General features: G+C 42.0%; 6 protein-coding genes across 7 annotated transcripts in view; 2 read left to right on the forward strand and 4 right to left on the reverse strand.

Annotated features, from left to right (window-relative positions):
* Positions 1-479: 479 nt before the first annotated feature.
* On the reverse strand, positions 480-19,562 carry disp3 (dispatched RND transporter family member 3). The gene is made up of 22 exons (XM_049579323.1): positions 17,351-19,562; positions 16,996-17,097; positions 11,975-12,976; positions 11,650-11,869; positions 11,360-11,496; positions 11,111-11,245; positions 7,707-7,867; positions 7,392-7,531; positions 7,180-7,271; positions 6,890-7,054; positions 6,373-6,534; positions 6,145-6,291; positions 5,918-6,054; positions 5,637-5,806; positions 5,404-5,534; positions 4,551-4,735; positions 4,327-4,453; positions 2,959-3,104; positions 2,689-2,848; positions 2,440-2,553; positions 2,151-2,323; positions 480-1,975 (listed from the first exon to the last, which is right to left on the reverse strand). The coding sequence occupies exons 3-22, from the start codon at positions 12,966-12,968 to the stop codon at positions 1,592-1,594; spliced, it is 4,080 nt and encodes a 1,359-aa protein (XP_049435280.1). The 5' UTR covers positions 12,969-12,976; positions 16,996-17,097; positions 17,351-19,562; the 3' UTR covers positions 480-1,591.
* A 130-nt stretch (positions 19,563-19,692) lies between these two features.
* Positions 19,693-28,097, reverse strand: si:dkey-32e23.4 (dynamin-1-like protein). Of its 2 annotated transcripts, XM_049579333.1 has the most exons (18): positions 27,919-28,097; positions 27,178-27,304; positions 26,860-27,001; positions 26,519-26,557; positions 26,256-26,302; positions 26,085-26,156; positions 25,904-25,990; positions 25,585-25,747; positions 24,905-25,025; positions 22,352-22,690; positions 21,808-21,928; positions 21,524-21,679; positions 21,334-21,423; positions 21,133-21,231; positions 20,824-20,940; positions 20,607-20,716; positions 20,323-20,482; positions 19,693-20,186 (listed from the first exon to the last, which is right to left on the reverse strand). In XM_049579333.1, the coding sequence occupies exons 2-18, from the start codon at positions 27,277-27,279 to the stop codon at positions 20,130-20,132; spliced, it is 2,022 nt and encodes a 673-aa protein (XP_049435290.1). In that variant the 5' UTR covers positions 27,280-27,304; positions 27,919-28,097; the 3' UTR covers positions 19,693-20,129. The 2 variants fall into 2 exon arrangements, with proteins under 2 accessions (XP_049435290.1, XP_049435291.1); XM_049579334.1 differs by lacking the exon at positions 26,519-26,557 and having other exon boundaries at positions 27,919-28,096.
* A 220-nt stretch (positions 28,098-28,317) lies between these two features.
* On the reverse strand, positions 28,318-32,537 carry ubl4a (ubiquitin like 4A). Its single transcript, XM_049579336.1, has 4 exons — positions 32,355-32,537; positions 30,542-30,647; positions 30,222-30,433; positions 28,318-28,983 (listed from the first exon to the last, which is right to left on the reverse strand). The coding sequence occupies exons 1-4, from the start codon at positions 32,400-32,402 to the stop codon at positions 28,876-28,878; spliced, it is 474 nt and encodes a 157-aa protein (XP_049435293.1). The 5' UTR covers positions 32,403-32,537; the 3' UTR covers positions 28,318-28,875.
* Positions 32,538-33,555: 1,018 nt separating this feature from the next.
* On the forward strand, positions 33,556-42,032 carry prkg1l (protein kinase cGMP-dependent 1, like). The gene is made up of 20 exons (XM_049578713.1): positions 33,556-33,701; positions 34,547-34,778; positions 34,892-35,015; positions 35,194-35,360; positions 35,985-36,098; positions 37,631-37,736; positions 37,973-38,036; positions 38,379-38,456; positions 38,651-38,745; positions 38,901-38,966; positions 39,550-39,627; positions 39,717-39,813; positions 39,930-40,069; positions 40,161-40,250; positions 40,460-40,601; positions 40,695-40,858; positions 40,954-41,076; positions 41,368-41,430; positions 41,523-41,589; positions 41,683-42,032. The coding sequence occupies exons 2-20, from the start codon at positions 34,589-34,591 to the stop codon at positions 41,764-41,766; spliced, it is 2,052 nt and encodes a 683-aa protein (XP_049434670.1). The 5' UTR covers positions 33,556-33,701; positions 34,547-34,588; the 3' UTR covers positions 41,767-42,032.
* A 1,950-nt stretch (positions 42,033-43,982) lies between these two features.
* On the forward strand, positions 43,983-65,338 carry acsl2 (acyl-CoA synthetase long chain family member 2). Its single transcript, XM_049577958.1, has 20 exons — positions 43,983-44,062; positions 51,962-52,212; positions 52,292-52,406; positions 55,096-55,160; positions 55,240-55,341; positions 56,040-56,139; positions 59,071-59,249; positions 59,379-59,411; positions 59,618-59,669; positions 59,827-59,900; positions 60,223-60,300; positions 60,390-60,524; positions 62,114-62,248; positions 62,678-62,846; positions 62,938-63,026; positions 63,686-63,802; positions 63,889-64,032; positions 64,126-64,227; positions 64,306-64,377; positions 64,471-65,338. Exons 2-20 carry the CDS (start codon positions 51,964-51,966, stop codon positions 64,609-64,611), a joined length of 2,151 nt encoding a protein of 716 aa, XP_049433915.1. The 5' UTR covers positions 43,983-44,062; positions 51,962-51,963; the 3' UTR covers positions 64,612-65,338.
* A 120-nt stretch (positions 65,339-65,458) lies between these two features.
* Positions 65,459-69,080, reverse strand: part of bin3 (bridging integrator 3) — a 31,061-nt gene continuing 27,439 nt past the window's right edge. The window contains exon 9 of the mRNA XM_049577959.1: positions 65,459-67,002. Coding sequence (XP_049433916.1) covers positions 66,856-67,002 — 147 coding nt within the window. The 3' untranslated portion in view covers positions 65,459-66,855. The remainder of the gene's footprint in view (positions 67,003-69,080) is intronic.

A 69,080-nucleotide genomic window follows, 5' to 3' on the forward strand; every position in this document is an offset into this window, starting at 1 on the left:
CCCTCACATTTAGACAAAAGTAAATGGGCCACCTACATTACAACTCTATAGAAGTTCCTCCACTGGCAGCAGAAATGTACTTTTCCACAGGATCATAATAAATGCGATGCTGCTGCTACAGTAAAATAACACAAAGACTCTCTGGAACAAAAGTCCGCCAGTGTTTCTCTGCTTTTACTCAAAATATTTGTTCTGTTCTGTTTCCATCACGATGAGCAGGAACGCCACCGTAGCGACTTCCTCTCATTTAATGACCGACATGAAACATTGATGCGCTGCAATTCAATGTAAAATCTGAGCCGTTTCCCATGAATTATTAATGACAGCCAACTGGAGATGTGAGGCTGCCTACTGTAGCTCTCCCAGTGACGATGTGACTGAAGGCAAACAGTGACAGGTCTTCATTCTGCTCCGCTGCTCCGTTACATAACAATGCAGAAGAAAACCACGCTGAGCTTTCACAAAAGAAAAGACCCGAGGCTTTCTGCACCTGTTTTATTTGACATTCACAAGTAACACGCACACACACACACGCACACACACAAAAAAGAAATTTACTGCTCTTGCTGCAATTGAGTGAGTCCCTCTCCCTAACCATTATTGTGTTATGTGGTCTGACAAATGGCCCTCACCTTCACTGTGGGGCAGACCAGAGCTGGCGTCGATGGGTGTTTGAGTGGTGCTCTAAATTGTGTGAGAGCAGAGGAGGGAGCAGAGTTGGTTACAGTGAATGCCTACAAGTGCGGTGGAGGACATGTAGAGGGTACACCTGAGGAGCTGACAAGAGGTCTCTTTCAGTTGGCGCTGATGACAAAAATAGAGACACTGAAACAGTTTGAGTTCCAAGATATAAACATGTGAAAGTGGTCAGAAAAGAGGATTTCCTGTGGTAAGTCCTTGCACACACAACTCTTCAGAACAAGTGTGTACTGGCAGCATCAGAAGTTCAGAATGTGTGAGAGCAGAAACATTTACGTCACACATTACATTTAACGAAACTGTGCACCATATAAACTTGACTAGTACGACTTTTAATCCAGCCACATCGGGACATCATAACCTTTGTTACAAACGAGGCTGAAAACACAAGAATAATTAAACAAAAGTGATGTTTCACAAAATGGCTGTGAGTCATGTGGACCGGTAACACTAATAATTTTCATGGACGTCAGAGCGCGGCGCCCTGTCAGTGTTCACAACAGCAGGTCACAGAACAGTCAGTGGTTCTTCACAACTCAATGAGTTACACTGATGAAAACTGTGACTCAGCCAGTGTTTCCCAACGATTACGCAATCATCTCCACCTCTGGGCCGAGGGTGATATCACATCAAAGAAATACCTCAGCTGAATCATCTCCTCAACCCACTACTGTGAGTCACATGGTCGTTTACACTATAGTACTTACAATCAACTGATCAATACAAGTTAAAAATATGTATTTTGTGATGAAAAAGCTTATAATTATGGAATAAATCTGACATCTTTGTGCTGTAAATGAGATCATTAATTGATCTGATATTCCTCCTGAACATGGAGGGAAAAAAGAGTGCTTACATAGTTTTACGCACAGAGGAACTCCCCTGTCTGACATCAGTGTGAGCTGGCGTACGCGTCTGTCAACGTGCTGATTGATTGCCAGGCCAACGCTCCTAGCTGTCCTCCCACCCAGCACAGTCCGGCTCCCAAGGCTGCAGCCGCCATTACGACCAGGCTGGCCTTCAGCACAGCGCCGGGGGGTCTGCTGAAGCGGGCAGGGGCCATGCACGCCAACATGGCCACAGTCACGGTTAGAGTGAACAAAATGGAGACGGCGGTGTTAATGGCCACTATCTGGCCAAACTTGGCGAAAGGCACAATGACGCAGAAGAAGAGTGGGACTGTGGAGATCACCGTGGTGACGGCGCTGGACACTATGGCAACGCCCACATGGTTCACTGCCTCCAGGGTCCGCCTCTGCCTCTCGGCCCCAGGCTCCTGTAAACAAAACACAGATTAATAGGAGGAGCGGCTCGTCTTTATTCATGAGCCTTCAGGGCGCTTCTGGCCTTATTAAATAGAATATTATTTAGCATGCGTGTAAACAGAAAAGTTCACTGTGGAAGTTTTTCTAATTGCTCATAATTGCCGAAACAAATTTACACTTGCATACCGAGTTATGCCCAGACGTTGAGGGCATGGTCTCCCCAGCCAGCAGGTATCCCTCCACCAAGTGCAGACAGTAATCCACTGAAGATCCCACAAGTATAGACAGAGAAATCGCCTCCACCGCTCCCATCTCCCAGCCCAGCCAATACATGACGGCCACCACCAGACAGATCACTCCTGATGTGAAGGCCAAAGACTCAGAATGACACACAAGATCCCGACCCAGGCCTGAATATTTCATTTTAAAATCTTTCTCTGAGTGTCTAAACAACCTGAAAACATTCATCTCTTACCTAAAATGGTTATGAGTACGGGGAGCAGCAGCAGAGGATGTGCAGTAAACACGGATACAGCTGCCACACAGATGGCCAGAGACAGCAGCAGACTCCAGAGGGCACTCTCCACACCTACAAACAGACCAGAGAGCAGTACATTATCAGATTTTTACATGCTGCTGCCCTCACTTCCCCCTGCCAATTATTTCCTCTTCAGTTTGCAGAAAAAAACCCCCACTTTGACACGCAGTGCCACCTCTCACTCACCTATGATTTCCATGAAGATCTGCTTCCAGTGCTCGCAGGTCTGGAAACCCCGCTGCAGAGCGGAGGATGACGGGAGGGTGGCAAGCTGCTCCTGGATAAAGTTCTCCCACTGAAGGAAGTCGGAATAGGTCTGAAAGGAGGATTTGCCCTTGTATGTGGTCTTGGGAGAAGAGAGGGAGAGAGTTGGGCAGGGCGCGGACTGTAAGTGAAGTGGAAATGTGCTGCTTTGTGATGCAGGGACATGAAAAGCAGAAAGATGAAGGGACTCACAGACTCAAAGGCCATGGACAGCCAGCGGACCTTGCCTGCGTGCATTCCTACTGCTCCGTGGGAGAGCTGCCCTGGGAGCAGGTTGGGCTCGGGGAGGGAGTGACACTCAGGATGGAGCAGAGGAAGAATAGAAGACAGTTTATTACCTGCAGAGAACAGAAGAAAGGACATTACCTTTTACGATCTTTTATTCTCCAAAGATGAATTTTATATCATAGTTTACGTTCTGGAATTGATTTGCTGTGTTTCTTCACCAGTTGTTGAACACTTCACTATAACTCAGAATGTTTTAGGGCCACAACTACTGATTATTTTCATTATCATCTTGTCATTATAATTCCTCCATTGATTGGTTCATTATTTGTTTTGTATGTAATAGTGGAGGCGGCCATTACAAAGAAGTATTTTACTGCTAGAAAGATGGTCTTTTCATAAAACTTGGCTGTCTATGCAGAAGAAAGGCAAAGATCCTTTGAAATTGGTGCTGTAAGAGCAGAGAAATCAGAGGAAAAGGGCTGTGGCATCTGCTTTTGCTCAAGAGGTAGAAAGCCTACCAGAATGCACTATGCCACACCAGATCAATAAATGCTCCCGCTGGTGGGTGACAAAATACATGCTTGTCCATTTTGACACAGCAAACAATATAACAGCCAGCTGGTAACAAGCAATTTTGGGTCACAGTTAAACAGCAAGCTAAAATATGTTTCTTAAAACATTTTTGGTCAGAATTAAGCATGATCTAATTTGTTTAAGCGTCCATTTTACAACACAGGAAACAGTATGGCACTCGCTTCCTGTTCACAAATTCTCATACAACAGCCAAACAGTGCACTAAAATATGTGTCTGAAGACATTGTAGGTGAGCTGCTTAGTTTTGAGAAAGAGGGGTGGAGGGAATCTCTCATAATCCACTTCCATATCCTTTGTGTCTGTGGTGGTGGGCAAACAAAAATGCAGTATACAATTTGTTGTTCAAGCAACAGTCATAGCGCCAGCGAAAATCTGCTGGATGACGCAGAGTTTAGCTGAGAGATGAGCAGGGAGATCTGGGCTCTGAATAGATGGAGGGAAGTTTACCACAGTTCATTCACACATACTTCCCACATTGTTATGATACTGTATCTCTTTAAAGATCAATATGAGAAGCAGCAAATATTCACATTTAGCAGTTGGAAGAAACCAGTATATTTGTGGCACTTTGACTCAGAAAATGGTTTTAAAGATCGAATCAATTGATTTGCTCCTTGTTGATCATTAACTAATCAATTAATCAACAAACCATTTCAGCTCTATGAGGTTTTAATCATTGTTTTATTATGTTTTATGGTAAAATAAGAGATTTTACTCTGAATTGAGTTTGGGTGTTACCTGAAGGCAAACACTGCGCTCCTCCCGGCTTCACAAGTTGTGTGTTTGCGCTAATAGCTTTACAGATTTTGCAAAGATGCCCCATCTCCTGGAAAACATCAAAGTCTGGGTCCAATATAATGCTGCCCTTTGAAGAGAATAAACACCATGTCATCCTTATGAGAATATCATGTAAAATCTTGCTCTGCTTTATAAGGAGACACTGACAGTGGTGTGACCCTCACCATATCTCCAATGACGTGGTTGTCCCTGTGCTCCGTTCGATTGACTCCCAAGATGCCAAACACAACAAAAACCATCGCCCCGGTGTCGACCAGAGGACGCACTGCTGGGTGGCCGCATGCACCGCCACTGCACGGGTTAAAGCCAAACGTTTTGGATGGTTTTGTTTTAGCAGCAGACGAGGGATCTTTGAAAACAGAACCACAGGAAAATCTCTCAGCAGGCGTTTATTTATACAGTATAAAAATATGTGTACAACTGCAGGACTGTGGAAAAATCCTCCAGTGGGTTCAGATAGCGCCACTTTAAGAAGCTATATTTGAAAGAACTGTTATATCACTGCATTTTCTCTGTTTTGACGACTCAGCATGAGAGTGAATGGCATAAAAAAGAGATTTCAGCAGTGTGACACATACAATGAGGAAACAGTTGATGGGCTAACAAACCCTCTAAGGCTGTACTGAATGTCATCTTTTTACATTTGAAGCTTCTATAGACGTTTTCAGTCAGGCTTTGAATGTCTGTCCTCGAACAAAATCCTCAATTTGAATTACTTTCTTTAATGAATAGATGTAATTTATGGTGCTGTTACCTTCCTGTTAGATCACCCCATCAATACAGGTGCATGCCTCCCTTTGAGTGCGACAAGCAGGAGAGCCAACAGATTTTTGGATGCAGTAAAAATGTCGCTCTTGAAAGGCTAAGTGCCAACAAATATGGCAAATGCCAAAAAGGCTGCGCAGTATCAGAATGTTGATTTAGAATTCAAATATTGACATCACGGAGCGTCAAACTATTCGGCACAGCCCCAAAACTGTCTTTGTTATTGATGCTTTCTGATAGTAGCTCACTCACCACTGGGAAGAGGAATGTAAAAAGATCCCTGTGTGGGTCCATCAGGCCCAGAACTGATGCTGCAGCCAGGCGAGCTCACACACAGGCGGCTAGGATGAGGTCTCAGGCGACGCTGGGCAAAGTACAGTCTCCTAAGAGGGGAGAGCAGAGCTGAAATTACAGATTGTCCACTAAAACAACTTGACAGTCCATCTAACTTATGCTCTGATTTTTATTTTCATTCGTGTTTTCACCTGCTGTGCTGCTGCGGGGACAACGCTACATAAAAGGAAAACTCTGGCGTCCAGCCATGACGGGGTTCACATGAGGTGGATGTGATCATCCAGCTGGGGTACGGGTGGTACACATGGGAAACACACACTGTCATTCTGGTGCTGTAATTGCCGCGGGGCTGATTATAAGCCTATTCAGATAAAACAAGATTAGTGATAAGCTGCTTTAGTGACACATCGCAGTTGGGAGACATAACGTTTCAGCTAATTATATTACTCTTATTACTTTTTTGCTCTCTAACCTGAAATGATGACACCTCTTCATGGTCTGTGCTACACAGTTTCCACGGGGAGGGTGTGCTGGTGTTGAGGGAGAAGCGGTAAATGGTCATAGAGGCTCCGAGGTCCAACTTTGATATGTAGACTGTGAGTAAAGAGTCTAAAAAACAAAGCAAGGTGCAACATTTTAAAGTAGTGGGAGAGGTTCTGAATAAGGAGGAAGAGGACTTTTATGTGCTGAATGTTTTACCTGTTTGGTTGGTGCTTGAGTTTGGATTTACTGAGCTCCGAAGAGCAGTGGAGGTTGTCACACTTGTGGTCTGCTGATGTGTAGAAAACTTAAATGCTGATGAGGAAGAGTGGGTGTACAAAGGATGGGGCTTTTCCATGAACACACCTACGGGAAAAAAACATGCAATTTAGGTATTTGCTTTGGAATCTGTGAGGCTAAATGCTTCTATCGCTGCCACGGTCTCACCTGAGCACATGGGGCAGGAGATGCCTTGACCGCTGAGGTTGCTCCTCAGAGCCAGCAGAGTCTGGAGGTTTGTGTCCCGGCGGAAAAGCAGGGGGGCGTGAGTGGCTGGCCTCAGGAGACAGCAGCAGCCAGCAGATAAAAGCAGAACCAGGAGGAAGACACCTGGGTAGACAGGAAGACAATGATAAATGATGGCAGACAGGAGGGTCTGATGGAGTAGATAGAGCAGCTGAGAGACATATCAGGAGCAGGGATCAACTGCAGTCACTCCTTAAAAGAGGGAGGATAAATTCTTCGTGATAGGCACTTGCTCTTCCTCTGACAGACTGAATTCCCTCAGGCTGGACTGAGATGAGGCAGAGGTTCCTGTCATGTCTAAATCATATATCAAAATCTTGGCTGACAATATCTGTGAAAACCAAACTATAGAAATTTCTCTTTGATCTTTTTAAGTTTTATTGACTATAAATTGCAGTGTCAAGTGAGCGAGTTCTCAGAGTTTTATATCAAATCTCACCTAGAACGGCTTTTCGGCGCTCCACAGCTGGCTCTGCCACTAAGTGCTTCAGGGCCCAGCGAAGATTTGTGCTCACCACGCCCACGTGCTGCTGCCCTGGAGGGGACAGAGGTGTCTCCACTGACAGGGAAAGAATGGCCGCATCGCCGTCTGTGTCACAGGAGCCTGACCGAGGCAAAGACAGGGGGCTTAGTGGTGCCTGCACAGCACTGTTTTACAACCCAGACTCATTCCCTTTCCCATTCTCCCCCCACACGATTCACTCAGTGTTGGGAAGATAATAATCTCACCTGGCTCCATCTCCACTGACAGAAGTGCCACATCATCATCCTCATCTGACAAAGGGCCATGGCTCACTGACAGCCCCGAAAACAGCTTCCAGCTTTCAGAGAGAGGAGGCAGTTTAGGGAGAGAGACAGCTGAAGGGATTACAATGCGCCTGTGGTGTTGCACGGCATGCACAAAAAAAATCTCACACAAAAGTAGGGAGACAATGCCTCACCAATTCAACCAGGCGTGTTCCTGAGGCTCTACACACTCAGTCCAGATACACAGGGCGGCGGGCATCAGGGCGGATACCCAAAGCCAGCAGCAGCTGACAATGAGGGCCATGAATAGGCCGAAGTCATGCACGGCTGGGATCTAAGTGTCAGTTAAACGAAGCACAGTGTAAAGGACCTTGAGACATTTAATTTGTGCTTATCGCATGAAAATGCCTGTCTGCTGAGAGAGACACTTCTATTCATCCATAGCAGGGGAGTCATTTATACTCCCCGTACAGATCCTATTAACGGCTGGATTTCTTCTCTGTGATTACCTGAGAGAAGGTGTTAGCAGCATACGCAGCTGCAGTGGTGAAGGAGGTGAGGAAAGTAGCTCGGCCGGCTGTTTTGATTGTGTAGATCATTCGCTGCTGTGGCTGTCGCAGATGGGAGGCCTGTCTGAAGGTGCTGATGAACACAAATACATCATCCACCCCTGAGCAGCAGTGAGAGAACAAAAAAACTGCCTTAGTACATATTACAGTAAATGTGCTGTAAAAAAAAAAAAAAAAAAAAAAAAAAAAAGTGCTTTTCAACTTTTAAAGGAATAGTTTGACAGTTTAGGAAATATGCATATTTTTTTGCTGAAAGTTAGATTTGAGGATCAATACCACTACCACTTGTATATCCCTTTTTTAAAAACTACTTCTACTCTTTGCTTAAGTATACTTTCACGCCTGCAATCTACTTTTTACTTTGCTGCATTTGCCATTTAGACCTTCATTACAACTAGTCAGCTCTAAATGTGGGGATTAAGTGGGGTGGGAGGGGACCGCAAGGAGCACCTCTACTGCAGTTGTCAAACTGCCAGCTGTCTGGGAGAAAAAGAAGCGCCGACTGTCTTTGTACCATGAAGCAACAAAGATAGAGCAAACTCCAGAGCAAGAGGCAGCTTCCAGCGACTATCTCTCGCCACAGCTGGTCACACTTTTTATACCAAAATCTACAAAAGACAACCATTACATGAAGCGCTTGCAGTGTCTCTCGAAAAACACTGAGAGCACCACTTTTATAAACTTCTCTTTTAACCTCTGCAGGTACATTTAAGTAAGTTTAAGTTTATTTACTTTATTAATCCCCCTGAGGGGAAATTCAATGCTCATAGTGTAGTGGAAAATGTTATCTAGCTACCGTTAGCAATGCTCATTTCTGTTTATTGACAATTGCTGTTTTTTTCCCTTGTATCTATTTAATTAATATATGATTATTATTATTTTGCACTGGCCCACACACTCTAAAATACTGAAATTGAAAATAACTTGTACTTTGACTAATTTAATAATCAGGTTTCTTATTAGTACAGATTTTCGGTACTCTGCCCACCACTGCCGCTAGCTTTAGCATATTAGCTTAGCTAAATGGCTCCTAGAGGGTATTGTTGTCCCAGGGTTTAAGTGCTGGACTATGTCTTGGCATGATGCTGTAACTTCCTTAAGTCTCGACTGGTTGCCTCACAGTATTGACATAACTAAAGGAAGCTAAGTGTTTCAGCCAGGAAATAGTCCTGCATAACCATAAAACCACAACGTGTCTTTTTTTTTTACACCATGGCTTTGTACAGATTTAAGCAGCATAGAGACTCAGTTGAGGTTGTCTGCACATGGCTCTCAACATGTTGGTGGTAGCCAGCAGCTAGCAGCTAACCGTGCTAACAGTGTGAACAGTGTGAACAGAACTAATTTTCCACGTGAATTCGTTCTCTGCTCAGGACGCCATTACTCTACTATATCTTCACACAGCAAATAGTTGTCTGTGGCTATATTAATGTACTTAATATCATAAACAGAACCTTTAAACAAACAAGATATACTGTCTGTGGATATAACATGTTAATTAGCGAGCTTTAAAGATGTTGGTAGGCAGATTTTGTCGTAATTGAGTTACGTTTGCGATCTGCTATGCTAAGATAAACTAACAGCTGTGGCTCTAGCATCATATTTAACATACAGATATACTGTAAAACGTCAATTAAAAGCCAAAATGCCCAATTAATCGCCCAGTCCCTTTTATGAACCCGGCGTGGCTAACGTTACACATTTTAACAAATAAAGGCCTGTCTCAATTAAATGCCTAATCTGGTTTGTCAAGCAGTTCATTTTTCTAGAAGTTCTTGGATGTATAAATGTGGGTTGTTGGCTACCTGACTGAGCTAATGTTAGTTAGCTGCTTTGATCGCGCACAAAAATTTAACCATGAGCACCAAAGAAGACCCTAATTCATTCAGATTTACCAGCATGGTAAACAAGAGAGACAAAAAAGGTGGTGACTCCCTGCCTCTGCGGTCATTAAACGGGCACTGTGTAGGAATTTCTCCCATCTAGTGTTGAGATCGTATATTGCATTCAAATGGATAGCGCACTCCAGCGTCTCACTGTTTCAAACGCGTATTGTAACTACGGTAGCTGCTGTTGACCCAAAAGCTATGATAACATTTATGAAACCGTGTCATCCAATACTTCATGGAGTATTCATTCAGGCTCCTGCACAGACACACGCAACACGAGTTGACAAACCCCCTCCCTCAGCATGCTGGCTGTGTTTACAACGCAGGACTGTTTGGGCGGGTGTAAATCGAAACAAACCAATCACGTCTTGTCTTTTGATAATTGACAAGTGGCTCAACCTCACACACCTCATCCCTCTCCTCGCTAACACTTGTTAGTGACCAGCGCTGCTAATTTCACAAACAGCTGTTAGTGGCACTGGTCGCTAACAGCTGTTAGCCGCTGTTAGCTGTGATTCTCCTTCAGCAGCTCTCTCCACCTGGGAAAGGCTATCCCGATGTTGATCCTCGTTTTTTGAAATCGCTGGTCATGTTGCCTTTTTGCCTTTTTTCAAATGCACCGGCACTTGTGGCTAGCCTGCTTGCTGCTGCTTTTCGTCACTCTACCTGCAGGCAGAAACCGGAAACCGACATGTGAAAACGCGAAAGGCGATTCCGTATTTCTCAATTATGTCCCTGTACATACCTGTATTTTCAAGATGGCGCACGTACATGATGAGACACCGGTCGCAATGTATATGTAAATGAGAATTTCGGAGCTTACGGACATACTTAGATACGCTGATGGAGTTAAATACACATGTGCTAGGACACACTGTCTCAAAGAACAACTGAAATTGTTACACATAGTGCCTTTAAGTTAAAATATGTGTCCATTCCTCGATTACCCTGTAAGTCATTAATATTCCTTTAGTCTGTAAGTCCACCATTTAAAAGAATGAAAAGTGTTTTTCATAAAAATTAATCCAAGCGAGTATTGTTTTAACAGGATAAATTTGTGTCGAGTCAGTATGCCAGGTGCCATGAAACGCTTGTTGTAGTTCTCTCTTTCTGATACTCCGTCTTTCCAAGCCAGATCAAATGAATAATTCATGAATGATATGTTATTTGAAGCCTAATTGTTATACAAGTTATATTCATATTGGTTTATATAAACAATTTGATAGCATTTCTCATCTTTGCTGAGCAACAGTTTTTTGTGAAAGAAATGCATGTCCCAAACATAGGCCTGTTGAGTTCAGTGATTCAAGCAAATGATACCCCAGGCTATAAAAAGTTTTACGGCATAGACAGATCGATCTCAGCAGGAAAGTCTCAGCAAGAAGACGAATAAGCATATTTACCAAAATGTTGAACCATTCTTTCAATAAAAAAAGTGCATTTCTTTTCCCTTACCAATACCGATTATAACAAAGGCTGCAACTCCATTGAGAATACCCAGGTACCTCACGCCAAAGACAACATGGTACAAGAAAAGAGCCATCAGGCAGCTGAGTCCAATACAAGCAAGTCCAAAGAAGGTCAGAAACACTACGGAGAGAGGCAAGTAAACAACAACACAGACCTTGTAAATAACTGACTTTGATGGTTCAAAAATTGAGATGTGCACACATCAGTGCAAGCTGAATAAAAAGCAGCTCATACCAGAAAAAGAGGTGAGGACATAGACGAGCACAGTGATGCAGGCTCCACTGATGACAGCCAGCATCATGTCATTGCGGAAGGTGTGTCTCACCTCATCATCAAACAGCTCTGTTCCCCCATACAGCACCTTCACCTGGCTGGGAAACACATACAAAACAGCAAATTTCAACTGTCTGCAACAATGTGTAGCACATGTAAGCAACGTCACTATAATGCAGCAAAACAACCCCCTGAAAGGAATGATCATGTCCTTTAATGAAAGGCAAGTACTGTCATGACTTTTTCCTGACCTTGTAGATTGCTTAGCCAGAATCTCTGCATACTGAACCACAAAGTTTTTGAAGCGTAGTCGTTGCTCGTGAGCTCGGTCCTGCAGGGAGTAGTAGGAAGGAAGAGGAGCTCCAAAGTGTATCTCACTGCGTAAGAGAGAGGAGGAGAGATGCTCAGGGGACAGATTTTCATCCACGTACCAGTAGAACTGTGGGTGGGTGATGGCCAGACTCAGAGAACCTGGGAATACATACACAGCAAATCAGCACTGTTAGGGAGACTTTTACAGGTATGTCTTCAGGACTGCAAGCTGCTGTGTTCCCCCTTTCTTCACTGTGGACTCACCTTGAATATCAGCAAGATCTGGGCCCATGCCATCATAGTATATCTTCCCTCCTCTCTCACTGGGGTACAGGTAGGACAGGAGTGAGCTAGGTGGGGAGCAGTAGGATGGTCCCAGTGGCAGATCCCTCAACATCTCAAGAGGTTTCCAGCAGAACTGATGAAACTGAGGATGCTGCATGAGCAGATGCTCCACATGGTGAATCGTCTGCAAGCGTTCAGGGGTGAAGATGTTGCGATCGCCCTCCCCTTGAGCCACAAACACCAGCTCAATCCTCCACAGAGCCTGGCTCTGCAGGTAGTAATTGGGAGCAAACCTGCGCTTCCTAATGAGCGGCAGAGTGGCGTTTCCATCCCATGATCTCTCCGCTTCCTCTTCTGCTCTGTGATTTGAGTTCTTGTGCTTCCCCATTTCCTTCTGACCCAAATCAAACGCTGTCCTTTTATCTCTGCTCACTGCAGCTCCTCTCTTCTGATCATCTCCTGCGTGTAAAGGCTCGTTTTGAGGAGTGAAGGACCTCACGCCCTCATTATCTGTCCTGTTGAACACTCCCTGTCTGCTCAGCCTCTCCAGCAGAAGCTCCCTCAGGGCCTCAGACGCACTGTTATCTAAGTCTCGTCTACGTCTGTCCCAGGACCCCAGCTGAGTCTTTACAGCAATGGTGAGGGCGTCAAAGCGCTCGGCAGAGAAGTGACTGTGAACCTCAAAGGCACTGTAGGAGAGGTCTATGTCCAGAGGAGGGCAGTAGAGGAGCATATAGGCAAACAGTGTGCATGGTAGTGAGACAACTACCCCTAAAACCACTCCACTGGCCCAGGGCTGTGTGTACACCCACCCCACTGCCCTCCACAGTCCACACACCCCAGCCTCCCCAGAGAAACAGCTCTGCGCTGCTGCCTGTGCTACTCCATCCTCCTCCTCCTGCTCCTCGTCCTCCTCATCTTCCACCCCTCCCCAGCTGGTCTGAAACAGCAATGGCTCATCTTCCACATCCATGCTGGCACCTGTCAGGGACACATAACACCACTTGATCATCGCTCACTTGAAGTAACACCCCTTTCTCTCCTCAGGCAGGAAAACAAAATAGATGTTTGAACCACCAGCAGCTGACACGAGCATCAGAGAAAATGAAGGACAGGGTAACTTCCAAAGTTGCACTCAGCAAGCAAGGACGTGCGAATTAAGTCTGTCCTCAAGCAGCTGTCGACAAAGGGCTTCCATTGCAGCTCACATGGTGGAAATTGAGGAAGGGGGACCTTTTTTCTCAAGGGCTTATGAGAGAAAATGGTTGGCTGAGTCCTGTTTTAAGATGCTGATCACAAGAGCTCTGGGGCGAGACAGGCTAAAAGCTGTGATTTAATTCTTCTCTCTGTCAGTGTGTGCAAGCCATTATCACCCGGAGAGAGTCTGCTGGTGGCTTTCTACATATCAACAGTAGCTGTGTCTGCGCTGCAGCAAATTAAATCATCTCACTTGTCTAATTACTGACAAGAAGAGCGAGTGGGATATTAGACAGAGTTGTGGAATAAGAGAGGGTTTATCTCCTTTGAATAATAGTGTCAATAGGTGCCACTTTTTTTCCCTACTCCTCTACACACAAGATACTGCAGTTTGCATTCAAGTGGCAGTGAGCCTGCTAACTGCAGCAATTTATCTTTTCTCTTTAGAGCAGTGCTTTAAGGTCAGCCAGGTAAGACAGTGAATCTTGATTATGTGTAAAAGATCGCTGTGCTCAGCTCTGTAGCTGGAGTGAAAATCCATCATAAAAAAAGAAGAATTTACAAATTATCCCATGTGATCGATATTTGTAAAAATGATTAAGACTCCAAGAGTTGGAAAGCAGAGAAGAAAGGCTCTTGAGAGACAAACCCTGGAGCTGAAAATAAACTGGAGGCTCGTTGATTTATGGGATTTTTGTTTGTGCCCTTACACCTGAATAAACTTTATTTCATGGTAGAGCTAAAAGAGAAGAAAATGTGCTGGCGCCGGCTGGAGAAAATCACCTCTTGTGCGGTCACTGTGTCCACAGAATCTCCAGTTGGCTGATAATGGAGCAGCTCATGGATGTGTTCCTCGGCCACATCATTATAAGCCTTATGCTTTGTCGCTTTCTGAGTGAGAGTGTTTAAACGTTCTCAAATGTCCACAGGACTGGTGAATGCTAATGTAGTTTTATGCAGGCTTCTTCCTTTTATGATAAGAAAGCCTGTTGAGTAAAAAACCTAGCACTGCGCTGTCTAACACTCTGTGAAGAAAAAGCCTATTTTGGACCATTTAAATCTGCACAACACTTCCTTTTATTAATCACCATGTCATCTTACTGCACAGACAAGGACACCAGTGCACCTTTTAATGGGAGAGCAGCAGACCAGCATCTGCCCACACACTGCGAATGTGAACCTGCTCTTTTAGAGGACAAATTCATTAATGGTGTTGGGAAGTTTAGTTTTTAAAGAGTGAAAACACAGAACAAAATATGCAATCTCAACAAAATCATCTAATTATTTTCAGTAACTTTGGGATCACAGAGCCTTCTGTGTCTAAAATAACAAGCCAAACAGTTTGTTCCGATACAAAGGCTGTAATCCAGTGGTATCAATACTGGTTATCTGCACCCATCGTGGGCTGTTATTTTGAAATGAGCACGGTTATGAAGTTTTCTGTGGTGCCATAATGAAAGCCGCTTTTCCTCTTCAAACATGTTTATGTCCAAGTAATATGACCAATTATGTGACAAAATCTTTAAGAAATATGAGAGATCTAATTGCGTATTTAGAGTAAATGAAATGGAATACAGCCTCAGTAATTAGATTATTGCAATCCTGTTACATTCCATCATCTCTGCCTCTCCAGCTTGTTTTGATGATGGTGCTCTCATCAACAGAAGATGAGAGGAGGCACGCAGACGAGCACAGAAATATGATGAGAAGTGGAAAGGAGGAAAGGGGAGGGGGGGGAGAGAAAAGCCTAGGGAAGAAGAAGACACACACACTGCAGCCGTCACCTTTCAAACAAACGACCAGCACCTCAGATCAGACACCCCTGAAAAGAAATTCTGCTTCTCTGCTGTTTAATATTCAAAAAACCTAAATGAGGGGATCACCAGCACATCTCCACAGCTCTACTTCTGTGTCCGTTTCAACATCAAAACAGGCTGATTAGTGGCGCAGATGTCAAAGTGTGACAGTTTGAGGAGCTCATTAGAGACTGATATGCCTATTAGACATTAAGGCTGTGCTGTATGGTAACCCTCCATCGCCTACTGTGCGCCTTGCAACAGACGGCATGCAGGTACAGCGGAGGAGAGATAACTACAGTGATGCACGGCCTCAGGGACACATCCTTTTCCCTTCTCTTGATGTGTCTGACGTTCCTATGCATCCAAGAGCATTGCACCTCATGTACAATAATTATGAGCGGTGTGCAGCTGTAAAGCACTGCGAGCAGTGCAGAGCCTGGTATGACTAATGTGTTTACAAGCTCCCAGAATTGTTCAACACAGCTACTTTTTTTTTTTTTTTGCAAAGATTAAGAGTACACAGTCGTTTTAAACCCTGCACAGGTGTGGATTAAAAATAGAGTGTAATTTGGCATCCTGCTTTCTGTATTTATTGGAATAAACACTGTCTCCCTTGTGGCTCACTCTATATTAGGTGGCTGTGTTCCTTTGTCTGTAATGTAGTTTTAGACTGAAAGCTGTGACAGATAAATGCGCCGAGAGGCCTGAAGTGAACATCTATTTGCAGCTTTTGAGGTACGAAATCTCGTATTAATCGCATGAGAGATGAACCTCGCCTCCTCTCACATAAGACTCAATTTTAAACTTGCCGTGCAGCTTTTTTTTTTATTCAATATTTTAAACAAGCGGCATGCTGTACCTGCCTGCTTGTACAGCAGTATTTGATGGACTGTGTTGTGCAGCACAGAGCTGTATTTGTCTCATGTGTCATGTTCAGCCAGTTGTGAGCAAAAAGAAGGGTGAATCGTAAACTCTACTATTTTCCTATGTATTTTTTCTCCCATAAAAACGGCACATAAGCAGAGTGTCAGCAGTTTTTACCCCCCACTTCATCTCTATATTGTGTCGGGCGGTTGAGGTGGGAGCTCCGAGCAATCTCAGCAAGCCTGAACCCTTCACCTATAATCATCTCTCTCATCCCACCCCCCTCCGTTTGCTCGCCATCCCTCACTCTCTTGCCCTTTTCCTCCCTTCAATCTTTCTGCCTTTTCTCCATGTCTCCATCTTGTCCACAAAGGTGAGAGATTTGTAACCTTCATTATTGACAGCAGCTAAAAATAACCCCACCCTCCTCAGTTTTATCTCCTCTCTATCTCATCCAATATGGATATCACATGCTGCCTGCTGCCCCACACACATTCAGCCTGGTGTAAACTCAGCAAGCATACCACCTCATTTAAAGGGGCATTGATTTCACCACCAGTGCTCTATGAATATATTCCTTATGCATGAGCGCTCAGCAGTGTGTTCATAGCGGACGTGCCTTTCTATCCTTTACGCACTGTGAATCTGGAGTCCCGTGGTTCAAGTCAAACTCTCGAGATCCATTTGCACCTAACAGCGGTGTTCATTTTCTTATTGTCGATGAATCTATGCTCACGCTGAAGGAAGCGCAAAGCTGTGTGTATGGTGTGTGAAGCATCCTGGGGCTGTACCACGCAATTTCTCTCACACTCCTGAATAAAAACGGAGCAAATAAGCCCCACACTACAGTGATGGTAGTTTCTTTTTCTAGCAGCATAAAAACAACACATTCAAGCACATAATGAAGCCTATTTCCAAAAAGTTATCTGCTTCAGAGTTGCTCTGAGGAACAATGCTTGTACTCCAAGCAGACAAGATGAGCTTTTATTGATTTTTTTAATCCATTTCTGGACTTCTGTTGCATTTTCAGCATGACTGCACAGTTGACTGCCTTCAGTAATTAATATTTTATCAATAAATCAGACAAGAACAAAAGCATCCCTATCAAAGCAAATGCCTGCAACACTGAGGGGGTCTTACCTGAGGCTGATTAGACGAGAATCACAGGTGTAGCGTTCAGGCCTACTGGGTCCACTTGTAATGTACTGAACTTGTGCTCTGCAATTTCATCTCCTCCATGCTCTGGTGTGGAAGAGAAAAAAAAATCATTCACTGCTTTATTGTCATAGTTAATAACTCATCAAGAGAGAGAGACACCAAGGGAACCCCCACATGAGAATGACACACACAAATCCACTCCCCCCCCTCCACACACACACACACACTCTCTACAGGAATCTTCTAATCTCAGCAGTTAATAATGTGATGTTTTCCTCTCCTTTTATGCTCCTCGGTCCTTTCTCTCTCTCTCGTGCACCCTCCCTTCCTCTCTTACCCGGTTGTCCAGGCGACAGAGTCAGTGAGAGACATTTCTTCCCAGAAGCTCCTCTCTCTCTCTCCCATGGCTTTGTTCAGCTTGCTCTGCTGACTGGCTCATGGATGGAAGAGAGGCGAGGAGGGGAAAGCAGTCGGAAAGCCTCCTATACATCATTGGAGGACAGCGGGAGAGCCTGGAGGGATTTTATGATTGAATCAAAACAAGCATGGGGCTGGTTATACTTTAATTCAGCTGGTTTTATGTGACTGAAATGATATGGTTGTCACGATGCTGCAGCCGAGCCCCCTCCCATGCTGTCAGAGTTGGTATGGTCTAGTCTAGTCTCAGTTGGTGGGGAGGTGGGGTGTGTTTTAAGAGGGCGATCACAATAACTGGGTACAGTGGGAGACAAAGTGCAGGCAATTTTAAATAATCACCTTAAAGTGAGAGTTTATTAGTTTGTGGCTGATCTTCCTTTGTGAGCACTCTGATCTCACACCCCACAAAATTAAGCCGTTTAATCTCGCTCTCTGTTGTTGATGCAATCAGACTGTTGTGTGTACCACTCGTACTTTGTGGGGTTTGTAAATTCAGCACCGATTTGACTTGCGTTTGCCTTGTTGTGCAAATGATGCCGTCTCCCGGACTGTAGTGCCCTCGCTCACTCTCATCTAACATTAATGACCAGCTCTCCACTCTTACTGCCACATTCAACTCATCCATCACCTCACTTCTCAACCTCGGCTCAGGTTTATCTTGGATTGCATTGACATTGGCAGTCAAATACTCCATCATCTAAATGGGAACGGATAAGCTCTGAAGGGAAGTTTCACCCTGTAGCTCTTTCCGTAGCAGGTGGTGCAGTGTGTGAATCAAACACAAAGAAACAGACTTTTAGAGTGCGCTGTTCATGTCACTGTTAGAGTGTGTGTGTGTGTATGTGTGTGTTGGCACCCTCCAGGAGACTTAATCTTCATCCTGTTGGTGCAGCTGTGACAGTCTCATCTGACCAGATAGACTTTTTCAGTCACCTGAGATCAATAAAGTGAAGCCGAGTGATTCTAATCACATCTATTGCTGCGGCACTGTGGAAGACAAACAAACAGATCCCGTGAAAACTGATCAATTGTTATAACTGCATGTTGTCAATAACAACCAAACACACTCTGTACAGTGTCCTTTTTTGGGGTTTAATGAGTCCCTCCAATCTCAACAGACTTCTTTCAGTAAACATGAATCACAAATATTGGCAGGCAAGAACTCATAGGCAGTAGAACACATGATAATATTATACATTTAAATACAAAATATACATAAATCAGCCATTCGTACGTCCACACATGCACACTGAACACACACATGCACAGAGAATTCAGAAAGACAGGACTGATAGGATGTTGTGTTCACTCCCTGATCACACAGAAGTCGGAAAAGTGTGATGGTCTCCGTTAAGGCAGGTCTTCCTGAAAAAGCTTATTTTTAGGATACCAATTTGTTTTGGCTATGAGAGGAGATTCATGTTAATAGCTATAGCACTTGGGGGAGGAATGTGCCTGAACAACAACCTAAGTTGAGAACAGATGGAAAAAGATGAATAATTTGACACGTCTAGCATTATTACACAGTGAAATTATAATTGGACCAGAAGCAAATGGCTCCGCATGCGGGAGGTATCTGCATACTGAGCATCTTATACTCGGGGCAGTGTCCTTACTACTGGACAGGGACAATAATAGGGAACTGTCTTATCTCTCTGTGTCATTAACAGCGGAAACCAGTGAACAAATGGCTCGAGGAAATAAAGAGAAGCTACAGAACATTAACGTCCTACCATCTGGATCTAAGATCTAACAAATGATGGAGCACCATCCCCATGTAACATAATCTCCTGACAATTCTTATTCTGTTTTCTAAGTACTATAGTATACATACACAACGCTATGTGGGAGTCTCCTATACACCTAATAAATATATGTCAGGAATGTTTGGTTTCCTCATTTATGACTATACACAAAATTAGAAAGTCAGTGCAACATTTAACAGTATAAATGGGCTGATATGTAAATTTGGCTCTGGAAAATAAACCTGATATTGATGAGCACTACAGAGCTGGAAAAACATTCTGCATTCATCCTGTAATTGCTGCAAATGACCGTGGTCTGTCTTCAGTGTTGCACTGCAGTCAGCATTGATTGAGTTGTATTTTTTCCACTTCATTTCCATCTCTGGTGAGCACTCCAACAAAAGGGATTACAGTTGGAACACATCTAACATAGTTTTAGCACCTGCTTAAAGGGCCCAGTTTTTTTTTTTTTGGGAAAGTGTGGAAATGTAAATTGTGAACACGTTTTTAATTCCACAAAAAAAAAAAGACCCTAGAGAACTCTGATACTTCACATATAGTCTACATTTTATATTTACAGCAAACAAACCCACGACAGAACAAACATTTTGTCACAAAATAATGCAAAAAGATTTTGTTCGCGGCTGTGTCTTTCACATTTCAACTTTGCAGCAACACTTTCGGCCTGAGTGTTTAATCAATTTCTTTCGCTACACAACGTTCACAGTGAAAAGCAACAGTCCCAGTGTACTGATCAGGGTGACAGCTGACGGGAGAAAGTAGATCTAAATGTGCTATGGTCATTGGTCCATGAGAAAACGGTGGTGCTGCCACACATAGACAAATACACACACACACGCTCTCACAAAAACTCCCCCTCTGTGCTGTAAACTCACATACACTCTCATACTCTCAAAGCTGTCTTATGACAAGGGAAATGTTCCTTTCCTCTGGCTACCACAGATGAGTTTCCCGGATCTCAGAGATGATGTTATTCGCTTTCTTGAGTGCCTGAGAAAGAAAAAACAAATAAAGAGGGCAGTTAAATCGCTGGCTTTACAATAGTAAATAAAAGAAAAAGAGAAAGGACTTGTTGTTCGTGATGCTCGCAGCCTATTCAGAGAACAAAAGCATCAGCCAATTTTACCTCAAGCATCTGAGCAACCTCGGTCCGCTGCTGTGCCGTGTCCTGCGACTCAATAAGCAGCTCCTGCAGCAGTGGCTGTTTGTAAAGCTGACCCACCAGCTCACTCTGCAGATGCTCTTTCACAAAGTTCACCAGGAAGTGCATCACTGTCTTGGGCACACTGCAGACACACAGCCCCGAGATAAAGTTAGACAATCAGCATCACTAACAACAATTGAGTTTAACAACAACAAAAAAAGGAGAGGATGTTCCCCCCAGGTGTTCTGGATTTGTTCCAGTCGAACCTGTCCTGGATGCTTTTGCGGACAATGAGGAAGTAGCACTTGATGAGGCGCTGGATGACCTCACAGTCCCTCTGCTCCTTCGCGCTCAGCTTGCGGGATACGGGCACCGCCTGCCACAGAGAGAAAGAGTTAGAGAGAGGGGCAAAGTAAAAATGTTGACAGTGTGCTATGTATTCACTGCTAAGTGTTTTGTCCTAGTGCTAATCCCACCACTCACTGTGTCAAGGAGGTTAATGGCCTGGCCTTTGCTGGGACTGCCAAAGCCTGCAGTCGGGATTCTCTCTTCTGCAACCTTCTCGTTCTTCCAGCGCTTCCCTCCATCAAGGGCTTCCGCCTGACAGCAAGAAACCCGAGGAAGTCAAAGGGTCAAAGCAATTTTGGCTGAGTCTGGAATTCCACTACAGACTATGAGAGGGCTGTAATGCTTGGACATGAAAACATAATGGTTAATGCTTTTGCTTCAGCTGTTTACCCTAGCAGAATAAATGATAAATGAGAGTACCTGCTGTATGGGACAAATAACTACCTGCTGACTGTTGACAGATGCAGAGACCTGCGCTGCATCTGTGAAGTCTGGATGTTTTGTGTTGATGTAGGCGAGCTCTATTGATACTAAATTGTGCACCTAAAGAGAAAAAGCAAAATAAATCTCAGGCAGTTAACAGGACTTAGCAGTTAGTTATTAAAATGAGCAAGGAAGATCATTTTTAGCTAAACTGTGGATTACCATTTCATTAGTAATCGGCAAACGCTTCCTCAGTAATCCAGTCACCACTTCCACAATGGAATCGTGCAGTTTGGGGAATCGCAGGAGCTCCTTGCAAACACAGAGACAAACTTTCTCAACATGTCGCTGTCATAATTACGGCTTCTTTGTTTTAGGGAGTCAATCAAGTGTAAAACATCTTTAGGCCAACCTGTGTGCTAAATGAGGAGCAGTGCTGGATGATCCGCTGCAGCTCTTCATGAACAAGCTCTACGCAGCGCATACTGGGCTCCTCCAGCCGCTTAATTTGCCGCTTCACCAACAACTCAAAGGACACCTCAGGCACAAAAAGTGCTGGCCGTGGACCCTGCAGGGCAAATCACACACACACACACACACCAGTCCTACAATTTATCAGCTATTCCTCCAAACTAAAGAACTTGACTAGAATTTGGATTGAACTAATTACACAAATAGAAGTAAGGAGAAGCTCACCGTAGCATTGCGGATGGCAGTGAGGATATCAAGCTCAGTCAGTCCTCCCAGGGGGTCGATGGACTGCAAAGTGCGCCCAAAGGTCTCATGGAATATGTAACAGATCCGAGCACCCCCGCAGCTGTAGAAGAGAAGGCTTCAGCTGTGACACCAACGCGGTTTCTCAGTGCTTTGTGTCGGCAATGCTAATCGCGCCAAAATTAAATGCAGTCAACCAAAAAAAGGTCAATATTTGCTCCCTACTCATTTACATGAATTAATCGCCTTGTGGCAAGAGAGCTGTAGAGATGAGGGTGCCAACAGGAGATGCTGATACCACTTCAATTTACAATTACATTACCCCAAGGACATTACCGTCATGATATACATTGTGAACCAATGAATGTAAAATGCTGGGTTGTGCAACAGAAATACTAAATTAGATGACAACCTGAAAAAAATTTGAGACAATTCACTAAAACATGAAATAAATGTTGCTGTCATCATAAAAGCATGTGTCATTCAATATTAGATCCTGTTACTATAGAGTAGTGAGTAGACTCACAGCTCTGAGGTCTGGATGTATCTGGCAGTTCCCTCAATGGTGTTGCAGTAATCGCTGGCGAACTTTGTGACAATCTGCAGCAGTGTGGCACTGTGGTCTTCTACTGGCTGGCCGTAGCCATTGAGTCGCGCCTGGTACTGGGCACTCAGTACGGTCACTCGGGTTTTGAGCTCTGGCAGGCAGTCCCGGATGTGGTGCATGAGCAGCCTGCTGAGAGTTTTGGCCAGATAGCGGGAGCCAGCGCGGGAGGCAAGCGAGGGGTAGTGTCGCTGCAGGAAAGCCTGCTCATCCTTCATCGAGTCCTCTAGGCTCTTCTGAGTATTGATATCGTGCTGGCTCCTAGGAGGATCACCAATTAGGGAGAGAGAGGGAGTGTAATCAGATGATCAAGGTAATAAGGACATGAACAATTTGCCACCTTGCTGTATTGTAAGGCTAAATAGAATTATCGCCTCTCATTTGTATGCCTCCACAAACCAGTGAAATTGCAGTTACAGTTTACATCAGTGTTTGTCCAGACTCATGAGTAGCCATTACAGTTAACAACACTTTAAAGGGGAAGTTCTGTGTTTTACAACCTGGACCTTATTTCTGGCATTAAATACGGTTGTTTACTCACCCAGATAAATTTGGTGTCATTTGGAGTCCTTTGGAAGATATTTAGATCCACGAGAGCCGCGTACATCCATATAGTGGGAATGATCGGGACACCGACAATGAGGCTCTAAATAACACATTATCTGCCGCGAAACCAATATGTTTTTGAATATGAATCGCTAGAGTTGTTTGTCATCATCATCCGGGTCATTTATACTGACCTACTAACCTCTGCAAAAAAAATACAAACAAACAAACAAACAAACAAAAAAAAAAACCCAGAGGCAATTCGTAAAGACAATCCTCTTTACCATTGAAACGTTCACCTTTCTGTTTCTCACTTTTTGTCACTGAGCACTATGTAATAATAAATTCATGTTTTGCATAAGAAGTGCCTCTGCTTTTTGTGCAGTGTGCCATTCTACACAAGTGATGAGAAGAAACTAAAGAAATGTAAATGCTCATAGTTATTTACTTATCAAGCAAACAAATTCAAGGAAAATAAACAATTTATGCAGCTGTGTAGGCTACTTTCTCAATTGAAAGTTGCCCGTTCGGTCCTGCAGGCTTTGGCTGGGTCTTCCAGTTTACTTTTGTGACACAAAAAAAAGTCTCTACAACAGCCCCGTTGATCATAGAAGTGTAATCCTCTATAGTTGTGAGACAGTCATTTCTAGGGACATCCAGACGTGTATCTCCTGGCCTCAAATCCCACTTGGAGCAACAAAGGCATTCCTCCTCTGTTGGCATAGTGGAACACTGTCCACAAGAACACCACCAGTTAGCATCTATTCTCGGACATGCAGCAGTTTGTTGTTCTCTGGCCAGCTGTTCCTCTCTCTGCCTCCGCATCCTCCTTTCAAAGAGCTTCTCATCCGTATACTCTGGCTCAAAATGGTAAGGACGTCCATCATATTCAAAGTCGTCATCCACAACCTCAAAATCTGACAAATATTCAGCCATGTTTCAAAAAAACTAACAGTAGCAAATTCCAGTTGTAAACAAAGCTGTGCTGCAGGTGTGCGGCAGCGCGCGCACCTGGATGACATTATCCAGGTCAGAGGTTAGTAGGTCAGTATAAATGGCCCGGATGATGATGATGACAAGCAACTCTACCGATTCATAAAAACATATTGGTGAAGTGAACAAGTTTCGCAGCAGATAATGTGTTATTTAGAGCCTCATTGTTGGTGTCCCGATCATTCCCACTATATGGATGCACGCGGCTCTCGCGGATCTAAATATCTTCCGAAGGACTCCAAATGACACCAAACTTATCTGGGTGAGTAAACAACCGTATTTAATGCCAGAAATAAGGTCCAGGTTGTAAAAAACGGAACTTTCCCTTTAAATATGGATGTTGCTGCAGAGAAGCTACATATTCTAAAGTGTAAATGCATCACACACATCTAAAACCCAGCAGCACAGAAGATCTATAAAATAAGAACAGTTTTAAGATGGACTCTAAAGATTACTGTCACCAATTCAGTATCTTACAAAATGTCTCCCCCTCTGTTCCTGAGTTATAATGTATAATCATGACCAGAAAAGTGTTTTGCAGAATATTACAATGTCACAATGAAGCTGACATTTGACCTAATGGATATAAAATGTCATCACTCCATAATTTTGGCCTATTAGACATTCATGTGAAATTTTGTCATAATTAGTGTATCAATTTGATCGAGTTATGGCCAAAAACATGATTTGTGAGTTCACACTGACCTTTGACCAACAAATTCTAATCATTTCATTGTTAAGTGCAAGTGGACGAACTAATACCCTAAAGGCCTTCTTGAGATATCACGTTCACAAGAATGGGGCTGATAGACAGACGGGTGGACGGATGAAAAGCTGAAAACTTGCTGCTAGACACGGCTGTCGCCAGCACAGAAGCATAAAAACTTTACATAGCTAAGATAAAAGAAAATAATCAGCAAATGTATTATTGCAAACCTGTTAACAACCCCGATAATCCCAAGTCTGACTGGAATGACTCGACCCAGAAGGACCTCCAGAGCATCAGTCCCTGCATCCATCAGGTCCAACTTACTGACCACCAGCAGTGTACGACGACCTGAAACACACACACACACACACACACACAGATCTTTGATTACATTTCTAAGATCAATTAACAGTCCTAAAATTTAGTTTTTAATCATTTATATTGAGAATAACAGGAAGAAGGCATACAGTGGGACATCATAGAATAAAATAAGGACACAAGTCTCTGTGTGGAAAGGACTGACGCTGGCAGGGGAACATTTGGCCCCAGATATAGATATGCTAACTAGCATACTATCGATGTACAACAGGCACTTTAAGACCATATTGCCAACCTCCTAGACAATTACTACAGTCGGATACTCATCATTCATCAAGCTATTTTGCAGAGTGTACCATGACAGCAACATTAATTTTCTAAGCAACTATTAACTGTCAAAATGCTCTTAACAGTAAAGACTGGCAGGTCCAATAGTCTGAAATGACTTGAGGATAATGCATTCTTCATGCACATTTAATATTTCAAAAGGTATTTCTACTTGAGGTGTGTTACGTAATAAGCACTGATGGAGAGGAAAGAAAATTAAAATTAAATCTGAGAAGAGGCGCCTGTGTGCAAAATATCCTACCATCTGGATCAACCTCACGAGCCAATTTCAGAGCATCAGAGGTGGCCAAGTCAGAGTTGGCAGGGGACACCGCGAGGATGAGGGAGTTTGGATTGGAGATGAAGGACAAGATCATCTCTTGTACTTGTGCCTCAATGTCCTCTGGCTGGTCCCCAACAGGAACCTGAGAAAACAACAGTGTTACAGTGAGCACAGCACAGATGCAGTGCTGCTGTGAATCTGTGATGACTGCAGATATGATGACAATATCTTAATTTGATGCCAATAGGTTTGACCACATGAATCAAAATCAATATCATTATCAAGTGGCTCGGTTTACCTTTGTGATTCCAGGTAAATCAACCAGGGTGAGATTAAGGACTTTCGGGGAGAAAATCTTCAAATATATGGGCTCAGGACTAATTCCCTGTAGGACATGAAAAAATAGACAAAATCATGAATGTAACGTAAAAAGCTAAATGTAAGGCATCACTAACTTAACATCAATGCTGTATTTTCACCTTGTTTTCACTCGTACTGCGTTCAGTCTCTGCTTCAATTTCCCGACGAATTTCCTGAAAATCTGTGAAGATCTGTCAAAAAGGTGTGAGATTGATGCATCAACTGAGCCCAGCACATAACACGGGACAAAGGCAGCGAGCACATAATTCGAATCTTTTATATAAATGTACCTGATTCTTGCAATGCAGGAATGTACCCCATTCTTCAGCTTTGACACCTGAACAAACATATATGAGTGAGTGCAAGTAATTTTACAGAGATGTCTGCAAATAAAACAAACAGTTTGGGGAGAAATAATGTAAACAGAAAAGATGACAGATGGTATCATGCTGGAGAGATGAAGCTCGAAACGAACAAAATGTTTGAGAGAATTCACAGAATAAATGATGTGGCTAAACAAAGACAAGTCCATGCAGACCAAATATACAGAGACCTGGGTAGCTGATTTGGGCATTTTGTTTAACCCCATTTCCTGAAAGAGTAGTGAAGAAGAAGAGGAGGAAAGACTACATGTTAGCAAAGAGAAGCTCTACAAGAAGTAGCTTGCAGTTTAAACAGTGAGTGAAAGTGCCATGCTTAAGTGCTAATCACACAGAAACTACTTCTAGCAGACTCCATGCCTTAAAAGAAAGAATAAACCTGCTGTCCTACTATGATATGCTGATATTCAGTGGATTATAACTTGTACCAAAACTGGATTGTGCATTTTCAAAGACAATCAAAACAACTCCTCTGTTATTTTAAATATGAATAAATGGATAAATGTAAAGGTACCACTCTCTGTCTTCAGTCTCTCCTTCAGAGGGGCAACATTAACAAGTTGCAACACGAGAGGTCGTCTTGTGACTATTCCTGATCCCCGAGGCAGGAAATCCCGTCCGACCAGGCTCTCCAACACAGAGCTCTTTCCACTGCTCTGTTATGGCACATAATGACAGCAATGTCTCCACCTGCACTGATACATTCACTTTATACATTCAAAGTCTGATTAAATCAAAAACTCAAACTCAGATTAGAGATCTTACAGTTTTAGTAACGACAGTGAAATCCAGGCAAGGGTTACAGATAATGTTTACGTTTATTCTGACTGACCTGAGATCCAACCACGACTATCTGGGGCAGCTGTATGATCTCTGCACCCACTGTGAGGAAGACTTCCTGCAGCCGGTTGATGGTGGGAATTAGGGTCTCCATCCTTCCAATGGAGTGGGTGCACTTACTAAAACATTGGTGAAACAAAGCAAACATGAATGGACAGAAAAAATGACAACAAAGTAGCTTAGGTGATGTTAAATCATTAAAAAAACTAAAATAACTTTGAACTACAGCTAGCTGGGAAATGCTGTTCCCTAAAGCCCACTGTGAATCAAGTTGGCTGCATTATACTCTGAGCAAGAAAAGAACAAGGCATTGTGAGGAATAATTGCGTCTGCAGATGACAGATACAAAAAAAGAGATAGGCTACAGTTATTCCATCAGGTGATCAGTCTTTCTTTGCCAAGGGGAAGTGGTCCTGATGAGAGGGGTGTAACGCCCAAGCATCAGCTGAATCTACACTGTGTCGACTCCTCACAATTTTAACATTAAATTAAATTTAAAAGCATTACATTTCAAGCTATAAACCGGCCATTAATCATCAATCACGGCACTGACCTAACGTCTAAGTTACATGGCAACAAATGATGTAGCAGCGTAGGCCGACAGGCTCGGTATTACCAGTTAATGCTAGCAGGCTAAAGCTAATCGGTACAAGCAGGAAGTGAAAGAGATGCGCTAGCTTTGTGCTAACGCTAGCTTTGCCGCTGTAAAACCGACGCTCCATTATGACCTTACCGATATCCAACGAATAATATCCCTCCCTATTCAACGTGTCTGCCCTTCATTATTCGTAGAAAAACCGCGAGAGTCAAGAACACAGCATTTTATCCGAATTACTATCCGAAATTAGTAGCAAGGGAATAACCGTCAGTTTACAACATAGGCGGTACTAGTGTTGCTCTTCTTCAATTTGATTGGCCAACAACATGACTAATATGCGTTAGCGTCACCTGATTGGTGGAAACAGACAATGACGCTCAGTTGGTCCCGCCTTCCAAAGTCCCTCCAAACTCAACATCCCCTTTTTTATTTATAACCACTTCTTTCTTCCCCTACAAACTTATTTCCCAGTGCAGCTTCATTGTTATTTTATAAAATGTAACTTCACATAAAATATCAGCACACAACAAAACAAAAAAACATTTACACTTGTCTGTTTTCTGTGGTTTAATGTCTGTATATATAAACATGTTATTTACAAATCATACAACAAACATCAGTTAGTTACGGAATAAAACATGTATAACCTTCTCGTGGATGATTAAAAGAAAACACCCAGTTATCATTCAACACAGACATTACTAACAAAAACCCTCCAGTGGAAGTTAGTGTCCCCCTGGAGATGTAGCAGCCAGAGATCATGCGAAACCAACAGCATAAATGGATCCTTTGTTTTCAAATATTACGTGATCAGTTCTTGTGTCATTACTGCAACATCAATGACCAATTCAGAGTTGCCAAGTTTTCTTATCCAAATCCTTTGGTCATGAATAAGAAAGCCCTAGTGCTGAAAAACAACAGTCAGTGTTATATGTGCTCACTCAGTCATCGATTAGGCACACAGCTAGAGCTCTCTGCAAGAAAACTGATACTGTACTTTCCATGCCTCACACTCTAAACACTGTATGGACCTCCAAGCATGGAGCACCTCTCAAAGGACAATTACAATAAGCAACTTCCAGCTAGGCACTCTTAGTCCATGTATGAAGGGTCCATGCCCTCGCCGTCTGGGTGAAGAAGTCTTCCTGCCAAGCGCTCAATGTCGTCGAGACTAAGTTGTCGAAGTGAGCGTTCATAGTCCTTGAAGAAAAAAATAAAATATTGATAAACAGCAAGTTAAATATATTCTGCAGAATTCATTTTAGCCATGTTGTGTGTGTGGGGATATTGCTATAATTTCAATAAAGCATGAGCTGGGAAGGTTTGCTTAGTCTAGAGTGATGCAGACCTGAAGTCTAATATAGGTAATTTCATGTTGGCAGCTACAAACAGCAACAAAATATAAATATTGCAAGAAATAAAAGGTAATGTAAACTGCACACAGCAGAGCTATGCTCACATCCCATTAAGTCTGTGATACTGATTTGTTAGCTATGTTCTAATTTAGGTTTAGGAGCTGAATCCTTGAGCCTGCTTCCCCTTTACAAATGAGGTCTAGTCTCACAAAGACCAAAAATAATAGTGCATTATCAATAACCAACAAGTTTATCTCCAGAGACGCCATGAAATGATTCTTTCACAAGAAAACCTGTAAACAAAATGACGATAAATAATATGTATTCAAAGTGAATGTAATAAGGAATTTGACATTAATATTTAATGTCAAAATGACAACAAATCAATACAACTTGATATACAGTAAGTACATGCAGTGCTTTTAAGAACTAAAGTGCAGTTTTACATGGCTTTTATTACAGAGACCTTGCAGTGGATTACATTTATCTAATTTAAGTGATACATTCCTGTGATATGAGCACTTTATGATATGATATGATCATTTTACAATTTTATAAGTGAACGAGGTATGTCTGAATGCTCTATCGAACAACTGACCACCACACAATGGATTGTGGGACACAGAGGGATTTGCAGGATAAACTGGTTGTGTCTTCCATATTTGGGCAAAAAAAGGTTGCATTTCTTGGCTATATTTGGAGAAGACTTGATCTAGGATGTATTCAGACTTTGGAGGATCCAGTCCCTAAATCTGAAAGCAGCATTTATATCAACAGAATGAGAGGTGAAAGATTAGTTTAAAAAAAAGTCAAATATCTACACTGTCAATATACCAGAAAATAAATATTACTAGAGCATCACTACGTTTTGCCTTCATCCCCACATGTTCATGAAACATATATAGTTTGGCCAAGGACCTTTAAATCAGCATTTGATGCTGCCCTTCTAAATGTTTTAAGCAACAAATCAAAACATTAGATTTAACAATTTGGAAACTGTAAATATCCACATCAAATTGGATTAGTAAATGCTGACTGCTTTGATCTTAGATTACAATGCACTGTACTATAGTTATTAATTACCTTAATAAGCTGTTCATGTACTTTTGCTGCGTCTGCTGGACTAAAGTGTCTAGCAAGGATAGTGGACACAGTCTGCCACACTCTCCCCTGTGTGCTGCTGCTGCTGCTGCTGGCAGATGTCCCCGATGCTCCAGTCCTCTCTCCCACTGGACGGATAACCAGATTCAATTTAGCCTCTGGCCCAATGGAGTAATCGCTCAGTCTGTGCTCATCTGAGGAAGGCAATATAGTATGCAATCATCAAAAATTTTAGCTTGGTGAATCAAGCAATTACAGTTATGCATGATGCTTATGAAACACTTGACTACTGGCAAATCTACCTGCAAGTGCTTTCCCTTTATAGAGCAACCTCTGCTGGTTTGCTGGTATGTTGAGACGTTCTGACACAAGTTCCTTTACTGTGGAGACCTTTTCATCTTCAGTCACCTGGAAAATCAACATGATTATGTAGTCACACCAAAATACATATGGAAAGCATTCTCTCCTTCTTTTTAGCCTAAGAGTATTTTGATTTCAACCAATGATTAAAGAGGAATTCACATGCACAAGTGACAAATGCACCTCTGTCTTGGTAAATGGCTTCTTTAGCACATTCCTCCTTTGTAAAATAAACAGCCACTGGCCTATAGCGAACAGTATTTATCCAATAAACACTGTAGACATAGCTGATAACAGGCATACTAGAGTGTGGGCAAGTACTTTTGTTCTTTCAGCTCAGAATCAGGAGACGCATTGCATGGTCTTGATCTCTGATTCTCTTTAAAATAATAGAATCTAGAATAACTTCTCTTCCGCTTTCATCCAGTATGTGTAATACTTCCCCATTTGATACACACATCATCAAATGCTTTAGATCACCTATACTAGGCATGATTATTGTTTTACACACAATACCTCAGAGCTTTACAGTAGCATACTACTCATACTAAAAACTATAGCGGTTCCTAGGCTCACATACTATGTTGATAAGGCTCATACGTCATACTTGTCCCAGTATAGCCCCAGTTTGTGCCCCTTACAGTATTATCATTTCAAAACATGAGAGGCACACACTGGCGCCAGGACTAGCCTAATAGTGAGCAGATAATATCACAGGCTGTTGAGAGTAGGAAAAAACAACTTAGCCCTAGTAACTTAGATTTAGAGTTATGTTGAACATGCAAAATAAAAATTAAAAATGTAAGTAAGATACAACACCTAAATAACCAAGGGACATATTTAGTAAGCAACATAAGTATGTCATGTCCAAAACAGAGTAGGATAAAGGGAATACTTATCAAATTCTACCCCCTCTTTTAATATTTAAAATAAAAAAAAAACATCTATCTATAATGATTATTCACACACAAAGTGGTTTTGTTTACAGTTCCTATGGCTCTTTTTTGAAGGATGAAAATTGGATTTGTGTTTTTTGTTATAAGTGCATCCCTACACTCCCACTTAGTTCGTTATGTATGGGACTATAAAGAAACAATATAAGGTGTTGAACGAAGATCTTTGACTTGATCTAATAATTGACTTAACTTTGATATTCTAGCTTTGACATAACCTATATGTAGCTTCCAGCTTAGTTTATTATCTATTATTACTACATTTCTGACACTCTTTAAATGTGTGCTTCATTTACTATATCGACCTTTAATGAATTAGCTAAGACTGTGGAATATTTTAAGTTTCATTTGATTAAAATCCAGTAAGCTAAGTTATATTGCTGCTTGGGCAAAACCATTTTCCTTAAATACTGCTTTATTGAAGTATTTGCAAAGTCACTTCCCTTTTCGACAAGAGCCACCAAATAAGGACTTAACAGAGCTCCCACTCAACCACTGTCTCATATTGTTAACGTAACACTGTATTTCTCAAGGATGTGGCTAACAAGCTGGCTATAGTAACGTCGATTCATAACAGTGGGAGAATAGTCTCCACAATACCTCCACCTAAGCTACACTGAGGGGAGTCTGACAACCTAATGTTTAGACTCAGGCAAAATATGTTTGGTAGATCATCCTGTGTCAGAGCCACCGCTGTCGGCTAACCAGCTAGCTTGCCTATAGAAGCTAGTTAGCTAGCGTTAGGGAGTCGGAGTTACCGCTAGCTATTAGCACCTAGCTAGCTCGGCAGTGCTTTCCTCACCTGTACGCTGCATTCTTTTCCTTGAAGCGGTTTCACGGTGAGGATCATTTTCGATCACAGCCTGAACAAAACACAACAACACGTTCACGGGTTAAGCTACTAAATGTATAGATAACGTGACTTAGCTAGCTCAAGATAGCCACAGGGTTTCTTCTCTTGTCAACGGCCCATCTTCTTCTCCGGCAGCTGTGGGCTGATGCTGCTCTCAGGCGACACTACCGCCACCTACTGGCTGGAGTGTATTATGGCGCCTCTCTGTGGAGGACAATTCATCCAAAAAGACAGACAATGACAAATTATTATTATTCTTTCTTCTGCTCGAGATAATTAGGCTTAGACCATAATTAGATATTAAGGGGGAAAAGGAAGAGGAAGAAAAATGACAATGCTGGATGGAGTTAGGGATCTAAAAGTGGCAAAGAGCAAGCTTTAATCTGAAAATAAGAAGTCGGGAATCAGAAACAGGTTTATTGCCAAGTGGGTTTCCCATGCAAGAAATTTGCCTTGGTGTTTAGTGCAAAACAATAAACAAATTAGTAAAAATTGATAAAGATAAATGCAAGTAATTCAAACAGTTGAAGCATGGGCTGAATAAAATAGGCAATAAAAATATGGGGGAATAAAAGTAAAATACATTTTAAAACAACATATGACCACTATAAAGCTATTAATTATCAATATTAATAATGTTGAACTGTTATTGTAAATATAGGCTAAGATTCTGTGCTTGGCTCATGTTACACAAACTAGTGTCTTCGTTTTCCCTCAAATTATTTGCAAATATTAACATGATGTCAATATTAACATTGAACATTAATCAACTAGTTTCAAAATTATTTAATTTGCATTAGACCAACTTGAAAACAATAACTCGTCCTAACATCATTTAAACATTATCTATATCTATGTCATGATAGGGCCCTTTGTTTTGTACAGGTGCAATGGAGGGAGAGTAAAACCTCTGATCAGTGGCACAGCAAGCCTTTACACTCTTCTACATCAGCGAAATATCCGGGGAATAAAATGATTGATGTTCACTGCTCTGTTTGCCGGAGACCCACCTATCCCCAGGGCTCTGAAATACCCCAAAGACCCTCTGACCCAATTGGGATCCAGTCCATGCATTTCTCATTACAGCCTCCCGGATGGTCTCCACTGTCTTGGTCATGTGATTGCCTGCTGTCTGTGCCCAGCCCTGGCCAGCCCCGAGCAGGAGAGGAGCATCTTTCACTTGGGCGGGTATAGAGGAGATCTGCACCTGTCGAATGGACTGTCTGCCTCCAAACAGGGACAAACACATTCAGGACAAGTGAGGAAGACTCCCACAGCGCCGGACAGCTGCATGTGGTAAGTGATATTTGTCAAATAGCCTACAGTCCGGCATTATATTTTACAGGACAGAGCTTGCATGTGTGTTTACAAACAGTCTAGAAACATAAAACGCTGTTGTCACATTTTAGCAACTCATTCATTTGTAACAAAGGCTATTATCAGTGCGTATGGCTCCGAGAGCGCTTCGACCCAAAATGAAAAAATCTATATTTTATTCCTGCAGGGACACAAAGTGTGTGTGTCTTAATAGGGACTCTAAAATGACCTTGTCTTAACGTGAGGCGTTAAATCTCTCTGATATTACCAGAGCTCACACTTTCTTGTCTTGTGTGTCCTATTTTTTTGTTTAAGTGTCCTTGATTTTTTTTAGTTTTTTTAAAGGATTTTTTTCTGTTAAGGTGAAAGAAAAAAAGTCAAATGCATAAAAAGCATAAAAATACTGTCTCTATAATGCATTTGTACATGTGCACACCTGGAAATCAAGTACTGCAAGCTCATAAAGAAAAGACATTTATAGTCTGTCTATCTATCTATCTGTCTTTATTTATAAACCTGCCTGCTTGTATTTATGTCTAGGTCAGGCACTTATGGGGATTTGTATGAGAAGCGTACAGCAAACTCTCCTGTGTTTTCTCATCCAAGTAAAAGCCATTATACCATATTGATTTCCCATTTATATTATTGATATTTGTAAACTGTCTATATACATAATCACAGGAAGAGAGGCAGATGGTGGTCAAGCTTTCTTAACTGAGGTAGTAGCTGCAAAGAGAGACTCAATGCAACTCAAAGAAAGACAGAAATTGTACATAACATGTAGTTTTGACCCACGCTATATTTGCATGTATGTTTTTGTGTAGAAAGAGCTATTGTTGTGTTTTGTCACCTGGTGTTTGCGGGTCATGGGTACACTTCGGGACCTCCAATTTGCCCTGCAACTGAAGATTGAGGAGCTTCGCCAGAGGGACACACTAATAGATGAGTTAGAGCTGGAGTTGGATACAAAGGATGAACTCATTCGGAGACTGCAGGAAGAACTGGATCGCTACAGAGCCACTGTCTCCCTCCCAGGATCCTCCTCAGCCAGTGCAGGTACAAAACATGGTGCTCATAAATGCCATATTTTTAAAGCATCGACAGGTAGTTTGACCCAGCACAACTTGACTACACCTGACTTATTGTGTGTGTGATATTTTTCCCTGTAGCTTGCTCTTCTCAAAGTGAGAACTCGCAGAGAACCAGTAGGAAAACAGTAATTTCAGAGCCCTTCACTTTGGACCCTGTGACTCTCGCCATGGTCTCACATAGAAGCTGTGACAAAAGCCAGGAGTAAGAGCACACAGTGTTCTCTCGCAGCCGAAAAATATGTCTCTCAAATGTTCAAGGCTCTCCGATTCAATCAATAAATATTTCAAATCATTTTTGAGACAGCCTGTAATGCTGCATTCAAGGCTTTCAATAATGTGCCTTTAAATGTAACACCAGCATCCTGCCTTTCTACCCTCAGGTCTCAGAGGCTGATTCAGGCTGCCTTTCTGAAGAATGACTTGTTGAAGAACCTTGACGAAGGAGAAATCAGAGCCATCACGGCTTGTATGTATCCCACCACCATCAATCAAGGCTGCTATGTCGCTCAGGAGGGGGCCAACGGGGCTCAGGCGTATGTTTTAGAAGGTAAATCATTTTCTTTGTACAATTGCTGACATTAATCATGCTTGAGGATATTTATTAAGATTTCCTTGAGATGACAGGTGCTTAAGTACTGTCCGATGAAAAGATTAGTTTTATCTTATCTTTCAATTTCAATTTTCTTACTGCTGGTTCACAGTGTGATTCTGTGGCAGTGCTCTCAAACAGAGTGATGTGATAATTGCATGTTTGAGCAAGAAAAGAGGAGGCACTTGGGATAATGAGTAACCCACATTGATGTTTTTTTGTGTGTGTTGAAATGTCAACACCAAAACAAATGGCAGGAGAAAAGAGGTTTTGCTTGGCTGTGGTTGCAGAGAGTTCATCAGTGCTTGATCGTCCTCAGGAATCTTGGCTGCATTCGTATTGTGACAGCTAATAGAGAGTGGCTGCTCCCTGTTTTTCGCCTGTCATCCTAACCAGCAAGAGGTGCTGGCCTTGATTCGCTCAGGGATGATTGCATATCTGTTGTTTGTACAGTATGTCTGAAAGAGACAGCTGAAGGTTCTTTACAGTCACTCTCCATTTCCTGACACACAAAAAAGAGACATAGCAGTGCCACGAATTATGTGCATGCTATATTTCTGCCCTGACTGTGTTTATTAATAGAAGGGCGGCTGGATGTGACAAAAGACGGACTGAAGCTTCTCACAATTGAACCAGAAGACATGTTTGGAGAGCTGGCTCTCCTCTACAACTGCACCAACATCTACTCTGTCTCAGGTATCTTGTTTTTTTTTATATTTGCACGCAGATATCGCTGGAGATGTGAAACACTGGTGGAGTTTCACTTTAATTAATTTTGAATTGCTAGGGATATAAATAATTCTTGTTTGAGAGAGTATCACAAGCAGGATGATTTCTGCCACTGGTCTTAGACAGACGTCTGTTGAATCTAAAATCAAAGACCTTTCGAGATCTTAGACAACACCACTGCTTCAAACGGTTTTCTCAGAGATGTGGGGAATTTAAAACATTCTCTGCTCTCCTGCATAACCCAGCCATCTGACTGCCACATCTCCTCTCTGTAATCCGACATGTATTAAATGAATTTTCACAAACATTTGCAAACACCATTTTCAGAAATACATTCCGTTCGCTCTTCTCATGGTTGGATCGCAACCTATTTTATATATGTATATACATTTCTCGTGTAAGAATTTCTGATAGTCTTTATAAAATAGAGAGTGTGCTGTCATTGCCTTCCAGCATCTGATCACAGAGTCCTGTGGGAAAACTTTCTCAGCCATCGCTGCAAGCATCTGACCTGGTTTCACAAATAAATAGGCTGTGGATCAGTTTAAATTGAAAAAATCCGTTTATTTGCTTTGTTTGGTCCCTAAGCACCCCATTCCTTTTTTGCACCGCTTTCTTTATCTCGCAGCCAATTCCAATTTACTGTTCTTTACTATAAATCTTCTCGGAAACAATGCTCAGCTCATGTGAGTGGTCTGTTTTCCTTTGTTGTGTGTCCATTTCTATCAATCCTTCCCTCAGATCTGTTCCAGGCCCACTGTATTTACCTCTTTCCTGATCTGAAATTACTTTTTTCCCCCCATTGTTGCCTTCCAAGGCCATCAATGAGGCTTGTGTGGTCTCTTTCATCGTGGTAGTGATAAAGGTGCAGGTGGAGAGGGCTTCATCATCAGGTCAAGGAAGTTCCGGGTGGCAAATGATATACTGCAGAAATGACAGACAAATCCTCCTTTAAGAGCAATGTTAGCTTTTTAAAAACATCCTGCACAGCATTCAGATCCAAATGGTCCTGAACTGTGTGTCATATGGTGCTAAAGTGAAAACCGATGGGGTATATCCAAATGGGAGAATTGAGATATCAGGGCTGCACCATATTATCAGATGGTGGATCTAATTAGACTGTCTGGAGGACGTCCACTTCCGTTTGCAGGAAGCTCCAGTGAACCAATCAATATGGGTCATTATTAATTTACAACACCCTCTTTCAAGCTCTATTAAAAAGAAAGAGTAGTTAAGGAAATCAGATAAGATTTATATTAAAAGTCTGTAAGGAAAAACACTTTCTTTTTATTCTACATGATGAGCATTCCTAACAGAGTCCTTGCATGCTAACTGTCTGCTCTGTAGGCTGCGGCTCATCCGGCATTCAGTCCACATCCCTCACAAACTACCCTTGTCTTATAGAGCTGTTTCAATACTTGTTTCTTGATTGTGTTTCCACCTGAGCTCCAGTGTCACCGTCACAACCTTCATCACTTCCTCTGTGTTTTGATCTGCAGCGCAAACGGACAGCAAGCTGTGGGTTATTGACCGCAAAAGCTACCAGACCATACTCATGCAGAGTGGTCTCAACCGCCTTTCTCATTCAATGGAGCTGCTAAGCAGGTGAACATCGCACCCGATACACTTCATTTGGCACAGAGCAGGCCCCAGAAAGCTGCTTTGTATTCTAGTACCTTCAACACAATATCACCAGGGTCATGTTGCTTATCAGCAGCCACAATGGTGCATTTAGGCCTTTAATACTGACCGAAATATTAGCATTCCTGTGATATGTTTCTTGGGGGAAAAAAAGAAATCAAACCCTTTTCAAACCTGTCATTGTCTTTGTGTGTTTGCAGCGTTCCCTTCCTGCAGTCTTTGCCGGAGGATGTCATCATGAAAATGTCTGATCTTATGGAGGAGGTACAGATTAAGTACTTAAAATCTGAAGCACGGCATTGTGTAACCATCACTCGTTCTTCAAACAGAATCCAGCGGATAGATTATGTGTGCACACAGATGGAACGCCTGTAAACAATCATGTTTACAGGCGAGGCCCTCAGTATTTTTCTATTTTCAGCTGTCTTTGTTTTGCATCAGTTAACAAGCAGGTGCTGGGGTAGAATCAGAATTAATCCTCCATTGTTAGCAGCCCTCATCTTTATATCTGTAGGAGAGCTGCTTCTTTTTTCTGTCTGTCTTTTTCTGCTCTTATTAAATTATTTTCCACACTTTGCACCTCCATCTGTCATTTATGTTCCACAGACACACTACACCGAAGGTGACTACGTCATCCGACAAGGAGCCGCAGGAGACACCTTTTATATCATTAGCAAGGGCCAGGTAAAGTTTTATGCTCTCTGCCTGCTGCACACATGAAATTAAGCTTTCAGACACAAAAAAAAGATTTAGATTGCGGAGGACAAAATGGCAGCGTAGCTTTAGAAATTGCATTATGATGGCAATAATTGACCTTGGTTCTTTTCTACATGGCTCTCTACCATTACTTCTCTTTCATTACCTCTCCCTTTTGCCAGGTGAAAGTGACAGAAAAGAAGCCGGGCCATGACGAGCAGATAGTCCTGTCTAAGCTCGCCGAGAGACAGTGGTTTGGAGAGAAAGCTCTGTGGGGGTAAGAAGGGAATAATAGACTTTCAGAAGAAAAATGTGCAGAGGGTACAGGAACACATGATGGTAAAAAGAATGGCATTTGTGCCACCATAACATCAATGATTTTTTTTTTTTGCATTGATAACATTGTGATATCCTTCTTCACTCTGTCTTTAGAGAGGATGTTCGGACGACGAATGTGATTGCTGCTGGTGATGTCACATGTTTGGTCATAGACAGAGAGTGAGTGGTTATTTTGTGTTAATAAAACTCATTGCATATTCTTCATCTTACCTGTTGTGATATTTATCAGTCTAGATTGTTTTTGTGTGAATTGCAGAGTGTTGGAGGTATCAGCTGTAGAGATGTCTGCTTTCTCTCTAATATAGTGGAACTAGATGGCACTCAGCTTGTGGTGCTTAAAGTGCCAAAAAAGGTACATTGGAAAATCTCAACAGCAGTGTCTTTTTCCAGAAATCATGACCTGGTAACTCAAGATAATCCACAAACCTTGTTGTGAGCAGTATATGTAGGAACTATTTTCTTTTTACTAATGTACTACTGCCAACTGTGTCACCGTGTAAAAGGAAGCGTGCATCTATTCATGGACAAGAGGTTCATGTTTGTGAAAGTTTAAGTAGCTCAGTGGTGCTAGGTGAGCAAAAAGTAGATGCATGCTTCCTTCTACACGGTGATATAGTTGGCAGGTGTAGTTTGGTAGAAAGAAAATAGTACCCACATGAAACTGTAAGACATCTCTGCGGCCGATATCTTCAACACTCGGCAACTATATACTACTAAATATTCATGTGCTTCTGTGCTTCAGGACCTTCAAAGACATCCTTGGAGGGTTGGTATTTAACCGCAGTAATGAGGTGCAGCAAAGCCTTGAATCCAAAATCGAGTAAGGAGCATTACAACACTATTTTCTACAATTACGTGTAATTTACATGTAAACACAGGCGTATAAGCTCACTTGTGTCTTGCTTGCAGGTCAGAAAAGGAGCCTGATCCCTTCTCATCTTCCACCTTAAGTGATTTCCAGATCATCTGTACTCTTGCAGTTGGGGAGTTTGGTCACGTAGACCTGGTAAGGGTTGATGTTATAGCAGCTCACACACAATGACACAGCTCCCCTGTGCTGCTGCTGCCTCCTCCAAATTCCATGTTTCTATAATGTAATCTATCAATTTCTACCTCTGTCAGGTGCACCTAAAGAGCAACGTCAAGTGTCTTTATGCCATCAGGGTCCTTAAGAAGAAGCTGATCCTCAACAACGGTCAACGGGAGCACATCCTGAGAGAAGGGCGCATTCTAATGGAGGCTCACTGTCCATTCATAGCCAGGTGTTTGTTCTTCTACAGCCATCTCATTTTAAATTGTTACGATTTCAATAACATGTCAGTGATCTTTAACATGTTTCCGTGTTGATTACAGGCTACATAAAACCTTTAGAGATGCAGAGTGCCTGTACGTTTTGACAGAAGCTTGTCTTGGTGGGGATTTAAGTAGTCTGCTCAAAGATGAGTAAGTATTTTGGGACTAAAGAAGATGCAAGGGACTTTTTGTCTTCATACTGATAAAATATTTATAGTCCTGGCACTGTGTTTTAGCCAAGCTTTCATCATAATGCAATTGTAAGACTGAGCAGGATTTGATGTCTTACATCTGTCTACATCACACATTTGTCTAGTTCACTTCGATGCTTAAATCAGCACTTCTCTGTACTGTTTCAGAGGATGTCTGGATGAATGCAGCACCAGGTTCTACACGGCTTGTGTTGTTGAGGCCTTGACCTTTTTTCACTGTCGAGGTGTCATCTATAGAGATATCAAGCCTGAAAATGTTTGTCTGGATGAACGTGGTTATGCCAAATTGGTACTACACAAACATAAAGTCAGATTTTCCTCATGAAATTGTGGTATTCTTGGCTTTACCTGGTGTAAGTGATCTCATTTTTGCTTTTTGTAGATTGGCTCCAGATGTCTAAAGAAGATTAAGGTGGGTAAGAAGACCTGGACGTTCTGCGGCACACCAGGCTACATGGCACCTGAAATCATCTTAAACAAAGGCCACACTTTATCTGCAGACTTCTGGTCACTGGGGGTTTTAGTGTTTGAACTTCTGAGTGGTGGGTAAGTTTCAAAGTTTCATGCAGCCCTACTTTTAAAGCTCAGTTCTCCAGTTTTAGATCGAAGTGATGGTGACAGGCTCATGTTCCTCTCTCCAGGCTCCCATTCAGCGACTCTGACCCGATGAAGATTCTCACTGCAACCATTCGTGGCATCGACCAGATCGACTTCCCAAAAACCGTCAGCAAAAGTGCCTCCAGCCTCATAAAGAAACTGTGCAGGTGTTGTAAATATGACACACTGGACACCATGAATTATAATGTGAAAGCTAATGATTTCATAGCGCTTTTTCAGACATAAAACCCTCCTTCACCCGACCACCGTTGTGTGTGTTATATTATGCTTCCCCTCTCCCAGCCCCAACACACACAAACAGACAGGAGCAAATTAAGACACAATCCAAGTGCACTGGACACAATCTGTGCTGTAACACCACTCCTCAAAGGACAGAATCTGATTATTAATTCATAGTTTATTTATTTGTGTGTTGTTGTTTGCTTTCTGTCACCAAGGAGCAATCCCTCGGAGAGGCTGGGCAGTCAGAGAAATGGGGCCAAGGACATTCAGAAGCACAAGTAAGACGACAGATTTATTACACTGGAGGAAAACAGAGGCTTGTGCTTGGAAACATGGTTTTATAGGTTGTGATGCTCCATTTTTTATTCAGGTGGTTTGAAGGATTCAACTGGGACGGACTCTGTAAAGGCACATTGAACCCTCCAGTTATTCCTAAAGTAAGACATATTCAGTTTGGCATATTATTTATTTGTCTAGTTTTGCAATGAATCGATCTACTTTTCATGTTTTCCCTGTTACATGTCTTTCAGGTTAAGGATCCTTTGGACAGCAGCACATGTGGTCATTACACAGAGGGCTCAGTGGAGCTGTGCACAAACTGGGATGATTTCTGAACTGGATAAAAAAAAATCTTGCCAGACAATACTGCGTAGCTTTCAGGTTTAGTCCTCATAAATAATTAACTGCCCCCAGTCTTACTGCCATCAAGAATTAATTATATTTTCACACAAACAAATATTTTCCACAGTACCAGTAACTGCAGTTATTGTTTAATAAAGTAACCGTGCTGCCTACAGTGTTGAGCTCAGACTGTTAATCCTTATAGATTTATAAACATAGGAGGTCAGTGACGTCACTGCTGTTGAATGTAACTGAATAAATAAACAGGATGTATCACGCTGTCTTTTCTGTCTTTTTAAATCTGAGATCTCACAATGAGTTTTACTTTTTGTCCCCCAAAATGCCTGAATACAATTGAGAAGTGACGTCAGAGCCGGCCCAGTCTTGCAGAAAAGCGTCAAGCAGCAGAAAAGTAGAAAGCCAAATACAGGAAACTGCTATTTTAACTTCAAAATAAAGTAACTGAATTAAATTGTAACTTAAAAATGGTTAAATAATAAAATGTGAAACCTGTAGAGGAGGTCAGAGTAGATATGACCACAGTGATATATTGAGATAATTAAATTAGGCAGATATATGGAGTAAAACTGGTGTTGTAATAAAGAGGGTGACAATCTGCAATTTGATGCATGGTGTGGTTTGATTAGAGGATGCTTCATTGACAGGTTTGACCTAAAATATCTGCCCTAGTTGTCAATAACATATCAAAAAATTAAATACAAAGAAAGAGAGAGAGAGAGAGAGAGAGAGAAAAGACACATTTTGCAATTTTGACTTCATTTTTTTGCGTCATGCTTTATTCCATGTAATTCTCATTCAAAACACTCTCATATTTTCATTTATTTATTTATTTATTTAACAGGGGCAGTGGACAGCCATTGACCATCCTAGAATTAGATACCAGTAACTAAATTTCGTTAGCAGTGCTAAAACTTTACATTTGACATCTCAAGTTGTACTGAAATAAAAAATAACGAAATTGGTCTATTTTTAAATTTTCTGTCCTGATTTTTTTTCCACTTAAGCCTAGCCTGTATAACACTTTAACGGGACCACCACCCAAATTAAGAATTCTTAATTTAATTTAATTTTCAATTTTATGTACGTTATTAATCCCCGATGGGAAATTCAATTTAGACTCTGTTGTCAATTACACAAAGGTGTGAAAACACACACATGCACAAACAGGACCTATGCATGCACTAAGTGGAGAGATGTCAGAGTGGGGCTGTCCATGACAGGCACTCTGAGAGGTTGGGTGTTCGGTGCCTTGCTCAGGGGCACCTTGGCAGTGCCCAGAGGGGAACTGGCACCTCTCCAGCTTTCAGTCCACACTCCATATTTTGGTCCGGACGGGGACTTGGGCAGGCGACCCTCTGGTTCCCAACCCAAGTCCCTATGGACTGAGCTACTTTCGCCCCATTCCAATATGTTACTTCCATGACCTAGGACATTAAATCAGTATTTGAGAACTTGAATTGCTCTCTCTCAAAGCCAGAATCCAGACAAGTAAATCTCAACATGTGACGTCATAGGGTATAAAGTCTGGAGCTGCTCCACAGACAATAAATGGGAGGCTGATTTTGTGGACCCACAGAATGTTTTCTTTTTTTGTACCCAAATGAGCTTTAATACTTTCAAGATAACCCTCGAAACACACATTTTCAAAACTGTCTATAACCTCTAAATTCAGTGTATTTCACACTTTCTGGACTATTTCCCTCCCTACCTCCCTATGGGTTTTTTTTTCTTGATTGCTGTTGTTGCTCTTGTAAAGCATCTTTGGGTATCCTGAAAAGCGCTATATAAATCCAATGTATTATTGTTATTATAACATGGTAGTGTCATCAGTTCTGACACAGAAAATGTAGCCTACCTATATAGTCAGAACACCCTCTGGCTGCTTTCAGTGTCATCTAAAACATCTTTCCCAGGTCACTGTCTACGGAGCAGCTCCAGATTTCACAAACTGTGACATCACAGATTTGAGTTTTGCACTATAGTTTTTGGACATGAGAGAGAGTTGTTCATGTGTAGCCTACTGATACTTTTGGACTGTTTTAGACCATAGGAGTAACATGTATGAATTTCGAAAATGGCTGTAGTTCCCCTTTAATGAGGACGCTCACCATGCATCCATCAGACGACATTTTATTTTGAAGGTTTCAACCGGAAATAAGATAATATTGTTCAGAGCTTTACGTGTGGACGGATTTCGATGGCTCTGCAGCTGAAGTAACTTTGGAGCACATTCTGAGGAACAACTGGAAGCCTGTGTGGTTTACCGAGGTGAGTTTCATTTGGCCTTTCATTGTTTGTTTGTTTGTTTCAGCTCGATAAATAAACAACCCCAATCCGTGAATGCCCAGATTGTGATCTACAAGTAAGAAAAGTTTGTCTGCATCCCGCTGAGTGTCCAGGCTACCGAGCTGAGAGTATGTTATCCTGTGAATAAGAATCAACCTGTTGACAAACTGTTGCATAAGGTCTTACAGAGTTTTGCCTTTAAATGGGTGAGATACAGGCTTCATAATGGCCTGGTGATCAGTGATGCTGCGTTCAAAACACATTTGATGAGGCGATTCTTGATAGTGATGCCTCCTCTGTGAGATTTGCTTTGCTCAACTGAAGCTTTAAGTTAAATTGGCCTCATGGTGTTTTCATCCTACTGCAATATTTGTGGGATTACTCCATGTTACAAAGGCCTTTCTGCAGTTTTCTGGATATTTTCCTTTGCAGTGTGCCTCCAAATTCTTTTAAAGACCTGAGATGCACTTAGTAACTGTCACACATGCACCACATTCCTGTGGTGTTTTGTCTCATCCTTAGTGGGGTTGTGGAGGCTTTCAGCCCTGCACTGTAGGTTTTCAGACATTGTTTTGTTTTCAAAGGCAAAGTTAAGATCAAATATTTGACTCAGTGCTTTATCTATATAATATAGCATCCTACGCCCTCTACACTATCCTTAGGCCCTTGATTCAGATAAGGAAAGAAGTGTAAGGAAAAGTTCATGTTTGACATTGAGTATTCTTTCTTCACCTGCCCGACTACATATTCTGGAGCATGCAACATGTTTGGAGTTGTCCCCATGGCCAGTAGCCAGCCCCTTGGCATCCTCTTCTGAGCATGTGACAGTTACAGTGTGTATGCAGTTGCATGGCAGCTGAGGTTTGTGTGCCAGAGTCGTGCAGGGCTGGATGATCTGCCCCGATGCACAAAAACACTCACTGATTCAAAAGTGAACTGTGAGGTGAGGTGCAAGGGAAACTGAAAGTGGAAGATTACCCCTGCGTAGTGATGTTTGAACCTGGTGCTGCTTGGTTACATGAAACCTCAGTCTGCAGGGAAAAGAAACCACAAATGTTGCATTGTCTGCGAGGATCCTGGTTGGTTTCAAGTGAATCTGAGACCATGGGAGATTCCTGAGCATCTTGTGAGAAGTGAAGGTGTTTCCCACGTGCAGGATGCGTGTTGGTGTTATTCATTCATTCTTCACCTCCTTCCCCTTCGACAAGAAAAACTTCATTGTGACCAAGTGTGTGTCTGTGTTGTTCACGCTGCATTTGGGAATCACAGCCGGAAAACACCAGTGCGTTTGGTTCTTTCTCTTTTGCTGGTTTCCCCCCGCCACCCAGCCACCCGGCCATCCTCACGTGTTCCCCCTCTCTCCTCATCTCCCCTCGATGGGACCATTCACTTCTCGTGGCACATGGAAAGTGTGCAGAGTTCACTGCCACTGCTGCTGGTGTGGTTACAAAGTACTGTCGCCTCTCTCTCTCTCTCTCTCTCTCTCTCTCTCTCTCCCATAAAAACCTCCCCCCCTCCTCATGTCACCTCCTGTAGTTTTCTGGGTCAGGGCGAAGCATTCCCCAGCATTGCTCCCATAACCACAGAAGCTCTGTCGGCCACTGTCCAGATTCTCTTGTCACTCTTCATGTAATTCAGGGACATATTCTATTCAGGAATTTGCTTTTGAGGGGACTTAATTCTGTCTCTACTAGATATCCAAATCCATATTTTCACTTTAGTTGAACGGCAAAAGACATTTTAGTACTGAAAGAACATCATTAAGGTCAGTCCATTTCTGTCTGCTTGTAATAAAAATGCATTCATACATTTCCTTTAAAGAAGCTTTAACTGCTTTTCAATGCCCTCAGGCTCCAACAAAAATTCTATAAAATAATTTAAAACTCGAACAGAGTTTTTTGTGCCAGAGTTTTAAATGAAGCAACAGTTAACACCTCTCTTTTTTTTAAGTTTTCGCACTGGCTCCTTTTTAATACAAGTAGGCCGCAACCTGATGCTGATGTTGCCAAAATACAACTGTCATTCTACTCTTTAAAGGGACAGTTCACTCCAAAATCAACAATATGTATTTCCCTCTTGCGTGTAGTGCTATTTATCAGTCTAGATCTTTTTGATGTGAGTTGCTGAGTGTTGGAGATATTGGCTGTAGAGATGTCTGCTATCTCTTGAATATAACAGAACTAGATGGCACTCAGCTTGTGGTGCTCAAAGTGCCAAAAAATTCATTTCAAAAACTCAACAGCAGTGTCTCTTTGCAGAAATCATGACCTGGTTACTCAAGATAATCCACAGACCTTGTTGTGAGCAGTTTCATGCAGGAACTATTTTCTACTGAACTACACCTGCCAACTGTATCACTGCGCAGACTTCACAGAGCTAGCTAACGTCACAGCTCTGCTGAAGAGGAAGCCTTCAATGTTTTCATCTCCCACTGTCAGAGCACAAGCCTCTCATCCATGAGTAGATGCACGCTTCCTTCTGCGCATTGATACAGTTGGTGGGTGTAGTTGGTTAGACAGAAAGTAGTTCCGACATGAAACTGCTCACAACAAGGTTTGTGGATCATTTTGAGTAGCTGGATCATGATTTCTGGAAAGAGACACTGCTGTTGAGTTTTTCAAACGCATTTTTTGGCACTTTGAGCACCACAAGCCATCTAGTTCTGTTATATTAGAGAGAAGGCAGACATCTCTACGGCCGATATCTCCAACACTCAGCACCAAAACAGTGCAGATTGATAAATAGCACTACAGGTGTGAGAGGACAATTATGAGTTTTTGATTTTGATTTTTGGGAACTGTCCTTCTAATGTGCCAAAACGTTATGATGAAGCTGCCTTTCCATTTTTTACCTAAACCCTGGAGAAATGTCTCCCTGCAGCGACTGTACATCAATTCTTCAATTCCACTTTTAAGCCCTGATTTGACCCGAGACAAAGTAGTTATTTTACTATTCGTCCTTTTAAGATTAAAATTTAAATGCTTCAATACATTTTTTAATCTCCCATTTTTAATGTCACTAGTTTTTTCACCTTTGCAATGACCCTCATAAAGTTAACTTTATGTTAGGTTCATTGCATTCTGTTGTAGGCCCCAAAATGGGGTGTACAAAAAATGTTTGACAGTTTGAGTCAATAAAGTTACATTGAGTTCATGCCAGATTCCTCTCAAAACCAGTTTTTGGTTTCTGTTGTTGTATGTTCCCTACTCTGCCATGCAGTACAGCACTGGAGCTCTGAGTAACTCTGAGCTCTGTCCCTACTTGTCAGCTGGAGTAAAAGCGCACAGACATGAGGAGTGCCTCAAGCTATCTGTTACATGCCTGTCGTCCCTCTTAACCCGCATTTTGTATGCACTCCACAGCAGGAATTTACTTCCATATTTTTAACTCATTTTGTTTGTTGGATCAAGCATCGTTTATCCCAAACACACTTTTAATCCACTGCTATTGTTTTAGATGCCAGCCTGCATGATGCCATTATGTATGCCCTGCTATGCAATCAGCCCTCTGAGTGTAAATTCAGGTGTGAACCCGCCAAAACATTCAGGTTTTTCTCCCCCGGCAGGGACTGGGAAGGTGCATTTGTATCTCTTCAGTATGTTTTCACATATGTGTGCCGTTTCTTTTGTCTCATGTCTTCCAGGGAGTAAAAGCTGGGAGCACAATGGTCCCTGTCTGGGGCTTGACAATAGCGCTTATGAATGGGAGGGTGAGAGAGGGGGGAGCAATGGAGAGGGACAGAAAGAGGCTACAGGAAGCTCTCTTCACAGCGGACTGTCATTTTTTTTGATGTGTCACGTTTCATAGAGCCCTTTTTGTTTCTCATTTATTTACCCAGTGAAAGAACTCAAGGGGATCACCAGCTGCTTTGTCGCTCCAGCAGGTGTAAAGTGGCAACTGAGTTTTAATTCAGATAAATTGATGCTTAAAGTAGATTATGAATCCTCTCAGGACAAGAGTAGCATCACTTTGCACCATGCAGGAGAAGGGAAACAGCACAGGAGCAGCCTGGTTGGAGAGGAGGGAGGGGTATGATATCACTGTTTATCCCCTCTCCTATTGGGCACTGGGGGAGAAAGTGGGTGAGAGGTTGAGGGGTGTTTGGGGAGGGGAGTGGAGATGTGGGCAAGCGGAGACTTATTCAGGGAGGTGGAAGATGAAGTGGTTTGTTAGTGGGGGTGAAACGAGCAGTTTTAGTGCAGGTTTTCAGTTTGTGTTAGGGGAACGCTGTCGGTGTTTGTTTAGAGGCTATGGATTATTCTCAAGAAGCCTTTCCCTTCTTTCATTCAGTTTTGATATGAACAATAACGTCTCTGGCAGGGGATCAAGGGGGTGGATTAAGGCGGGCCTCCCCCTCACCCTATCTCACCACCACCAGCCCCTCGCTACTGTACGCACCCCGAGTCTTTCTCTCCTCCCCGGTGAATGAAAGAGTGGCACAACATGACTGAGAGTAACCTCGGCGCCTGTTTCTGTGAAGCCAATCGTTATTACTTCCTGGTGTCTCTACACTCCCCCCCACCCCCACCCCCTTGTATACAGCTCAGCCTTTTCTTCTCTTCTTCTCTTCACTGAGCGGTGCCAAGCCCGTGGCCCAGCGTGGTTCAGCCTTTTAACCACACTCTTGGTATTTCGGTTTCAAGTTTTAGAAGTGGAATGATGTTTTTAATTACATTTTCCTCTAGGTTTTGTTGCATTCTTTGTTTAAACTTGATTTTAATATATGAACAGAGTTTGTGTGGTGGATAGTACAGGTGATGTTTAAAGTTAACACTTATTTTACACATCAAAGTGTGTTACAGGTCTTAGGAAGCATTGCTGCATGTGAAAAAAGTTGTATAAAAGCTTTTGTGGCTCCTGAGGGAACTACTCAAAGTCTGAGAAACTGCCTCAAGTGATGTCATTTGAGTCAGCGTCAGTTGGGACTGAAGACCACAAATTTGCAAATGAAAAAATGTAAGGGTGGCGTTAAGAAGACCTGAGCAGTATCAGACCTGTAGCTTTTCATCTCTGCTCGAGGCTACATTAGCGGCTCATAGCACAACACATCAGAACCGACCCAACTGTTGGTGGTTGAGTTGCATTGTGGGTGATTGGGTCACCATGTTTTGACAAGGAATAAGAATGCATCGATTAAAAACAACAAGTCTGGTTCTGCCCATCATTAGTCTGACAAGTCATCCAACCACTCAAAGCGCTCTTTACACTATGAGTCACATTCACCCATTCACACACACATTCACACACTGGTGGCCAAGGCTACCATACAAAGTGCCACTTGCTACTCCGTTTTAAACACTCACACATTGATGGAACAGCCACTGGGAGCAATTTGAGGTTCAGTATCTTGCTCAAGCATATGCAGACTGGAGGAGCCGGGGATCGAACAACTGATATTCTGATAAGCGGACGACCCACTCTACCTCTGAGCCGCAGCCGCTGGAGTGCAATGCAAAATTGTCTTGTTTATTTTCCAGGAGTGCTCCAGTGGGAATATGATTGTATTTTAACACAGCTGTAGCAAGTTTATTTCATGGTCTGGAAAATGATGAAAAATCTGAAATGATGCATTTACAGTTGATTAATAGTAAAATGACATCTCTCATTCATTGATTCATTCATTTCATTCCTCCTGCAACCCCAAATCCAAATATGTTGAGACACTGTGTTTCCAAATCTTTTTTGACACGCACGGTGCAAAGACAAGCCATTTAATGTTCAAACAGATCAACATTGTTGTTTTTTTTGTAAATGTACACTCATTCTGAATTTGATGCGTGCAACATGTTCCAAAAAAAGTTTGGACAGGGGCGACAAAACACCGGCAAAGTTGTGAAATGCTTAACAAAATGTCTGTGGAACATTCCACAGATAAACAGATTAATTGGTAACACATGATAGAATCATGTTTCGGTATCAAGGGGGCATCCTCCAAAGGTTTAATTGTTCACTAGCAAGGATTGTCACTTTGAAAAACTGTGTGGGCAAATAGTCCAACATGTTAAGAACAACATTTCCCAATGTACACCTGCAAAGAATTTAGATATGTCACCATCTACAAATATCATCAAGAGATTCAGAGAATCCGGAGAAATCTCTGTCATTCATGGTCAAGGCTGAAAACTAATATCCAAAGGCCGTGACCTTTGACCTGTCAGCTGGCACTGCATTAAAAACCATGCATTTACAAATGCAAGCTTAGACTCTACCATGCAAAGTGAAAGCCATTTATCAACAACATCCAGAAAAGACACTGACTCCTCTGGGCCCGAGCTCATCTGAGATGGACTGACACAAAGTGGAAAAGTGTGCTGTGGTCTGACGAGTCCACATTTCAAATTGTTTGTGGAAATCCTGGATGTCGTGTCCTCCAGGATAAAGAGGAAAAGGACCATCTAGATTGTTACCAGTGCAGAGTTCTAAAGCCAGCATCTGTGATAGTGTGGAGGTGTGTTAGTGCCCGTGGCATCAGGGGTAACTTGCACATCTGTGAAAGCGCCATGAATGCTGAGAGGTACATCCAGGTTTTGGAGCAACATATGCTGCCATCCAGATGATGTCTTTTTCAGGGACGTCCCTGCTTATTCTAGTAAGAACCACATTCTGCATGTGTCACAACATTGTGGCTTTGCAGTAAAAGAGTGCAGATACTAGACCTGCCTTCAGTCCAGACCTGTCTCCTATTGAAAATGTCTGGTGCATCCTGTACTGCTTAACACTTTAAGTCATATATCAAGCAAGAATGGGAAAGACTTTCACTTTCAGAACTTCAACAATTAATGTCCTCAATTCCCAAACACTTACTGCGTGTGGCTAAAAGAAAAGGTGATGTAACACAGTGGCAAACATGCCCCTGTCCCAACTTTAACATAAAATATCTCGTCTTTGTACTCTATTCAATTAAGTTTAGGTTGGATTTGCAAATCACTGCCTTCTGTTTTTATCCAAGTTTTACACAGCGTCCCAACTTATTTTGAATCAGTGTTGTATTTAAACTGCATTGAACTGCTCCTTCTTGGTATTAGAGAAATCTACTGGTAAATATATTTTTTACTCCCTAAAGTGCTGGAAGTCATTTATCGAGCAAAAAATGTGAAACATTAACTGTTTCCAGCTTCTCAATGTTTGGATTCGCTCCTTTTCTCTGATTTTATCTTTACAATTGTGAAAATTGAAAGTCTTTGTAATTTGGACTGTTGTGTGGAGAAAAGAAGCAATCTGTCATCTTGGGCTGTGTTGTAATGGGCATTCTTCACACTGTTTTTGGACATTTTACAGACTAACAATGAATCAGTTAAAACATTTTTACCCGTACTGCACTTAACACAAGGCATAAACAATCAAGTTTGTTGCACTTGTACATTTTTGCATTTTTCTAAATTGTGGCGCAGATACCGACCAAACTTAGTTTTTATGTTACTTAACGCTCGACAATGTCTATATAACTGCAGTAACCTAATAACAGCTGTGATCTCAGCCTATCTGGTTTATTTGTCTCACTCTAATCCATAGATTTGTTCTTGTGTTTCTGCCACTACCAGTACTGTCTCTACTGTTCACAAGTTCCAAAGTGCTGCAAAAGAGATAAAAGAAAAAATATGATAAAAGCAAAACAAAGACAACAAAGGAATGCAGCAAATCTAGCAGATAAAATAAAATGTCAAGACATAAGTAAAAACAAAACAAAACAAAATTCCATGTTTGAAGTGACTTGAAAGGAAATATCAGCCTGATTCAACCTGCTGCGTGTTTACTGCGGCGCCTTCTCCGAGAGATGCTGCATTTTTAAAATTCCAGCACAATGTTTGTGATGTAAACACAACATATAATTTTCGCCTGTGTCGTTGAGTTTGTTGTGTGTCTTTGTTTTTCTTCTCCCAGCTATGCATTTCCAGGACTGGTTACGGTCACTTCGCTCCAGCGCTGGACTCAAAAGTTCTGAATCAGAGGACTTCTGGAGTCTTCTCCCGTCTCTGCCCCTGTCCTCCTTCTCCCTGTCCTCCCTGTCTCTGTCACCCTCCTCTCTGCTGGGTTTAGGAGCCCTCGCCTCTCTTACCGCCTACTGGCTGGTGACCCGTCCTCGACCCATGCGTCCTCCCTGTGATCTGCAGGCCCAGTCTGTAGCTGTGAATGTGAGTGATTTGTATAAATGGCACAATTTGTCATGGTGTTAAGGTGTGTTAAGGTGTTTGACAGGAGTGTATGTTGTAGGGAGATCCCAGCTGCAGGCGATCAGCTCTCCTTAAAGATGACTCACTGCTGGAGTTTTACTACGACGACACCAGGACGGCCTATGACATGTTCCAGAGAGGCCTGAGGATCGCAGGTGGTGACAAGGGACACATTCACAACTCATTTAATTTATCCCACATTTTACTGTGTAATTATATCAAGGAAGAAGACAACTAACTTTGAAAAAATCAATTTGCTGCTGTTCTTTGAAAACCTCTTAAATTCACACTGTGGCTGTCGTGCTTGAACTTCAGTTTAAGGATTACAGTGTTTCCTGTCAACAGAGACAGGTGCTCTTTACTGTTATGAAATGGACAACATGAATCTCGGCAACCAAAAGTAATTTATTAATGTATAATTCCGCATGAATATGTTAAATTGTTGTATTTAGGTATTTTCCACCAAACATAGAAGGCATCTCTTTTTTCATTCCTTCAGACCTTCCTGATATTTCGGCAGGGTATACAGTATATGACTATATTTGTGGGGGAAAAAGAGCTGCTGGTGATAGATACTTGGGGTGCGGGACAAATCAAAACAGAATAGTATCGCAGTATTTTTGTGTGGCAATATCGTATTGTCACACAGTGCCAAGTATTGATTTTTTTTATCATAAGTTATTAATATGACAAATACAAATTAAACTTTATGTAGCCTACTAGAATAATATGATCGATTGCTTTTTCAGTCCACTAAATACATTTTGCTGCTGCAAAAAATGGCTGAAGTGAGATGCACAGACTGAAATCTTTATCTTATTAGATCAAGCAGACGTTGACAAAGTTTTCCTCTTGGGACATAATTAACAATTTTTTTAAAAAAAAAGGTGATAATGGCAATATATTGCAGTATATATTATCAAAATACGCAGCATATCGCAACATATTTAAAATGGCAGTAATACTGTATCGTGACTTAAAGCTGCAGTAGGTAGAAAGCCTAAAAACGGTTGATTTTTGAGTCTCATCTGAGTTAGGTTTCGTTTGTCTCCGCCCTGAGCCCCTCCTACCAGACGAGCATGCGAGTATTTTATCCTTCCTATCCTCCCCCGCAAGGGAGGGATGGGGTGGGAGAGGGAGAGGCTCTGCTCTCCCTCTCCGCGGAGAGCCCTCGGCTCCGCTCCCACGGCTGATCCTCGTGCCCTCCAGCTGGACCCGGCCCCACCTCACCCTTTCTCTCCCTCCGGGGCTTTTTTTGGGTTGTTTAGCCGTGTAGGCAATTGTAGCCAATGCTGGAATAGCTATTTTACCTGGTACACTGTTTGCCATTGCCCCTTGCTCTCCCCTTCTGCCGGCGGCACGGGAACGTGCATATGCAGTAGAACAGCCAATAGGAACGCAGTGGTCTGAGCTGACCTTTGATAGGTTGATGCACATCGGCAAAATACTGATTCTTTAGAGGCAGAACACAGAGCCATGGTGAGGTGCAGAAACCTATTGTTTGTCTCAGACCACTTGATTTTCATTATGCTTAGAGGATATTATAACATTTTTACTCAGTTATACCAAAACAACGTTGCCTACTGGAGCTTTAAGTATCGCGATAATATTGTATCACGGATTCTCTGGTAATTCCCAACCCAAATAGATACTGGTGTCTAGCCTATATTTCTGTGCTTTTAACATGCAAATAGCCTTCTTAGTCAAATCTTGCTGGCTTTAAATGCTTATGGTCAATAGAATACTGAAACCCAATGACACTTGTTGCCACGGCAGATACTAAAACATCAGTAGGCTAAAAAGAGATGATGTGTTGAATAAAATCATGTGGCTGATAAACAAAAAAAGTAATCTCAAGATGAAGTTACATGTGGCATTACTCAAGCAGTAGCATTTTCTTTTTTTTATTTTAGTCCTGTAAAGCCTGATTTATGGTCCTGCGTTAAATCAACAACGTTGCTACGTCGTAGGGTACATGGCTACGCAGAAGGCTCACCGTAGCCCCTGGCGTAGCCTGACGTGCACCTCCCCAAAAATGTAACTACACGTCGAGGCGACGCAGACCCAGCGCAGACCGAGAGGGCTGTAGACGGTTCCGTATTTCCAGATTGCGCCATCCCTGCCATCTTTAAACATCTTCTGTTGCGATGGAGAAGTTGCAGTATTAAGGCCCATTTATGCTCAACGTTCAATACGGATACGGACGGAGCTGTCTGTCCGTGCTCCGCGTTAATTTCTCTGTGACCGGACAAGCCAGAAGCTAAACAGAGAATCAACTAGAGACGACGATAACCATTCAGGAAAGGAACGCAGCCTCCTACCACTCTGGTGGTGAATTGCACCACGACGAAATGGAGTGACGGAGAAGTTCGAAGGGTTCATGACGGCGTCACGGCAACGACGTAGGTACGTTGTAGGTATGCCACAGGACCATAAATCAGGCTTAATGTTATCCCTGCCACTTGCAGCTCAGCTGCCGGTTCCACTGGTAGAGACTGACCTCTGGTGGTGCATGCTGTGCATTACATGGCCTCAGTACAGCATCTCTGTATCAGTTTATAGAAAGGGGAGCATGTGTATTTTTGATGGCACTGGAAAAAAAAGGATTTCTAAATACCTGCTAAACTGTATTATCTTGATACACCTCAGGTATATTGTTCACACAAGTAATTTTAAATCATGACTGATTACAGAGAACTGAAAAAAAATGTTCCCATAACTTTTACTTCATTTGGATAATTTGTAGATCTTTGATATTTGAAACCATAAATCTGTACAAGCAAAAATACAACATATCACAGACACCACACTAACGTCACTGACGTGACACAACTGTCTCCATAGGAAACGGCGCGTGTCTTGGCTTCAGAAAGCCAGGGCAGCCCTATGAGTGGATCCCCTACACTGAGGTATGACATGTTATCACAGCACCTCCATGTTACACGTTACTTTTTGCTGTTTGTTGACTGAGCATATCTAATCCTTCAGGTGGCTGAGCGGGCACAGGTGCTGGGCTCTGGGCTGTTGGCCAAAGGCTGCCAGCCCAATCCACAACAATTTGTCGGGATATTTGCACAAAACAGACCAGAGGTATGGACTTGTCGCTGTTTTGTAGAGCGGCAATTGTTTGTCCCCTCACTGGTTGGCTGCGAGTTTTAGAATTACTTTGAAAACTTTTAAGACATGGATGTTTCTTGCCTTTAATCAAGATTGTTGATCCGTGAACCTCAGCCCAGCATTTCAAACTTGTATTTCACCTGGGTAGAGCTTAATATATTTTCATACGCACATCTCTGCAAAGGTTTGCTCCTACCCTTAACTCACATCAGGGTCACAGTTCTTCTATGAATTTTGAAAATTAAAATATGATTTGTTTTCTGCCTGTCCTCAAAGCGTGTTTGGCTTTATTCATATTGAGAGCAGAGTGCTGGTGGGGAATGTGGGTCTCCAGGGCAGCTAATATTGGAGCATGTCTGCTCCCAAAATCATTTTTTAATATGTTCGTCAGGCAAGGCCATTTTTGTCACTCCTGTGTAGACTAAAAGTGAAAGATAATTTTCTGCTCCATCAGAGCCCCTAACCTCTCATCACACGTATCTCCACACTGACTGCTGGTTCTTATTCTGACTGTGGTTTTGTTTGTTTTGTAAATATGAAATGCATGGTAATGTAGATCATAATGCATAACTCCCCAATGTTTAGATATCTGACTAAACAAGTACTCAGTCGTGCATGAAGGCTAGGAATGATTCTAACAGTGCTGCTGTGTCTCCCTCTGCTGGTGACAGTGGATAATCTCAGAGCTGGCCTGCTACACGTACTCCATGGCGGTGGTGCCTCTGTATGACACACTGGGACTGGAGGCCATGGTCCACATCCTCAACCTGGGTGAGAAGACCTGCATGTATTAAAACACAAAAACGCTGTTAGTGAGATTTATTATATAAAGAAGTAGTTTGGAACAAAATGTAAACTTTGTCATTGACTTGCCAACCTCCTATATCAAATCTAAGCATATCTTTAGACGACAGTGTACAGAATACATGTATAAATGCATGTATGTATGTGTTTGCATATGTAGGTATGTATGTGTATATGTATGTGTATGCATGTATATATGTACGCATATATGTGTCCGCTTGTATATTTATGTATAAATACTAGGGTTGCAGCAATGCAAAATATGATATAAGAGTTGATGGTTATCATACCGTGTACATTTGCTTATCTACAGTATTAAAAAAAAAAGCAACTGGACAGAGAATCTCTTCTGAGATTTGAGCTATTTTCAAAGGGGAGACTTTTTACACATACTTTCATTAACAGAATTGTTTCAAATTTCAGTTATAGTAATAAAATGTTTATTCAAGCAAAAAAATTACCCTTCCATTTTTATTCCTTTAGGGGTCATTCTGACTGATAATAATATATATTCTGTAATACTGTGATACCCTCAAAGTGCGATATTTTCCGAGATGTTAATCATACTGTGAAGATCTAATACCGTTGCAACCTTAATATATGTATGTATTCGTTTGTGTATATACACGTGTGTTTGTCTATGTGTTATATGTGTGTTTTTATTATATGTTTGTATATCTGTATGTTAGTTTATGTATGTATACCTGTGTGTGTGTGTGTGTGTGTGTGTGTGTGTGTGTGTGTGTTTGTGTTTGTGTATGTATGTCTACATGTATATATGTGTGTGTTTGTTTATGTATGTACAGTATGTGTGTTTGTATTTGTTTGTATATATGTATGTGTTTGTATATGTGTATATATGTCTGTGTTTGTTCATGTATGTATATATGTGTGTGTTTGTATATGTTTGTATATATGTGTGTGTTTGTATATGTGTATATATGTCTGTGTTTGTTCATGTATGTATATATGTGTGTGTTTGTATATGTTTGTATATATGTGTGTGTTTGTATATGTGTGTATATCTGTGTGTGTTTATATACATGTATATATATGTGTGTGTGTTTGTATATGTGTGTATATCTGTGTGTGTTTATATACATGTATATATATGTGTGTGTGTTTGTATATGTGTGTATATCTGTGTGTGTTTATATACATGTATATATATGTGTGTGTGTTTGTATATGTTTGTATATATGTGTGTGTTTCTATATGTATGTATATATGTGTGTGTTTGTATAGTCAGGTCCATAATTGTTTGGACAATGATACAGTTGTCGTCATTTTGGCTCTGTACACCACCACAATGGGTTTTAAATGAAACAATGAATACCTGCTTAAAGTGCAGACTCTCAGCTTTCATTTAAGGCTTTTTTCAAAAGTGTAGTATGAACCGTGAAGGAATGACAACCATTTCTACACAGTCCCCCAACTTTAAGGGCTCATAAGTATTTGGACAAACTAACATAATCATCAATTAAACAGTCAGTTTTAATACTTGGTTGCAAATCCCTTACAGTCAATCACTGCCTGAAGTGTTGGACACATAGGCATCATCAGATGCTGGGTTTCTTCCCTGGTGATGCTCTGCCAGCCCTTTACTGCAGCCGTCTGCACTTCCTGCTTGTGTTTTGGGTGTTTTGCCCTCAGTTTTGGCTTCAGCAAGAGAAACGCATGCTCAGTTGGATTCAGGTCAGATGATATGACTTGGCCATTGCAGAACATTCCACTTCTTTGCCTTAAAAATGTCCTTGGTTGCTTTTGCAGTATGCTTCAGGTCATTGTCCAACTGCACTGTGAAGCGTCGTCCAATGAGTTTTGAAGCATTTGGTTGAATCTGAGCAGATAATGTAGCCCCAAACACTTCAGCTTTCATCCTGCTGCTACACGGTTCATACTACATTTTTGAAAAAAGCCTTAAATGAAAGCTGAGAGTCTGCACTTTAAGCAGGTATTCATTGTTTCATTTAAAACCCATTGTGGTGGTGTACAGAGCCAAAATGATGACAACTGTATCATTGTCCAAATAATTATGGACCTGACTGTATGTTTGTATATATGTGTGTTTGTATATGTTTGTATATATGTGTGTGTTTGTTTATGTATGTATATAGTATGTGTGTGTTTGTTAATGTGTAATATATGTATGTATATGTGCGTGTTTGTTTGTATGTGTGTTTGTATGTACTGTATATAAGTGTGTGTTTGTATATGTACAGTATGTATATATATATATATATATATATATATATATATATATATATGTATTTGTATATATGTACATATTTACATATATATATTAATCCAATGAGGAAGATATACAATCTAAGAAAATACAGGATATAACTAGATACACATGTTGGAAACATCAGTAGAAGTACTCAGACTCTTTCCTTAAGTAAAAGTACTTGTATACATTGTGCATGTAAAACTACTTATTGCAGTTATACATCTTGTTTTTAAAATCCTATTTATGTTGTGTAGAAACATGAGTGTGGGGATAAACAGGGAGGGGAGAAAGGCTCGGATAGATTCAACTCCTTTGGTTTCGAGAGCCAAAAGAGTGTTTTCTATAAGAGGTTAAGTCTAAAAAATGCTGCTAACCTCTGGTATCATCTCTAACAATGTGTTGTGTTTTTTAAGCTTATTGCATATTTTTTAATGTAAAAGTCATGTGTCAGATAGCTGTAGTGGAGTAGATGTTTGGTGTGAACTATTCCTTCACAGTATCAGTTGTTATTACACACTGTTCACACTTTATGTTCACTATCATTTTTCATGCTTCATGTATGCAGTCGGTGTTTATAATGTATGTTGTATTTGAAATTTTGATATTTCTCTGTGCATCAGTTCTTGTCCTCTTGACCTCATCTGTGTGTCGTGGTGTGTTTACAGCGGAGATTTCTCTGGTGATCTGCGACCGGGAGGAGAAGGCAGCAGCTTTGTTGGAGAACAAGGAGAAAGGCGTGACTCCGACGCTGTCCTGCCTGGTTCTCTTTAACGATTTCAGCGATGCATTTGTAGAGAGGGCGAAGAACTGCGAGGTGGAGGTTTTGAAACTGGAAGAGCTCATGGTGAGCAGAAGAGGGGGGGGATTACTAAAACCCTTTAATGCAGACTCATTTAAATGTGTCCCCTTTAATTTAGTCATCAATTGTGATATGTAAATTGATATGAATAACTCCTCCTTGTCCACATCTTAGGACCTGGGAAGGCAGAACCTCAAAGATCCTGTGGTGAGTTTATCGTCTCTCAGCTGCTACATCACCGCATCAAACTGGTTACAGTAAATAGTTAATCCCCCTCTAAATGCTGGGATGACAGTTTTACCGTTGCTCCTGTCCCATAAGATGTCATTAACACTCACTTGTAAACAGGACTTTAATTAAGAGTGGAGGAAGCCTGTTGTCATATTCTCATGTTTTATTGCTGCCTGCTGTAGCCGCCCCAGCCTCAGGATCTGGCCGTGGTTTGCTTCACCAGTGGAACCACAGGTACCGTCTGATTTCATACGTCTCAGCGTAATTATCCTTCACTCACATCATTAGAGAAGTGTCCTTCAGTGCCCACTAACAACCTCTCTTTATGGCACCGCTGCAGTTTCCTCTTGCTGCACAGGGCACAGCAATAATGTCTTGTTTATTTATCCAGGGAAGCCCAAGGGAGCCATGATCACCCACGGCAACATCGCCTCCAACACTTCCTCTGTCATTAAGATCCTGGAGGTCTGTCTACTCTTCCACCTCCTTGTCTAATTGAGAACAGCCTCGCAGCTACGATCACTTCCCATCTGCCTGTGTGTCTGTATCTCAAAACTGTCCCTTTCCCTGCTGTGTCTAATGGTATGATTAATTGGCTGTTTGATTGCCCCTGTCGCTGCGAGGTACTTTAACTAATTGCCCCCGTATAAAGATTGTGCTATCTAACTGCTGTTGAAAAAGCCATACAGCATGTTTGATTGCCTCCGAGGCTTCACCGTATGCCTTCTGCCTGAACTTAATCTCTCCCCTGTGCTTTGCTCACTTTATTTCTTGTTTTCTTTCTCAGGGTTCGTTTGTGATCCGACAAGAGGATGTGTCGATTTCTTACCTGCCGCTTGCCCACATGTTTGAGAGGATGATTCAGGTAGTTTATCTACTTCTCAGACTGTTTTTGTTGTTGCTGTTGGAGTGTGTGCTTGTGTGTAAACCCTAAATTAAGTGTTTCTGTCACAGGTCTCGATGTTCTGCCACGGGGCCAGAGTAGGGTTCTACCAGGGAGACATTTCTCTTCTCATGGACGACATTAAAACGCTCAAACCAACCTTCTTTCCTGTTGTGCCTCGTTTACTCAATCGCATCTATGACAAGGTCAGTAAATACATTCAGGTCTTGTCATTGTCATATCTGAATTAACAATATATATTTTTAAATATATAATATATTTTTAAATAATTTCCCCTCGGGGATCAATAAAGTATTTCTGATTCTGATAATCTCCTTAAAGGGATACTTTGCTGATTTTCAACCAGCTCTGTGTCACCATGGTGTGGGGAGGCTGTGCAGATGAATGGTGTTGAGGTGGCCCCTATGCAAAAATCCACTGATGACATTAAATGAGCTGGATGTAAGAAATCTAAAGCAAATAGTCGTAAAATCATCCTAATATGTCACAGAGACTAAGGAATAATGTTCATATAACATACTGATCTCACCGACAACAATAGTACAGCCAGAATATTCGCATTTAAAAAAAAATTTTACGGTCAGCAAATCATGTTTATGTTTTGAATTTGTGTTTTGGCCTGTTGCGCCACCCACTGCCGTCTACCAGTCACACAGTCAGTAGAGTCTCAGCATCAGTTACAGTTACGACTGAGCTACAGCAGCACGGCAAGCAGCATTAGCAGTGTCCCGGTACATAGCATTAGCAGTCTCCTCAGCTGTATCCCGGCAGCAGTGTTAGCAGCAGAGAAGCCGGACTTGCTCGTACGGCCCACTGGAAAACCGAAGATCAAGCACGCGGCGGCGCGGCCCTGCCACGGCAGCCGCTCGTGGGCAAACAAATCAGTCTCCAGTGTGCCGCTGTCCAGCAGCCTCGAATCTGTAGGGGAGGAGGGGCGGACACGACTCGCGGCAGTATTTTGAATTTGAGTGCAGTAACCGTTTTGGCCACATTCTTACATACAGCGCCTTTAAACATGTCACTTTGCCTTGACCACTGGATTTTGGCCGGTGGACGAGCTGCAGCATGCGGAACGCCTTAACACCATTCATCTGCATCATCTTCTCTCTCCACACCGTGGTGACACAGACCTGGCTGAAAATCCACAAAGTATCCCTTTAATTAGGAAAAATGGGGATTTTCATTATTATTATTTGTGTTATATTTTATTTATTTGCATTTTAAGAAATTTTATGACATAGTAATACCATTAAAAATCATTAAAAACTAGAGCACTTGGAGAGCGCAGAGCCCCACCAAGCAGCTGGGATTTCCTGCCATTTTATTATTTTATCCACTTCGCTTCAACCGATCATCTGTTCCTTGTCCCATTATCAACCTTTCCTGAAAATTTCATCAAAATCCGTACAGAACTTTTGGAGTTATTTTGCAGACAAACAAACAGACAGACAAACAGACCAACACCGGCGAAAACATAACCTCCTTGATGGGGTTAAAAAGAACGGGAAAGTAAAATAATAACGAAAACCCCCCACAAATTTACAATTTTATCACGTCAATCCAGAAAAATAAGAACAGACTTATTTTCATGAAAACTTCTCTCAGAATTCGGAGATAATAATCTTGTCATTTCAGAGCCAAGGCAATTTTTTTTCTCAAGTAAATGCATCACACTTCCATGACCATACTTAGCTAGCACTTAACTATAATTCTTTGTTGGCTGTATTTTAAACCTCGTTTCTGTTTTTGTCCATTTTCAATGATTTCAATAAAGATCCTGGGATCTGTGACCTCTCCGTTGCGACGGGCTTTGCTTCACTACGCTGTGAGGAGAAAGCAGGCGGAGCTCAGCAGCGGAGTTGTACGTAACAACAGTCTGTGGGACAAACTGGTGTTCAACAGGATTCAGGTCAGTTGCTCCTGGATTGTTATTTCCCGGGTTATTAACAGTTCCATCTCTAAAGGTTTCCAGTAAAGACCTACAGTACAGGAACAGTACTGTTGGTCCAGGACTCCACAGTTGTCACTATTTATATTTCTTAGTACTTCACACAGTGGTACATGTAGACCAGAAGCCCTAGTCAACAAATTTCTATCCAAACTTTACAAGACAAACATAACTATTCCAGCAATCAATGCCAAAAACACCCAGAGCATATTGGTCCTGGAGGAGTGTATTGGAGAAGCACGCACTGAAAGATTTTGGCTCGGTATGGTCAATGCAGATGGGAAAATATGGTCTAGGTTGAAAATGCTGTTGAAATGGAATTTTGCTTGCACACACAATTTGATTGGATTTGAACTGTTTTGCATTAATAATTCATGACTTGTGTTTCAGGCCAGTTTAGGAGGTAATCTGCGGTTCGCCCTGACTGCTTCAGCACCCATCTCCCCCACAGTGCTGTCCTTCCTTAGAGCCACTCTGGGCTGTCTGATCTTTGAGGGTTACGGCCAGACAGAGTGCACAGCAGGCTGCACTTTCTCCATGCCTGGAGACTGGAGTGCAGGTAAGACAAAATTTGATGCTTCACTTTATTTCCTCTAAGTTGCTTGTGCTGTTGTGCCTGTGCTGGTTAATCCTGGATGTGTCTTTGTCAGGTCATGTAGGTGCTCCCCTGCCCTGTGCCAAGGTGAAGCTGGTAGACATCCCCGATATGAACTACTACGCTAAGAACGGCGATGGAGAGGTAAGATACTCTTAAAGGGGAAGTTTGTGTCAAAGCGAAATTGTTCTAGTGCTACAGCCGGCAGCAGAGTAACAGGCTGTAATGTAACCACTCCGGGCATGAACAAACGGTCTTTCATGTCCGCTAAAGGACTTGTCTTTGCCACTGAGAGGATCCAAGATCATTTTTTGTTTAACCAGACACAGCCCCGAAAACGCCATCACCAATCCCACCAGACTCCACTTAAACATCATCATAAAAACAAACTCACAAAACTGTCTTGGTTTATCTTTCCACTGTTCCAACAACCACCAACTCTGGTTTGTTTAAAGTACACGTTAATTCAACCCTTTAGATGTGAAACTATTCTGGCTCTTTACACACGAAAATTACTGTTTATTTAAATGGAGTCTGGTGGGGTTGGTGTTAATGATTTCGGGCTGTGTCTGGTAAAACACAAAGGAGCTTAATCTTTCACAAAACGGTCCATCTCTGTAGGGATCCTTCCCATATTGTCAGCACTTAGAATAACAATCGGAGCCTGTCAAAGGCAAAAATAGGCACCTGTAGTGGACATACAGAGTGGTCTCGCTCAATATTATTATTATTATTATTATTATCATTATTATTATACTACAGTCTGGTGCCTGCTGACACATCTCATTGCTTTGTCCTGTTAGATCTGCATTAGTGGCCCCAGTGTGTTCAAAGGCTACCTGAAGGACCCAGAGAGGACGGCCGAAGCCTTGGACAGTGACGGCTGGCTGCACAGCGGGGACGTGGGCCAGTGGCTTCCAGTAAGATTTGGACACCATAATCAGTCTACAGATGACAAACATCATCTTTCAATATCCTGTAAGTGAGCAAATGTTTCCTCTGGCAGAATGGGACGCTACGCATCATTGACAGGAAGAAGCACATCTTCAAATTGTCCCAGGGCGAGTACATCGCTCCAGAGAAGATAGAAAATGTCTACATGCGTTGTGTTCCCGTGCTACAGGTGTTTGTGCACGGAGATAGTTTACAGGTACAACGTGATTCATGTTCAGCTGATATAGAATGTAAACATTTGCTGTGGTTTGAGTTAAATTTGATTTTCTCTTGTGTTTGATGTCACCAGTCTTATCTCATAGGCATAGTCGTGCCTGACCCCGAGGTGTTTGTTGACTGGGCAAAAGAGCGAGGATTCGTGGGATCCTATGAAGAGCTGTGCCAGAATCCGGTATGTAATCTAACACCCAATTTCATTAAGTAACTGTACAAGTACACTTAAAATTGACACTTATTTATCTTCCAACAGGATTTAAAGAGTGCAGTATTAGAGGACATGAGAGCTGTGGGGAAGGAGGCAGGTCTGAAGTCCTTTGAACAAGTGAGGAGCCTCTGCTGAAACTGGTTGTTAGAATTTGCGGGCTACAAACCTCCCATCACCGACTTACTGTTTTGTGTTCTTCTCTCCCTTCAGGTGAAGGACCTTTACTTGCATTCAGAGACGTTCAGCATCGCCAACGGCCTCCTCACCCCCACATTGAAAAGTAGACGTGCCGACATCCGGAGAGTCTTTCAGGAACAAATATCAAACATGTACAGCAAGACGGCCATTTGAACGACAGTAATTCACACACAACAGATGGAATTTAAATCCTATACGTCCAGCAGTGCCTTATTTTAAAATATACAATGTATATATTTTGGAATACTGGTATTTTGCGTCAAAGAAGTTTGAATTCACGTCCAGCTCTTGCACATTTGTGTAATGTATTAACTCCACGTGAAAAATAACAGAATGGGACCAAACTTCTTTTTTAAAAATTCCAATCCCACTGTTACGTTTCACTAAATTAGAGTTGTGATTCACTGGGAGATTTTACTGATAAATTATTGTCTTGATGTAGCGATGAAAATCACAAAGTTATTAAGGAGCAACCTGCAGAGACATTTAGTTAGGCATTAAATTCACACTGCTCTGTTCTCGTCCCATGCAAGGATTATTAAAAGGGACATTGTTACGATGTTGCTCGTAGGACTTGCATTAACTGTAGGTTTGTATTTTTATGGTTGGGCCCTTGTATCACCATGACATAAGCTTCTTGGTATCATCTTTGATCGTAGCTCGATGCTCGCGTATTTCTCTAATTGGTTCTGAGAGATTTCATAATCCAGTGTGAGCATGTAATCCTTCAGCAGACGTTAACTGTTACTATTCATATTAATGAGGATCTCAATCAGAAATGATTTGTACAAATAAAAAGGGGGCTGAACTGTACATACTGCTTATATTGAGATTTTTTGACAGGACACTACTGACTAATTGCAGTTAAATAAAATCGAACAGAAATAAATATTAGCAACTGATGACTCTTTGTGTGATTTAAATTCTGCGACAACTCCTGCACTCGCTCTGAGAAATATGCAGCGGATATCCAAACTGAAATCCATCAAGGACACCGTGGTCGCTTGTCACACAGTTAATTTATTTCATGATTGACTATACATCGAGATGATGGCTGAAAACATTGTCATTTAACAGATTGTAATGTTAATACATTTCAAAAACCTAAATTAAAACCCTCTCTAATGTGTTAAAAAAATTCTATCACTTAAACTCGTTATTTAGAAAAACCTTCATTAACACAGACGTGTAACTCCAACACAAAGACAATCAACTAAGCATTTGTTTCAATAATCTTAAAATATGTCAAAGAATAAATAGTCAACTTCTTGGTATGACAGTTTTAAAAATGACACGGGAGCAACCAATGTGTGCACGTCACTATGTAGTCCCATTAATCAGAGTGTGTTTATCATACTGAGGCCGTACCTGATGACGGTGGAAACAAAGGAGTGCAATGACGGTATGATTTGGTCCGAAATCAAGAAAAGCCAGAAAAAAGTTAGCTTCCAACCCTGGTATAGAGAGTACAGAGACAGGACTTTGTCTATAGTGCCAACAATGTGTGAGGTTCTTTGCTAACAAACTGAACCACCAACAAAACAACAAAGGATGGATGCTGTGCATAAAAGGAAAAGGTGTGTCATGATCAATATTTACCACTAGAGGGAGCACCAGCCTTTGTTTTGGACAGTGATTGGACTTCCACTTGTTCTCTTCCCAGCCCAAGTGGTCGACCTTTCACTACCGCTGCACAGGCACAATGTCACTTCACTCAAGTTAGTTCTCATGTTACATCCACAGTGAAGACAATGTAGGCACATTATGCACAGGTGATGTCATCAGTATCACCCTGTAAACCTCGATTAAAAAAAGCCCTCACACACAACATGGCACTGAGCTAAACTTAGAGATAACCAGCAAAGGCCAGAATACAGAAATACATTTTCTTGCCGGTAACCTACAGTCCATTACATAACATTCAGTCTGTAGTGTTGTTCTTTTCAAACTTGGGTAATAAAAACGTTTTCACAGATTGTTGGTAACGTTGCAGATGTGACTAATAAAAACATTTCCTTGCTCATTTCCTGCTTTAGAAACAAATGCTTATAGACATCTCTGAAACCAAGAAGTGTAACCTGTTAATTAGCTCTGACGGGAATGGTTTGATTCCTTTACTAAAAAAAAAACCAACATATTGGCTTATAATGTTGCACTTGGCTGATGGCTTAGTTAATGTGGCATTTCAGCTGCTTTGAGTTGAGTCTCTGCAGAGAGAATGAAACATGGGAGTGTAGTGCAAGAGGAACAGGGGGTGATGAGGCCACAAGGAAACAATCTGATAATCAGGTTAAGGCCATTGCTGTCCGTTTGAACTGAGCGAAGGAGCCTGAAAAGAGTGCAATCCATTCAGAGAGGCATGAAAGGAGCCCTTCCCGATTTTTCGGCTTTCCTCCCTCAGTCGTCGGCGACAATGGACAGAGCACGCAACTCGCTGAGCTTGGCCTCGGTCTCCCTCTCCCTCTGCGCATCAGTCAGCCCTGCCTGGTCGATCTGGTCTGTTAACTCGCTGAAGATCTTGTACATTTCGGTGAAATAGACAACCTGGAGGGGCAGGTGGGAAAAAGAAAAAGATTTAGTCTGAGATGACAGGAAAAATAGTCCTGTCTGTCCTCTGATAGAGACTCAACAGGGTCAATCCATCCACAGACCTTTCTTAGATGCCTCTCAGGAAGAAGTCCCAACAAATTCATATCCAAACTCTGCTCTGCTCCACTTGCACAATCTAACCTTGCTTTTACTTACACTAGTCTGAAGCTGCTGGTCTCATACCTCTTCAACCTCGCTAATGAGAAGTGATTCGAGAGGAGAAGAGGGAGCCCACAGATATCAAACAACTCCGACAAAGCCCCAAAAACCCAGCACTTCAGTGGGTAGTGACCCTGCTTTTCTCTTCCAATCTGAACAAGAGATAGAGAGTGTTCACTGAAAGCTTTCTTGACACTTCCCACCCCTGCTTCTTCCCCTTAGTTCATGAGTCAGGCTCCCTAGAGAGTTGCTTTGATGATTAATAGACTTTAATCACATTACAAGACTCCAGAAGAGTAGGCAGAGAATGAAAGTACTGGGAAATACAACCCCTTGAAACCCACACACACATCTCAATATTTATTCATGCAACGATGCATGCGATACTATGCTCTTAAGGGGGCATCGTTGGCTTCTCTGAAATTGCACGTGTGTCCTATTGTAGGCCGAAACACCAAGACCAACCAAGAAACCAGTGGGAGAAATGCTTACTGATTTGCTATGCGACATGATAGAAGAAGAGCTGGGTCAAGCTGAAAATAAACTGAGAATCATCCATCTTATATAAAAATAACTTGTGTCACACTCTTGTCGAGAGCAGATTTGACACTGTCAGACAAAAGGAAAAAAGTCAACTAACTAAACCACCTGGTACAAGCCTTTTTAAGTGCTCAGTCTGAGAGACCTCTGTGTGTTTATACCAATATTTGCCACCTAAACCACATGAGTGGGCCATAAGTATTGGGTTACTGCTGTTTGTGGGGGTAAAGCGGATATTTTTTTTTTTTCCAAAATGGCTTGTTGAAAGGGCCATCGGAAATGTCCATATGACCAGTGATGATAATGTATACCAGATCAGTGTCTGAGTGCCCTCTGTAGCAAAGACACTCTACTATTACAATTAGTCTAGTCACCACGAGGAGTAAACGCAGCCTCGCACAACTGTGACCACCTACGGTACAAAAAGGAGTCTCTGGGTAAAGCACAGTTTTAAATTACATGACTTCTGTCTGGGCATTTTAACATACCATAGTTTGAGCTACTTAATATTTATACAGAGAAGTTACACTTTGACCTCGTAGCCTACAAAATAATGAATAATTTATGTTGCATCCTATCCAGTAAGACCTTAAACACTGTGTGACCACTGTTTCAGAAAACAAAGACAGTCAATGGAGAAAAGGACAAAGAAAGAAATCTTTGGTGTTTTTTTTTGTTTTTGTTTAAATGAACACATGCAGCAGAGAATGCAAAACTGAAAAAATCAAGACAATGTCTCAATTCATCAACATCTGTACAGGTGGACAGGTCAGGCCAAGTGTCCCGCTGACAGTTGCTGGACAGGACTTGTGTTAGTGAAGCTGATGGCTCACAACAAAGGCAGCCTTTGTGCCTTTTCCTGCAGCCGCTGGGAGCTGAGCAGCAACAGCGGCTGGGAGAAAAGGGAGTGGAGGATGAAACCAAGCACATGCAGCAAGGCTGGGGATGAGGTCCACTGGTACACTGGCCACCCACGTGTGGCTGCGTGTGTGTAAACATGTGTAAATGCTCATTCATGTGCTTGAGCTACATGAATAAAGATAATGTAGACAGAATAAAATAGTACTAGTGTGACTGATTAGAGCTCCTGCACCGTGCAAACCCAGGTAACAAGGTAAAAGACCTGAGCTCAGATTTGAGGATATATTAGATTTTGTTTGTTGATAGTTGATTGCTCAGTTTGCTAATTTTAAGTTCAAAGTACATCATGGAACTCAATAATTGTCATTAGGTCTACAATAATCTAGTTTACTAATTAGGAGTGTGCCAGTGACTGTCCCAAAGAGGAAATGAGAGGGCCAGGCAGGTCTGGGGTAGGGGGAGGGGGACACGAT

This window comes from Epinephelus fuscoguttatus, linkage group LG6, assembly GCF_011397635.1.
Source record: "Epinephelus fuscoguttatus linkage group LG6, E.fuscoguttatus.final_Chr_v1".
NCBI lineage: Eukaryota > Metazoa > Chordata > Actinopteri > Perciformes > Serranidae > Epinephelus > Epinephelus fuscoguttatus.

What these genes read in the sequence shown, in the direction of transcription:
- disp3 (XM_049579323.1), bottom strand. Translation starts at nt 12,968, where the DNA reads ATGGATGTGGAAGATGAGCCATTGCTGTTTCAGACCAGCTGGGGAGGG. An exon ending in AGCGCAGTGTTTGCCTTCAG is followed by an intron (nt 3,105 to 4,326) that starts GTAACACCCAAA and finishes TGTTCTCTGCAG; the next exon opens with GTAATAAACTGTCTTCTATT. An exon ending in GATCTTCATGGAAATCATAG is followed by an intron (nt 2,554 to 2,688) that starts GTGAGTGAGAGG and finishes GTCTGTTTGTAG; the next exon opens with GTGTGGAGAGTGCCCTCTGG.
- si:dkey-32e23.4 (XM_049579333.1), bottom strand. Translation starts at nt 27,279, where the DNA reads ATGGAGACCCTAATTCCCACCATCAACCGGCTGCAGGAAGTCTTCCTC. An exon ending in ATTTACCTGGAATCACAAAG is followed by an intron (nt 25,748 to 25,903) that starts GTAAACCGAGCC and finishes TTGTTTTCTCAG; the next exon opens with GTTCCTGTTGGGGACCAGCC. An exon ending in TACATCCAGACCTCAGAGCT is followed by an intron (nt 21,929 to 22,351) that starts GTGAGTCTACTC and finishes TCTCTTCTACAG; the next exon opens with CTGCGGGGGTGCTCGGATCT.
- ubl4a (XM_049579336.1), bottom strand. Translation starts at nt 32,402, where the DNA reads ATGATCCTCACCGTGAAACCGCTTCAAGGAAAAGAATGCAGCGTACAG. An exon ending in GAAAAGAATGCAGCGTACAG is followed by an intron (nt 30,648 to 32,354) that starts GTGAGGAAAGCA and finishes TTGATTTTCCAG; the next exon opens with GTGACTGAAGATGAAAAGGT. An exon ending in TACATGAACAGCTTATTAAG is followed by an intron (nt 28,984 to 30,221) that starts GTAATTAATAAC and finishes TTTTTCTTCAAG; the next exon opens with GACTATGAACGCTCACTTCG.
- prkg1l (XM_049578713.1), top strand. Translation starts at nt 34,589, where the DNA reads ATGGGTACACTTCGGGACCTCCAATTTGCCCTGCAACTGAAGATTGAG. An exon ending in AGTTTGGTCACGTAGACCTG is followed by an intron (nt 39,814 to 39,929) that starts GTAAGGGTTGAT and finishes TACCTCTGTCAG; the next exon opens with GTGCACCTAAAGAGCAACGT. An exon ending in TTTGAACTTCTGAGTGGTGG is followed by an intron (nt 40,859 to 40,953) that starts GTAAGTTTCAAA and finishes TCCTCTCTCCAG; the next exon opens with GCTCCCATTCAGCGACTCTG.
- acsl2 (XM_049577958.1), top strand. Translation starts at nt 51,964, where the DNA reads ATGCATTTCCAGGACTGGTTACGGTCACTTCGCTCCAGCGCTGGACTC. An exon ending in TGGTGTTCAACAGGATTCAG is followed by an intron (nt 62,249 to 62,677) that starts GTCAGTTGCTCC and finishes CTTGTGTTTCAG; the next exon opens with GCCAGTTTAGGAGGTAATCT. An exon ending in GCCTGGAGACTGGAGTGCAG is followed by an intron (nt 62,847 to 62,937) that starts GTAAGACAAAAT and finishes TGTCTTTGTCAG; the next exon opens with GTCATGTAGGTGCTCCCCTG.